At 36.8% G+C, this 72,089-nt stretch overlaps 5 protein-coding genes across 9 annotated transcripts in view; 2 read left to right on the forward strand and 3 right to left on the reverse strand.

Annotated features, from left to right (window-relative positions):
* Nucleotides 1-2,462: 2,462 nt before the first annotated feature.
* Nucleotides 2,463-22,862, forward strand: LOC144199895 (zinc finger protein 236). 2 transcript variants are annotated; one of them, XM_077721785.1, is made up of 32 exons: nt 2,463-2,705; nt 4,480-4,613; nt 4,847-5,011; nt 5,087-5,265; nt 5,392-5,522; nt 6,077-6,249; nt 7,097-7,219; nt 7,538-7,705; nt 7,852-8,032; nt 8,142-8,414; nt 9,343-9,546; nt 9,655-9,787; nt 10,147-10,407; nt 10,598-10,827; nt 11,296-11,397; nt 11,800-11,942; nt 12,542-12,645; nt 13,204-13,355; nt 13,941-14,117; nt 14,905-15,208; nt 15,610-15,713; nt 16,027-16,458; nt 16,732-16,871; nt 16,986-17,214; nt 17,292-17,477; nt 18,145-18,276; nt 18,920-19,077; nt 19,218-19,349; nt 19,537-19,656; nt 20,468-20,597; nt 21,640-21,813; nt 21,930-22,862. In XM_077721785.1, exons 1-32 carry the CDS (start codon nt 2,654-2,656, stop codon nt 22,046-22,048), a joined length of 5,445 nt encoding a protein of 1,814 aa, XP_077577911.1. In that variant the 5' UTR covers nt 2,463-2,653; the 3' UTR covers nt 22,049-22,862. The 2 variants fall into 2 exon arrangements, with proteins under 2 accessions (XP_077577911.1, XP_077577912.1); XM_077721786.1 differs by having other exon boundaries at nt 13,210-13,355.
* Nucleotides 22,863-23,582: 720 nt separating this feature from the next.
* LOC144199051 (myelin basic protein-like) lies at nt 23,583-33,663 on the reverse strand. 4 transcript variants are annotated; one of them, XM_077720392.1, is made up of 7 exons: nt 33,395-33,663; nt 28,334-28,438; nt 28,168-28,194; nt 27,775-27,804; nt 26,408-26,485; nt 26,290-26,308; nt 23,583-24,662 (listed from the first exon to the last, which is right to left on the reverse strand). In XM_077720392.1, the coding sequence occupies exons 1-6, from the start codon at nt 33,512-33,514 to the stop codon at nt 26,306-26,308; spliced, it is 363 nt and encodes a 120-aa protein (XP_077576518.1). In that variant the 5' UTR covers nt 33,515-33,663; the 3' UTR covers nt 23,583-24,662; nt 26,290-26,305. The 4 variants fall into 4 exon arrangements, with proteins under 4 accessions (XP_077576518.1, XP_077576517.1, XP_077576520.1 ...); XM_077720391.1 differs by lacking the exon at nt 26,290-26,308; XM_077720394.1 differs by lacking the exon at nt 27,775-27,804 and having other exon boundaries at nt 33,395-33,541.
* Nucleotides 33,627-51,976, reverse strand: LOC144199050 (myelin basic protein-like). The gene is made up of 4 exons (XM_077720390.1): nt 51,758-51,976; nt 44,955-45,016; nt 39,957-40,044; nt 33,627-33,925 (listed from the first exon to the last, which is right to left on the reverse strand). The coding sequence occupies exons 1-4, from the start codon at nt 51,783-51,785 to the stop codon at nt 33,627-33,629; spliced, it is 477 nt and encodes a 158-aa protein (XP_077576516.1). The 5' UTR covers nt 51,786-51,976.
* Nucleotides 51,977-58,946: 6,970 nt separating this feature from the next.
* Nucleotides 58,947-66,050, forward strand: galr1a (galanin receptor 1a). Its single transcript, XM_077720389.1, has 3 exons — nt 58,947-59,824; nt 59,915-59,980; nt 63,562-66,050. The coding sequence occupies exons 1-3, from the start codon at nt 59,165-59,167 to the stop codon at nt 63,880-63,882; spliced, it is 1,047 nt and encodes a 348-aa protein (XP_077576515.1). The 5' UTR covers nt 58,947-59,164; the 3' UTR covers nt 63,883-66,050.
* Nucleotides 66,051-69,931: 3,881 nt separating this feature from the next.
* LOC144199252 (DEP domain-containing protein 1B-like) overlaps nt 69,932-72,089 on the reverse strand; it is a 7,824-nt gene continuing 5,666 nt past the window's right edge. The window contains exon 11 of the mRNA XM_077720754.1: nt 69,932-72,089. This exon is cut by the window's right edge and continues 146 nt beyond it. Coding sequence (XP_077576880.1) covers nt 72,071-72,089 — 19 coding nt within the window. The 3' untranslated portion in view covers nt 69,932-72,070.

Raw genomic sequence — 72,089 nt, forward strand, 5'->3', positions numbered from 1 at the left:
TTTACCTCTTTACGCCCCCTCCTCTGTGGGGACGGTCACAAGGGGAGCTGCCCATGGAGAACGCGGCTGTCACATGCTGTTTTCATGATGCCAAAGAATGATTGGTTTCGCAGAGCTGGATTGTACACTCTGACAACTCAGTGGGAAATCATGGCTCACCTGGGAGAAGAAAAAAACACAGGCAGAATGTGAAATCTTGATGAACAAGGTTACTCCAAAGGTCTTGATAAGAGGTCACCTGTCTCTTATTGACTAAGTATTCAAAAATGGGTGTTGTGTTGATTAAGTAAATAGAGAAATGTATGGTTAATTGTGTTCTTTGTTTGGGAAAACAGCATAGTTTGTCTGCAATGAATGCATACATGTATTTCAATATTGAAAAATAACCAAATAGGGCAGGACATTTATGAAATGGAGGAGTAATGTTGAGGAGGTATTGAATTTCATCATGTGAGTAGGTCAGAATTTCAAATGCTATTATTGTGTGGTTCGATCCTCTTGCAAATATCGTTGGCAATGATGAGTCTCTGACACACCGGATGTTTTCCACCACGTAAATTTATTGTGCTGTCAAACGAAGCTGTTAGGAAGGCTTCACTGACAATCCCACTTGTGAGGACAATTTGCCAGATTGATTACCCTCATCTCATATGTGTCGGTAGGAGGAAACTGTAACACAATTTAATGGGAGAAATAGAACATAGAAAAAGGATCTGATGTCGAGTGTTTTGTATGACCCCCAAAAAAAGAAGGAAATGTATGTTTAGTTATTGCAGGGTGGAAAGGATGTGTGTGGGTTTGTGATGTTGATATTATAGGAAAACTAAAGAAAAGTAGCTCTTGGGTCTAAAAAAAAAAAAAAAAAATCTGGGGCCTTCTGATATTTAGGGCATGTCAATTTGCCTCATGGCTCAGAACCGACGACAGATTATTCAATGGGTCCCTCTCCTGGCAATGGTGGGAATAAACTTTTACCTAACAGGTTGTTTTCCCCCCATAATGATACAATAACGAACCTATATTCTCGAAACACCTTTAAACATTACAAAACGAACCAACAAAATAAAAAGGCATTTGAGGTGACTTTTGCTATGACTATCATTATTATTATTATTTTTTTAAGACTCCAGTTTGAAACTAATTTGTCATGATATCATTGTTCAATATCTGCAAGCTGGTTATAATATGGAATACTCTCCTTGAACACCAGGGTTTTAGTGGTTAACAATAACTCATTTACTACCAGCCTTCTTGTCATGATTGGTATTGATATTGATTGGCCAAATATGATGTTTTCTTTTCATTTATTTTTTTGTCCTAGTTGAAACAATCAGGCAGCTTGAGTGGTTAGTGCGTCCGCCGCACAGCTTCACGGTCCTGGGTTCAAATCCAGGTCGGTCCACCTGTGTGGAATATGCATGTTCTGTGTGGGTTTCCTCTGGGTACTCCTGTTTCCTCCCACATTCAGCTGGGTTAGGCTCCAGCACCTCCCATGACCCCAGGAGAATAAAGCGGTTCAGAAAATGAATGAATGAATACACCAATCAATGTAATCCAGGAATTTAAATACCTATTAATCACTCTTGACTCACAACTTGTCTTTAAACGACAGATAAAAAACACTGAATAAAATTCCATTTAATTTGTCCAAGTTTAGGCTTATTAGAAACAATCGAACTCATGTGATAGCAAAACTGTATTTTAACACAATAATTATATCACACATGACTTACTGCCTAACAAGTTGGTCATCAGCCTGCAAGATAGCATAAAACCTATTGAAGCCAGCACAAGGAACTAAAGATGGAAATTAGCCTTCAGATATAATCTTACACATTTACATACTCATCCTGGACTTCAGACGGGACAAGCCCACATCACTCTGCTGACCTCACTTGGACTAGTACTTATTTATTGATTATTTATTTGCCTGTCTGTTGTTACTTGTGCACTATGTGATAAAAGCTGAAAATATCATTATATTTGTATACTGACAATAAAAACATTCAATAAATAAAATTGAACATGTTCATTAACATCAGCATGCATATGTTCATTATTTGTCTCTTTATTAAATAAATCAAACTCAAACTAATTCATTTTCTGAACCATTTATTCTCACAAGGGTCATGTTCACACTCAGACTAATAGCCAATGGCAATTTAGTGCAATTATGTTTTCATGTTATATAAAAATAATACTAATTTTTTAAAGTCTTGTTTAATTTATTTTGTTCAATTTGTTTAAGGTTTTGGGGACTTTTTCACAAAATAATAATACTGTATTTACTTTTTAAGTTGTTTCATGCCTTTGTTCTTTTTTGTTTTTTTTAACAGATCCCTTTGTATTTTGTGATACATTGGACACCAAAGTCTTGTTGAGGTAGTGCTACGTTTTTCGTTTTGTGGAAAATTCTGTTTCATTTTTCTAAATGTTTGTTTCATTTCAACGTACACATTTGTTAGTCAGGTATCGTATAGGTGATATTTTGGAAGTGGGGCACACCTGTGGAAGCATTGCAATAGGCCAAACGGTAGATGTCTCCCTCGCCATCCAGCTGTGTCTCTTTATGGCCACTCCGCACTACAGATGACAGAGACGCCATTTTGAAAAGCAAGTTGTTCATAGCACACCCGCTCAGAGAACTGGAACTATGCCGCGGGGCCGACCTCGCAAACTGAGAGTTAAAAGCAGCGACGAAACAGGTAATAAGTACCAAAATGCAGCGAATAAAATTCTAGATTCTAATCTGTCCAACGACGCTGGTGGTTTGGAATAAACATCTCCAGATCGTCTGTTATAACACTTAGATATAGTGTATATAGTCCCCGGATATAGTATTGCGGGTGGGCTTTGCTTTGTGCGGCGAAGGAGTGATTGAGGCGGAATGATATTAATAGTATTTCGGTGACTCTTCTGACTAGCTCCCATTCTATATTAGTGGGTCGAAGGAGTATGACTACGATCTCTAACGCGACTTACGCCTTCGTATTTTTAAAAATGTGCTGTTTGGGAGTCGTTTTTCCTTAGCATTGCTAACTCGTTTGTTGCTTTGCTACAGCTAGCTTAGGCGCCGTTACTCGCTTGAAAAATATTTTGCCGTTTGTTATGTCCAGTCCCTTTTAGGTCTGGTCCAACTAGTTTCACGTTAGGGAAAAGTTTCCTCAATAATTTGTCTTTACTCAAGCGATCACGTTTGTTGTCACGCACTGGGGAAACGACCGTTTTTTGGCCATCACAAGACTTAAGGACATACAATATTAGTGAAGGCTGTGAACAGAAGACGTATTTTGTGCAGTGCAACGTTATTATAAAGCGTCTAACGCAGTCTGCAAAATTTTAAAAGGAAGATGACCACGACATAAACGCAAAACCTATCAAACACAGCTGATGTAATGGATTGGTGCAAATGATACACTTGATTCTTTACTTTGATGTTGGTCTGAAAATATAGGATAACACTACCCGCTAGTGGTTGTCTTGATGGAATAAAGACAATAAAATGTCCACCCTTTCCATTTTTGATGGTGCATTTCCACCCAAAATTAGCATCGAGGTCAAAAGCATCACACCTATGCCATGTACGAAACCACTATTATTACCAAAATGCAGAATTGGATGCTCAGTAATTTCATGTCCTTCTGCCTCACCTTTGTTGAGTTGGGCTTTGATCCCTCAATGTTAACCAACAACCCAGCACTGCCTCAGAGAATTAATGAAGGGTTTGAAATTATTTAAAGAAATGTTAATCATTTTAACATGTTTAACATGTTTTCTCTAACTATCTGGAGAAAAGGGTGGCCTGATGGGTCAAGCGGTTAACATGTCTGCCACACAGATCTAGGGTCCTGGGTTCAAATCCAGGTTATGCCCACCTCTGTGGAGTTTGCATGTTTTCCCCAGGCCTGCATGTCCTCCCACATTCCAAAAACATGCATGGCAGGCTGATTGGACACTCTAAATTGCCCCTAGGTATGGGTGTGAGTGTGCATGCTTGTCCGTCTCCTTGTACCCTGTGATCGGCTGGCCACCGATTCAGGGTCTCCCCTGCCTCCAGCCCGATGTCAGTTGGGCTAGGCTGCAGCACCCCCGCGACCCAAATGAGGATAAAGCGGTTCAGAAAATGAGATCAGATGAGATCTGGAGAATAATGATGTCAATGTGAATATCATTCCAGAATATCTCAGAATGTATTCTCAAGTCATTAACACTGTCATACATGTTTTTGTTAGGATACCCACTCTAAGCAGTTATCAATATTGTCAACTAGCAAATGATGTGACTGATGTTGATACACACGAAGAATGTTGGTTGGGTACCCACTTAAAAAGAAGTACATACATGTTAAGGCACACAATTCTATTTAAGTATGCACATACACCATTATTTTCATATTGTTAAACACATCATTTTGCTCCAAATCAAAGCTCATTGAACTGCTATTAAGTTTAGGTTTTGTCCATGTTTTTTTTGCTGCAGATGTCAATGAAAATAAAGTTGGTGGCTTCAAGGATGGTGAAATCAAGGACAAGAAGTGCACAATCTGTTCCCAGATATTTACAACAGAAAGCCAGCTGCAGAAACATCTTCGTGAGCATGAGATCAATGACAAGGTAAGGTGAACCTGTTGTATTACAGTGTATTATACTTTGGAGGGGCTATGTTGATATCTAATATAGAATGTCAGAAGATTAGCCAAGATTGGTAGTATGTACTGAAGATTCCGTTCAGATCCTTAAAATCTGATTACTTGTGTTTGATGGAATTTCACCTCCATTGTCTTAGATATTAAATTATAATGTATAACTCTTTATAACTCTGGATAACTTATTGCTCTTCTTTCTAGCCTCATCGATGTGACCATTGTACACAGACGTTTAATGTGGAATTCAACCTTATGCTTCACAAATCCACACATACAACCTCTGATTTCACCTGTCCTGTATGCAATAAAAAGTTCACGCGCATTGCCAGCCTCAAATCCCATACTATGCTGCATGAAATGGAAGAAGTGAGTCTACCAACACATGAAATTGAATAATTGAATACCAATTACAATGAAGGCATTCTTCTCTCTACTTTGGAGAATCTGATCTGTGCAGAATGTGGAGATGAGTTTATCCTTCAGAGTCAACTCTCTCTTCACTTGGAAGATCACCGTAAAGAATTGTCCGGTATGAAGATCTATACCTGCAAAACATGTGGGAAGGAGCTCAAGACATCTGCTAACCTCAAGGAACATATGAGGAGTCACATTAAGATGAGGTCAGGAAGCTTCAATGACCACAAAAAAAGTGATGTCAAATGTAATATTATGGAAGCAAAACATAGGAAGTTGTGTTAATGAAAACATTTTTGTATACATAAACCCATGATTACCACTCTCTGCAGGCCACTGTCTTCCAGCTCTAGAAACTACAAGAAAAATATAGATCGTAGTGGTTTCACCAACAGCTGCCATCATTGTGGAAAGGCATTCAAAAAGCCAAGTCAACTAGTCAGACACATACGCATACACACAGGTAAGCGGCCTGCACAGAAAACCACTAACCTACTGACTGATACAATGATTTTTTTTTTCTAATTGCTATTGTAATTGCAATGTTTTAAGAGCATAGGTTTGAACGTCCCTCCGGTTTGCACATTCTCATTTTGCCTGCATTGGGCTTGGGCGGTTTATTCCCTCACCCCCAAAACATGCAATGCGAGTTTGTTTGAACACAACAGTTTTTGTATTATATGAATATGAACATGAATGCTTTTTTGTTTCGTGCCCAATGATTGCTTGGCAACCAGTGTAGCTGCGACCGTGAGCATGTGACCCTAATGAACATGAATATGGAAGAAAAATGAATGTAAAAAGCACGATGACTCACTGAAATATAAAAGGAATTAACAGTGATACTTATAAAAACTGGCTCATAACATGCCAGCCACTTCCAAGGAAGAGGTTTGCATGCATAAATGGGTCGGGTGTGCAAACTTTTCGATACAGTTGCCCTGTTCTAATCTATTTTTAGATATCCAAGATGAATAATGGTTTTCTGTCAGTAACAATGATTATTTTTCTACCCAGGTGAAAGGCCTTATAAGTGTACACAATGCAGCAAAGCATTTAACCAGAAGGTGGTGCTGCAAACTCACATGGTGAGACATACTGGGGAAAAGCCTCACCTCTGCATGTTTTGCCCTGCTTCCTTCTCCCAAAAGGGGAACTTGCACTCCCATGTTCAGAGAGTTCATTCAGAGGTAAGACTAATAAGTAGGTTGACACGTTTTTGACTTTCGAATTTATTGCTGTTGTTTAATATTTGATTTATCAAATGGCAGGTAGATTGTCTATTTTTCCCCATAAATAAACCTCTCAAATGTACAAGGTTTATGCATAAGAAGTTTACATTTGCATTTATTATTAATATCACCAATTCCGTTTGGAGCAGTTTATAAATGCCTGAGCCAGGCCTACTTTTCAATGTCAAAATCAACACACTTCATTGATTGTGTGGCCCAATGAGCTTACGCAAATGAAGTAAACTTTGACATTTTAAAAAGGTATAACTAGGCTCTCTTAAAATGTTCAACAACACTAACATTTCTGTGTGGGTTAGGAATGGCCCAGTCAGTTTTTTTATTTATTATATTTGCACCATATCCAATTCTGAGTGGATGCAGACTCCAATTTTAATTATTCAACCAATGCTTGAGAATTTGAGATTGACAGTTCACCAAAGTTCCCATAACTGTAAAGACAACATATTTTATCTCCAAAGACCTTGTGCTGTTACTTGTGAAAACGTCAGTATAAGAGGTGCTTTTCGACTGAGAGCATTGTTTTAATGTTGGGACCATTTTCTAAGACCCTCATCCCAAAAAGAAGAAAAAAATAGGCACATACACAAAATTCTCATGTTCAACAGGCCCAGCAACACTCTTATAGATTAGTAATGTTCCCTGAGCACATACTAGCTAGTGATCGACCGATATATTCGGCCGCAAAGCAATGTTGTACCTGATTCTAGTACCTACAGGGGGCATTCGAAATTACATTAGCCATGTAATATATATTTTGATGATATTCTTTTTATTCCCTTTATAGGCAAAAGGTGTGCCGTTGTTCCCCTGTATGGACTGCAGCTGTGTATTCAAGAAGTTAAGCAGTTTGAATGCACATATCGGCAAAATGCACATCTCTGTGATTGACGTGCCTTCCAGCACTTCGGTAAAAACAAATACACAATGTTAAACAAAGCAATGCATTTCAATTCACACATTAGCAATGCACACATCTCTGTCATTAATGTACTTTTCAGCACTTTATTAAAAAGCACTCTGTGTGTTTGTTTGTGGTGGGCGGCATTATAAGGCCGATACATGATTTTGGGCATATTCTAAATGTATTGGTCTTGTGCAAATTTGGTTTACGTGGTTTTGATTTCAGTTGTTACATTGCATTTTGTGCGCCCATAATATCTTTAAAAGCCTTGCCCCTATTTTTTGGTATTTTGTTACATCACTCTTATCATTATTTGACCCATAGGAGACAGACACAGCAGCCCCTGCAGGTTCAGATGGTGGTGAAGGAGTAACAGGTGTCATTCAGCAACTACTAGAACTTTCTGAGCAAGCCAATGGAGAGGCATCCCTGCCCCAACCCCCAGAGCCACCTGTAGCCATGGAAAGTGCCATTAACCAAGACATCCTCCAGGTGACCTGACAATGCACAGACGCTATTGGTTATTTTTAGCTAATCATAAAAATGTACTTCAAGTCTTAGAACTACAAAGATACAGTCTATAAAATTCTGGCCCAATGGTACTTTTTTAAACTAATGGGAAGCTTTTGTTTTTGTAGCAAGCTCTAGAGAACAGTGGCCTGAGTGTAGCGCCAACTCAGGAGGTTGATGCCATTGCCAGAGAGTCCCTGAACCAGACATCTGAGGGGACTAAAGAAGAAGTGAAAAAAGCACAACTTCCAGAAAAAAACATCAGAGAAAGAAAAAGAAGCATATTCAGGAAACCAATACAAATGCCAGGTACTTAAGAAGAATTGATCTATTCAAGATACTAGTTTGATTATGAAATACCAAATATTTTTGCATATACTCATGAAGCGCTGCCTCCTTTTACCACTTCTATTCTTAGGCTGCATCAGGGAGGAAAATGGCATCCGTTGGCATGGATGCCCTTATTGCACTAAGGAATTTAAGAAACCCAGTGACCTTGTCCGCCACATTCGCATTCATACCCATGAGAAGCCGTTTAAGTGTAAACAGTGCTACCGTGCATTTGCTGTCAACAGTACCCTTACAGCCCATATGAAAACTCACTCAGGCATTAAAGCATTTGAGTGTCAATGCTGTCTGAAGTGCTTCACAACATCTGGCAGCATGAAGGTACACATGCGACTGCATACAGGTGAGTTTTGTACCAGAGAAAATACTGCATGAATATTGATAAGCCCTAGTGAAATGTTGGACCACTTTCTGGAATGGTAATCTGTATTCAGCCATTATTCTTTGACTTGTTTTTAAATTCACTCTATTGTCTGATATCCGGGGCTGTGGTATGACTACCTGGCCTAATGCTGAGGTTTATAAAGATGTGCTGCAGTGAGCTGAGTATTTAATCATTGAGCCCTTGTTCTCTAAATTGGTGTAATTACTAAAATTAATAGTGTTCTCTCTAAAGTGGCCCTGTCTCTACCACTCTATTTTGCATAACTGCAAAAGAAATAACACTATTAATAATCCTAGAATTTCAAGTATTTTGGTTCATTACATCACCACTGAAATCACTCTTTGGGATAAGTGTTTCCTCTTTACCTATGTAAGAAGATGAGGAATTATTTTGCTTTTCTTACGCATCTCTAGCCTATTGTTTTCCTATTCCCATCTAAGAATTAAGAAGCTGAGATCTTTTATGCTGGGCATGGCAGGCCGGCTTTTTATCCTAGTCAATGTATAGTTTTGGTTGTGGAGCGCATTGCAAATGTCAGACCCACAGTACTATAACAGTGAAAATTATATATTTTTATTATTTTTTATTAATAAGCCATTTGTTGATAACAAGACCACCCTCCGCTGCTCCACAAATACATCACCGTATTGTAGAATTTACAGGAGCTATTTTGCAGTAAAGTTACAGAACATTTGCTGGACTATAAATTATGACAAAGCCTATTATGCTTCAATTTGACAGCACTTTTGAGACGAAATTATATTTTTAGTGCTGGAGGGTCAAAGGCAATTATTTTTATGATGGTCAAAGTCAGCTTACTTTCACTTGTAAATGTCTTAAAAGGGTATTTACTTTTTTTACTAAATTGATTTATTAATGTTTTTAGGTGTTCGCCCCTTTTCATGCCCACACTGTGATCGGATCTTCCGTACATCAGGACATCGAAAAACCCATATTGCATCTCACTTCAAAAGTTTACAGCAAAAGAAGCACAGGTTTCCACGAAAAATGAACAAATCGAGAGTTTCTAAGAGTACTTTACCATTACCTGACATACCACTACAGGAACCTATTCTCATTACGGATTTTGGTAAGAATGTCTAAACTACATGGTAAAGCTATTATTTAAGATTGGTCATTGCTGTATGAATTGGTATCTCAGCACAAATAAAAAACCCAAGTGTTGTTTTTTCAACAGGCCTTATCCCATCTCAGAACCCTCGCCTAGCATTCCAACAGTATCTTGAGGTGGTAGGCAGTGATCGTCCATACAAGTGCCAATTCTGCAATAAGGCCTATAAGAAATCAAGTCATCTTAAACAGCATGTTAGGTGAGTCAAGGCATTTCATTGAAAAATTATAAGGGAATAGTTTTGGCAAGTACTGTAAATTTTGCACTATAGTAATTTAATTATTCAGTACCCAAGTAAAAAATTTACTGGGAGACTGCCGACATGCTAAGTAAAATGAATGAAAAACCTGCCCGCATAAAGTTCGTTAACAAATAATTATCTATTCATAAGCCATCTTGTTATTAAATCTACAAGGTTTATAGAGAGAAAACAATTTGTCTCATTGCTGATTGTAGAGCCACTGAGATTTTTGGACTTTTTCATTTTGCATTATTTTCCTGAAAATGTACAAGAAGATAAGCAGATACTATCATTGTTTTTCTATTTGCTCAAACAAGATCTCATACAGGAGAAAGGCCATACAAGTGTGTCCAATGTAGTCGGGGTTTCGCCTCCTCAGGGGTCCTTAAGGCACACATCAGGACCCATTCCGGGCTAAAGGCATACAAGTGTGTTATGTGTGATACAACGTTCACCACCAGTGGTAGCCTACGTCGTCACATGACGACCCACAGTGACCTACGGCCTTACATGTGCCCCTACTGCCAGAAGACCTTTAAGTCCTCTCCAAATTGTAGGAAACACATGAAGACACACAGGTTTTTGAATTAATTTATTTTTCTAGTTATATGCAATAAATGTATAGCTAAGATTGTTTAAAATGTTTATTTTAGGACATTATGATATGATCTAGTACTGCACAATTTATTTAGCAGTTAATTCAAACAAAGCCATGATCAATGTAAAAAAAACCTATACTTTTCTCCTATGAATTCAACCCAAAACCAGATATGAACTGGCTCAACAATTGCAGCCTCAGTCGTCTGACCAGCTGGAAGCTGGCACAGTGCCCCATGATATACAGGTGGAGATGGAGGGAAACTCCCTTGAGCAACCACCTGCAACTCCAGGTGAGCAAGAAAATATGCTGGCACTTGGACAAGCAGACGTTGCAAGCGGAGGCCAGCCAGTGACGTTAGAAGCTCAGTTGGCAGATCAACCACTGGTGCAAAGAGAAGGTAACAAGAATGATTACACATAATCACAAAGATTATTAGGTCTTTCCATCACCATTTAATAACTGCCAGCTATTTAGCAATTAGGTCTGCCAAGCACCATTCGACTCGGTACACGGTACAATATCCCTCTCTGTTACATAATGCGAGCAAGTGACAAATAGCAAAACATGGTGTTTTTTCCTAAGTTACCACCTTTTCATAGCTATCCCTTATCTATAAAAACAGCTCATGACTCACCAAGTCATCAATGAAAAGCGACAAAACACAGTAAAATGCGCTGACGTTATGTTTAACATAAAGCCACTGACTTTTGTTGCTAATGCTTGATGTAACTTAATGCACCACTAATTGTAGGGTTAGAATTATAGATATATTTTAGTTTAGTCACAATACATAATACTGTACTGTACATCCTAAACGTGTATTCTATTGGTGGGGACATACTTAACCATGTTTTCTTGTTTACAGATTCTTATGTGACTACTCAACACACTCTATCACAGAATATCACCCAGTTTGAAACGTCAACACTCCCTCAGACCACATTTGACCAGCAAGGTTTGACACAAGGTATACTCATTCAAACTGATTTTTGTTCATATAAATTGTAAGTGCACCTAACTCGGACAGCCTTGATTCACTGCTCATACTAGTGCCAGCTTTAATGAAGGAAAATTGCTCATTAATTCCCATTTGTCTTTCTCTTCTGTGCCTTTTTTTCCATTCGCTTTTGGTCATTCGGTTGCTGATCTGATGAATTAGCTCTATTTCATGTTAATTTACAAATATCTGAAATAGCGAATAAATATTGAATAGTCCTGGTTAAGGACTTTCACAATGCAGAGGGACAGCAATGGATCTTGTGGAACATTTTGCCATTTTCAACATAAATGAAAACAAATTATATAAAATGCATTCAAGAGCTGCTCTCTACCATAAGCATATGTATTGTATTTGTGTGCACTCCTCAAGGCTTTGCAATGACAGAATCAAGTTACAGTCAAAGCCAGTTCTCCACTGTCCAGCAGTTACAGGACTCCAGTACATTGGAGTCTCAGGCTCTTTCATCCAGTTTTAACACCCCAAATTTGCTTCATGTCACCAACGCAGAAGTGGTGAGTCCCAAACTCAAAATCTGTTCACTCAACTATGGTTTTCATTCACTCTGTGAATCATTGGTGGATTGCATTTTATCTAAACCAAGACTCGAGACTCCCACATGAGAGTCCTAAAACAAAATGAATTATAATTGATTAATATAAGATTGCTTGATTAATAGCCTCCTTTAATCGGCGTTAGATATACTAGGATGCCTGCTTATTTGAATTACAATGATGAATCGCTACATTCCTCAAGAATTAGAAAACAAAACCAATTATATGATAAAAAATATGAAATTCTAATATATGGCCATTATTACAGCATATTGATGTTGTCAGAATCTTCAAAATTGTTTTTTAAAGGAAATTAATATAAAATAACTACACATTGTACATACTATATTTCACATGTTTTATAGCTATTGTCATTAGAGTAGTCTAAATTGTAAAAAAATTAGAATCATTTCTCAATAGTAATGAAATTTTATATTAAACATTTTGATAAAGGATGATGCAATGATTCACAGATTACTGTATACCATATGATTTAATATGAATGGCTTCTATGTGTATGTATTATTTATTTGAGGGAAATTGGTTTTGTATTTATTTAGACAAATGGACTTCTCCAGCACAACAGTCAGGAGGAGCTACAACTGGATACTGATCCACATGAATACCAGGAGGACAGTGAAAACAATAGCAAGAGAGCATACAGGTCTATTTCAGATCTAGCAGTTATGTTTTTAGGGGGCCGGGGCCAAAACTGATATTGTATGAAAGAAAATCTAACTTGTTAACTTCTTTTAAGCCCATAATATTGTGACTCTACAAGTGTGAGTTTAGCTGCTTTTGCCAGTTTGGATCTTTGGCCTTCTGCATCATCGCATGCCCACTTGAGTTAGTTTTAAGTGTTTCCTTGAATTAATAGTTTTATTTTGGTTGGGTCATTGTTTTTTGTTCAACTACAGATTCTTCATTCATCAATCTTTGAGTCTTTTCTGGAAGTGTCTTTAAATGTGCCCCTGCCCTCCACCTTTGATAATAATTTCATCTTTATTTGGTATTTATTGTAGAACGATAGAGTTGACCTTTGAAAATATGTTAAACATTATAAGATGTGATCAGTAAAGGGCAAAAAAATGAGAAGGTGAAAAAAAAAACTTGAAAATGAGAAATAGTTCAAATATGGCGAACATTCTGTTTTGACACAAGAGACTGAACTAGATTTTAATTATTAATGTAGCTGCTAAGAATAATTTTTTTCTCTCTTTAGATGCAGTTGGTGTAACAAAGGCTTCAAAAAGTCAAGTCATCTGAAACAGCATTTGCGCTCCCACACTGGAGAAAAGCCATTCAGATGTCACCTGTGTGGAAGAGCTTTTGTATCAGCTGGTGTGCTGAAATCCCATTTGAACACACATACAGGTAAATTTCTGAAATTTTTGGAAATGTTGTTATATTTGACTAAATTTATGCAATTTTGGCGGCCTTGTGGGGAAGTTCTTAGTGCGTTGGCCTCGCAGTTCTGCGGTCGAGGGTTCCATCCCAAATGATACCTCACACTCTAACCTGCCCTTAGGTATGAGTATGAGCATTAAAGGTTGTTCGCCTCCTTGTGCCCTGCAATTGGCTGGCCACCAATTCAGGGTGTCCCCCGCCTTTGGCCCAAAGTCAGCTGGGATAGGCTCCAGTCCCCCGTGACCCTAGTGAGGATAAAGTGGTTCAGAAATTGATATGAGATGAGACATATTTTTATATATATTTTTCATTTTAATCTAACATGTTTTGTAGGTTTAATAATCATTAAAGGTAGTTTTTTTCTAATGACGTTTATTTATACTTTTTTAAAAACAATTTTATTTAATTTCTTGAGAGTCGTCTTTTTTGTGTATTGCTTGAACAATAATGTAGTTATGTTTTTTACATTCATAACACGACAGTGCAGTAATTCAAAATGGTTTGTTTTTAATCAAAAAAATAAATCTCTTATGATCCTATCTGGAATTACAGGAGTAAAACCCTTCAGGTGTAATGTGTGTGATGCCTCTTTCACAACCAATGGCAGCCTGAACCGCCACATGATTATTCATATAAAGTCATTCAAATGCTCCATGTGTGATGAGACCTTCAGGACGAGCCTGCTGGTTAAAAAGCACCTGAAAAAGGATCACGCCATTGAAAATCAAAGTAAGTTATCTGAAGTTAGTTTGTGATTTATTATGTCTGCTGCAGGTGATTTCATTGACATATATTGATAGATTGCTTTTCGTGTGGATTGCTTGGATTCAATATCCTCTTCTGATATCACAAACCTTTCTAAAATATACCTTAAATCTCAGCCTTTTAAAGCATTAAATTCAATTGGCTGTTTCACAACAACCACTATCCATGTTTCAAGATTCTCTCTTACCTACTTGTCCACCTCGACTAAATGCTCCCCCTTATTAATGATTGCAATTCCCCTTAAAACCGTACAAATGCAATGGAGCACATATTTTCATAGACACGGGGCCCAGGTAAAAGTCTAAAATTTAGTACAAAGTGGACAGCTTTTGGCCCTGGTAGAACGGGCTCTTACTATTTCAGTGGCACAGAGCACATATTCATATGCTTTATTTATTTTAAGACATAAATAAATAATTTCCTCATAACTTTCTCTCATTTTTGTGTTTCCTCACATCGTTCATACAAAATTGAGACACTGGCCAATTTTAAAGGGTTTAGTTTGTAGTTGTGTGAGGGCCATGGAATTAATTAAAGAATTTACATATAAGGTACACCTACTTAGGAAATTTTCAAGTTCCAAAAAAAGTTCTAGAACCAATTAATTTCATAAGGCGATGTACGACTGTAAACAAACACCTACTTTAATGCCATTCTGATTATGAAGTGTTTATCAGAAGAGCTAATGTAGAAGCCACCTCAACGTATGTGAATATGTGCTTACTTGAACATTTGTCATTTATCGTTTCAGTTATTGGTTTGGAAGATCAAGATGTCAGGGAGGATGAAGACGAAGACGAAGAAGAGGACCCAAAAACATCGAAGAGAAGGGCTGTTGAAATAATTCCTTTCACGGAGGAGCAGGCTGCAGAATTGGCAAAAGATCCTGGTGAGGAGGCCTCTGTGTCAGAGCGAATACTTTCCCAGTCTGCAGCCGAGAGAGATCGCATCAGTGAGATCAAAGACAAGACGGATGTGCTGGAGACCGAACCCAAATTTCCAAACTGCTGCAATTTTTGCCCAAAGAGTTTCAAGAAACCCAGTGACCTCGTCAGGTAATGTTGGGGCCATTTTGATACCTTAGCACCAATACAAATATCAACTGGGGAGGGTGCATTCAATTGTTTTGATACTCTTATTTACTCTTTATTGTAGCCCTTCACCGACTAATTGGATCAAATATAAAAACTGTTATCGTGCAGGAAAGCAATTCCTTGTATCGAACATATGTGAATGGTTTTCTCTGAGTAGTTTTTGATGTAGTTTAATTTATCCTTTCAAACAGCACACTAAAAAAGGCGCAATCTGAAAACATGACCCATTTTTTCTGTGTTTATTAATTTGCCTATCATCTTCTGGTTTTGTTTTTATTTTATCATTATGATTTTTAAGTACGCTGCACTTTGAAATGGGCTGAACTCGGCAAATCACTAAAACTTGAACCCCAATTTTCTAGGCACGTTCGAATCCACACGGGAGAAAGACCATACAAGTGTGATGAATGTGGGAAGAGTTTTACTGTGAAATCAACTCTCGATTGTCATGTGAAGACACACACCGGTTAGTTGCTGTTTTTGTTTTTGTTTTTGAAATCTTTGTAATTATTTTTTGGGCAGCGTAGTGACCCTGGGTTAACGATATTGCTGGATCCTTAATGTTGGCTGAATTAATTGAATCTATTTCTTTCTTCTTTTTTTAAGCTTATTGCCACCACATTTATTAGAAAAAATACCAATTTTCCTTCTGAAATTATTAATAATCATCAGGCTGTTTTTTTTAATTCAAGCCAACTGGACTTTGCTTGTTTGTTAAAATTTTGTTTGTAGGTTTAACTATTTCACATTAACAACTTAATGTCTTCTCATTTTTTCAGGTCAGAAACTTGTCAACTGCCACATGTGCAACACTTCCTTCTCTACAAAAGGTAGTTTAAAGGTGCATATGCGGCTCCACACGGGCTCCAAGCCTTTCAAATGCCCCTTCTGTGACCTTCGTTTTCGGACCTCTGGCCATCGAAAAACACATATACAGTGCCACTTGCGCGCTAATGGCGAAAGCCGTAAGTCCAAGCGGTCCACACCATCTAACCAGGTCTGTCAAACTCAAGACATGGACCTTGCTGGGGGCTCAGGACAAGAACAGCCCGCACCAATGCCAGAAACACTTCAGACTGTTGGACTGCTACAAACTCCCAACTCTGATAACATCTATCTCCCAGCAAACCAAGTGCTGACTGGGCAGTTTGACCAGAATCTATTACAGTTGGGCCTTGTGGGACAAGCTATTCTTCCTGCCCCAATGTCAGGTATTGTCTGCTTTTACATGATAAAAAAAAAATGTAAGTACTCGTTTGAGTCTACGGTATAAGTGTAACAATTTGTATATGATATCACAGTGAATGCTCACTTCTTGGTTTACGCAACAGACTATACGAAATATTGGAGAACATTGGAGAGGACATAGATTTTCAAACATGGTTTTAATTCCATAATGTTTATTTGAGAGATGCATTTAAAATAACAATTCAAAATCTAACTTCTAATTGATCAGTAATGTCTGTTTGTCTTTGTTTTGCCAGGAGATGTTAATGTTCCCCTTTCGGATGGTCTGACCACACTTGAAGGGATTCAACTCCAGTTGACTTCCACCAATTCGGTGGGCCCAAATGTCCAAATCTCTGGTATTGATGCAAGCAACCTAAACAACATCACTTTGCAGGTTAATTATTTACTCTATTTCTTTGATTTAAACCAAAATGTTTCTATTGGACTATACCTACCCATAGAATGATTACATTTCTATTATTATGTAACACTATATTTTCTTTTGCAGATTGACCACGCCCTTCTTCAGCAGACACTACAGCATGGAGGTCTTCTCTCGCAGCCTCTAAGTGTTGACACTGGTCTTGTCCTCCACTCTGGCAGTCAATTAATGTCTAGTAGTGACCAAACGGTCTCTGCGAATGTTGTCCTCCACCCTTTGACGAGCCTTGGCCTGCAGCCTTCTGCAATTACACCTGCCCAGGTCACAATGGCTGGTCTTTCTGACCAGGACACAAGTATGTTTCTTAATGGAGAGCAATATGTTTTAGAGCTGAATAATAAATTTTAAGATTTCCAATCCCTTATCATCCAGGCTCTCAGGACTTGGCCCATGTTTTAGGCAGCACTGGGTTGGTGACTGGCGGCACAAGCAATCAGGAGATTACACTTACAATCAACAATTCCAGCTTCTCACAAGCTCTAGCGCAAGTACAAGCAGCAGTGTCTGGTTCAAACAATTCATCAGTGAACCATCAAGAGATCACGCTCACCATATCAGGTATTTCCCATGAGCGCTATGTCTTATTTTCTTATAAATTCAGACACTCACTTTGAGAGAAAGAAATATTCTGTCAAGGTACAGTCACATACTTACACACTTAATGGTCAAGTCTGCCAGACCTTCCTAACAGATAAAGATTAAGAAAAAAAATTAAAAAAGTAATTACCCACAGACATGAACTACTAATTAAAATACTAATTATAATAATACATTGAGAAATATTTGCATGACGGATGCATGAAGTGTACAATGTTATTTCTTAAGGGAGATTTGAGTTAGTGGTCTATTGTAGAGTGGAATGGTATATGGTACTAAAAAACAGCCGGATAAAGTAATAGCCACTGGTGACATACTTCTTCCCACGTCATTTGCTATTCATTATTTTAATTTCCTCTAAGAAATGTTGGCTAGCTACCCCACCTACTGCCCGTTGTTGGCTGGGTTAGGCTTCAGCACCCCTATGACCATCGTGAGGATAAGCAGCTCTGAAAATGAATTAATGAAATATATTTTCATGGAGTTGGATTTATTCTTTTTACATTGAAATGTGACATATACTCTAGTTTGATTTATAACTGGTTTTGTTTTCATTACTATGCATTTTTTTACTTGTACAACTTATTTTCCATTAAATTCAGTAAGCTATAATTCCACATATTTACAGGTCAAGATCTACTTCCCCAGCAGAACAGCAATTCAGACCTGAACAGTGGCCTCAGGCTAGCATCACCACTTACAAGCCAGCCCACCAATGACCACCTTCTACCTCAGAACCACACCAACACCGGAATGAATAGTAAGGCTTAGTTAAGAATGTGGGTAATGTTTTTGGAATGTGGGAGGTAACCTAGCCATTGACATAATCCGACATACCAATTTTGGTTTCCAATTAACCAATTAACTGACAGGAATTCAAATCAACCAAAAGACAAGGGGGCCCATTTTCTGCATTCGTTTAACTTCTTTAGGCATATTGCACGACTAGTTAATCCAGAAATGTATTTTTTGTTTTTTGCAATTTAAAATGAAAAATTGTCCAAGTTCTCCAAACGTTTTGGGTGGTTACAGATCTGCGTTTCCCCTAAATTAATGCTCCTTAATAGAAGTATAAATTGCACCACCCAAATTTTTATAAAATTAAAGGAAAAAAATCATTGCCCATACGCCCCACTACTAAATATAAACTCTAGGTGCATACATATTAATATGGAATAATTACATAAATATAATTATACCCTGTTTGATCACAAATCTCATTATCAACCAATTTAAGATTGGATGCTCATTTATAAGGTGTCCCCTTCCTTTTGTCATTTGCGTGGCTGTGAGCTCTTATAAAATCAATTTATTATTGATAAGTAGCTTGTATGAATTTGACTTTACAGTATGACATAAAAATGGGCATGAAAATATTAAAACTACAACAATCTTTCTTACAGTTACAAGTCTTCAGTCGAGCACCTCGCTATCACACCCCACTTCATCTCAAAGCCTAGTGTTGTCACCAGGAGGTGTGGCCAATGATGGTAGTGTTACTTTGACCCTGGCAGATCCTCAGGGCATGCTGGATGGTGTTGCTCTGAACCTTAATGCTCAGGTAAATTATTATATTTTGTTGTTGTTGTTTTTGTTTTAAGATGAAAATTTATTATTTTTTAATCGTTGTAACCACCATTCTCTCCCAGTCTTCAGCATCAGAATTAAGTAAGTCAATGTTTTTTTTCCCTCTATTGTTAGGGCCAAACATTCCCTGCAGTGCTTCATGACTCCAATCTACAACCAGGGCAACCCACTATTGCAGGCCCTTCTGTCATACTGCTCAGCCATAATTCTCAGTCTCTGATGGGCACATCCGACAATGGTTATCATGTAAGTCCTCTTATCAATCATACAAATGTTCATTTAGATCACAATTAGTTCATAAATCTGACAATTTTGCAAAGATTAGAAGTACATTAGAACCCACATCGTTATGTTTTTTTCAGTAAGCCATTTTTATGATCCATTAATAATGAGGAGAATCCATTTGACGTGAATATTTTGGTTTGTGTTCCAGACTGGAAATGATAGCCACAAGGGTACAAAGGGCCACCCTAACGAGCAAGCTCATACTAAAGACCGATGTCACATCTGCAACATCTGCAACAAAGCCTTTAAGCGAGCAATGCACCTAAAGGTAAGCATTACTCTAAAGCAGCTTGACCACCATATTGTGATTGTTCCCCATGTGCATGTAATTTGAAAAAATAGTCAAATTTGTATCACCAACAATACAATTAAATTAATGTTTACAACACTTAAGTACTTAATTATGCTAATTTGTGCGATTAAAAAAAAAAAGATGTTTTTTTTCAAGTAGAAAACATAATCAAGGTATGTTCGTTTTACCAGTAGAGTTAAAAGTATTTTTCTTAGACCAAACTGCCGTCTTTTAGTGCACTTTTGTGGAATAAATGTAACTCTTAACAAAATACCAATGCTTGATATGCAAAGTTCTACAGGGAGGTCTTAAATTTTAGGTTCCTGCAATTTTCATTTGGTCACCTACTTTTTGAATGGATGTTGTTAATATGACCGTTCAATTATATTTGCTCACCGTGAATATGTAAATGAATGAATAGATCCCAAATGTTAATATTTATATGGAAATCCTATACATTGATTGCAAGAACATATAATTTACAAAATAAGATGTTTAGTCTTTAAATTGTACCTGTACTGAGTTCCCTAATAAATGGAGCGATATTTATGAGGCACACCACATTGCACCGGAAGCACATGGAGTGACAGTTATACAGCAACTGCAAATCGGAACGGTTTGATGATCTAGTGACTTAATTTCATTTTTGTGTATTATGACAAAGGTTGATTTATATTTCTATGGAGTGAGAGTAATGTAAGATGTGGCCAAAGCGTGGGAATGGCCTGAAATGTGTGAGAGACGCGCTCAATGTGTGAGAGTTACCCCAATTTTTATTTGGTTATAGGAGCATGAACGAGTGCACCAGCCAGGCCCATCGCCAAGCTCCCTCAAACCAAGAGCCTATAGCTGCTCCTCATGCGGGAAGGCCTTCCCTAAGCGCAGTCAACTGGAGAGACACAATCGCACACACACAGGTAATTTGAGGAAATGTATTCCTATGAATGAGTCTTGCTTTACATTACTGTGAAATCAAGTCATGATTAGCTCTATAAAGCATAAAGTCACACATATTTCACCCAATTACCATTTAAATGGGCCAATGATAGTATGTATATATAGATCATGTTAATAATTCTTCAGACCTTTAGGTGTCTTTGCTTTTATGAAGCAGTTGTGCAACACTGCAACATTACCGCCACCATCATGCAGTATTTATTGTCATGAAGGATCATGAATTACTGCTAGCTTCTGATGTTTCATAATATCATTTTAATTTGCTACTGTCATTAACATAACCATGGCACCAATTTTAAGATGATTAAACTCATTTGTATGCTCTCATTTTTAGGACATTGCAAATCATTTCATCAGGAAATATACATAAACCTATTGGGAATAAATAGCTTACGGGAGTGTTTTGTGGAATGGTTTACAATAGAAATTATTCATCCTTAAGACAAGATATATTTTAAAGCAAATATGTCATTTGGTGCTATGATTGTTGGGGAGTGTAAAGTCTTGGTGACAGCCTGCTAATGAGACTATACTGATGGAAAATAGGCATTAGTTTTTTTTTTGTTAAGCTTGTCTATGTCTTTGTTATCAATGTAGAGCAGCTTTAGCTAAGTGATTGCAGTATTTTGCATAAATAAGCACTGTGAAGACTGGGAATCTCATCACACCAGCAGGAAAAATATATCTCTATTGTCATGTTAGTTCCAGTTAGGATTGCCGAAAGTCCCTTGAGAAACAGAATCATCCTGTATTCATCAACAAACGTACGTGTCCCGCTTTGAGCTAAAAAAACACTGTCTGACGTTTTGAACCAAAAAAAAAACAATGTAAAAAAGAGCTTTCAAATATTGCCTCTAATATGTTACATGCCCAAATACTTCCCAATAGAGCATTATTCCTGAGATGAGCATATGAAGAATTCCAATTTTTACACACAAGTTTTGTAGAATTGGTGCAAAAGGCCAATACTTATTTGCAAGTGTTTGTTTCATTGTCCTCCAGGCGAGCGTCCCTTCAAGTGCCCTCAGTGTGACAAAGCTTTCAATCAGAAGAGTTCTTTACAGGTGCACATGGTCAAACACACGGGAAAAAAGCCCTTCAAGTGTGAGATGTGCAGCATCCGATTTACTCAAAAGAGCAACATGAGACACCACATGAAGAGAGCCCATGGCTATGGTGAGCATGTCGATTGTCAAAATTAATTAATCCATTGGTTTTGGAGCTTCTTAAGTCATTATTGTTTATATTACATTATTTTTCTAACTTGCAGCTTATATATTTTGTTTCCAAAGGTCAAATACAGGATGTGAGATTGCACCAAGAAGAACCAACTACTGAAGTCACTCCAACTTCTGAACTCGACTTGGGAGTTGTCCCTGAGTCATCTGGAGATTGGCATGTGTTCCCATGAATCATATCAAATCATCTGATTCTTGACAAGTCATGAACTGTATGTTTTAAAAGTTGGATCACGAAGCAGTTAACTTTTGCCAAACATCTTTTTGCCTCCAAAATGATTTCTCTGGAGGGTGACACGTTTGCCCTCTAAGCTGTCGGACACTTTTTCAAAAACCTTTCTCAATGTGAATCTTTAAAAATGTAACCCCCTCAAAATCTGAGCATGACCAGCGTGAAACCTTAACAGATGGTTTCATGAAACAGTGTTATCTTAAATAATAGTGTTTATTGTAGGCATTTTGGGGTTAAAATATTATTTTTTAATAGTATCTCAATAGCTGCTCCGTAAATGTTGAAGTAATCAACTATGGGCAATTAAGAAAGTTATGAGAGTAAACCGGTCTCTAATAAGAAAAGAATAATGTGCAGTAGTTAGAAAACCCCTGCAGAGAATGAGAGGTTGTGATATCAGTCTGCTCGCTGGGTCGACTGCAGCCAAATGGTACCACTTTGCTAGTAGGGCATGTTATACAACCCTATGCCCTAACTGCTTTTCAATTGAAATTATATAGATATGTTTATATAATTAATTCATATTTATATTGTACATAGTATATATTATAGTGTATATACTTTTTTCCATTTTTGTGCAGCTGCATTTGTAAATACTTAATTTGGTTGTTTCGTTGATCTTCCATTGAATGGTTGGTTGTCAGTTAGCCTATTTCTGTGGCCATTGTGAAGCAGATGTATTTTCATTTTTAGTTTTTTTTTTTTTTACATTTCCAAACAAAAAGTACATTAAAATAATTTTATACTACCTGAAACCCTCTCATCTTCTCCTTCTTTATAAGTTAGTAAATACGTTCCTGATTTGATCTCATGATCAAGGTGATCATTTTCAGAGTATTGGAAGTGGGTATTTACAAATATGATTGAGTTTTTCCAAATGTATTTATTTTTGAGTAATCATTTATTGGCTGAGAGTTTGTATGGAGGATAGGGAGGATGTTGGCAGCGCACAAAGAGCATAACATTTCAACAGAAATCCAGAGATATTCATCACTTTGGACTACTACTATGTTATTTGTGAGAACAAAATACATATTTTGTGCTGGTGATACATTTTTGCTGTTAAATGTCCTCTTTAAATCTGATTTTCCATTATCTGAGGTATATTACATAAGTTTTTCTGTTTCACTTTGAAGGGTAATTAACCAAATGTGTTTTTTTAATGACCACATTGTAGACTGTCTGCCAAACATTAATCTAATAATTTAATGAGATTTTCATTGGTGAAAGAGCTCGACCTTGGGTTTCTTTTTTTTTTTTGTTCTCCCCATTATACTCTTTCTACACTGTGTTTTTCTATGTAATTCTCACTATTACCACAGGATATCTCAATAGTGGCCTATCAAAGAGAGTGATCTGAATAACATCCTCAAAATAAGTCTAATATGGTATCTTTTATTTCTAGTTTGGAACATGTCATCAATTGGTTGACTGGGCTTCCTGCAAATCATAAGTCCATTCAAATGCACACACTATGCAAGGGATAGGAATTTATTTTGTTTTCAGGAAAAAGGCTATTCAAATTATTAAATAGAAAGGTCTTTACATTCAAAGGGCGGATTGGAAGTGGATTCAAAGGCACACTCATTGTAGATCAATGCCACATTTTATACACTGACATTTTTAATTCATCTTGAATGAAGAATGGTCAGCATTTCTGTGACCCTTTTTTTTTTACTTATTACATTCGGAAGAAGCACCACAGAATGTTTCTACTCAGTTAGGGAGCACCTTTTTGAAATGGTGTTTATTTCAGTAATCCACAAAAACATAACAGTTTTAGCAGGCAAGACTGAAGACAAGAATCAAGACTGAGAAACGGCATATTTAAAGAATAGCGGATACCCACTGAGAGGAAAACTGCTATGTACCGTTTTATTCAAGTTAACAGAATAGACAATTGTTTCACAAATTGCAGAAATGGTTCACGATCAGCATCTTTAACCCCCGTTGACGAACGGATTAATCACATTTAAGACGTCACAAAAACACAGTGAAGTGGTATAATAAAGTCAGTGTGATTAATTGTATCACTAAATCATGACACAAATTTCTCTTTACAGGGAGGACATGACACAGACAGCTGACAAGACAAGAAAAACAAACAGCCTGGACCTTTAACCTTTTACCCTAAAGGCAGTAACAATGGGTGAGTTCACAACTCATAATCCAGGTCTCATTCGGCACATCACCTTTTTTTTTAGGGTCAAAGATGGTGTAAAGACAGAAACTCAAGCACATACACTATATAGCTATGGCAGGTTGTTGGGTGTCCATTAGAACCCACCATAGTGGCTTCACGGTCACGTTCAGTAGAAAAAGCAAGCAGGCAACAGATTGACGCTATATGCTTGCCAGTGAGGGTGGGGGACAATTGACAGACAAATGAAGAGATTTATTTGATATTATTTGTTATCAAAGTCAAAAGGGGAGAGTTAAGGATCACTAAGTCGTTTTTCTTCCTCTCCTTGCCCAAGTTACTCATTCTTGTCCTTGTCTTCTACTTAAGGGGTGTTGGAACTTCAGCGTCTGGCTGGAGAAGAGCTGCGGCTTCCCTGAATCACAAACGAGGTATGGAATTTTTAAAATTCATGTATGCAGAAGGTAAATAAATATTTCCGGAAAAAAGTTGGAATTCCATAGCTTATTTTTCTTATAATGACAACTTTTTGGCTTCCGGAGATGCACTTTTATTTTGTGAATCTAATATTGACATGACTTTATTGGATTAAAAATGTCTCCTACTATAAGTTCAACACAAAATGTTGATTATATTCATACAATATTTAGTTATTAGTGGTTTCGTTCTCAATGTTTCGTTTTTTGTTACATTATTTCTCTTAGAATCTACCATTCCCCATTAAAACCACATTATTTTCTCTCTGATTGGATTTATTACTTACTAAAGATAATCCAGATTTTGATTGGCAAAAAAAAGTTGTCATAAAAACATTTGGCCACTTTCTAAACGTGTTATTTTTTGTGAAAATAAACCTGACAAGTTGAATATAAACAGAAAATAAAAATAGAAACTTATGTAAAGGGTAATTAAAGTCTATCATAGCTTTTGGGATAATTGCTCCAATTTGCCTTATATAAAACAAAAGATTTATAGTGTGATGTGAGTAAGTGCTAATTAGACACATTATATAAGTTTGTCATCGGTGTTTCCACTCATGTAGTTTAATTGCTACAATTTAGCAACTGCAATTTAGAGCACAACCCTCAGCGAAATTCCTTTCCACTTTTTTTGATACTACAGTGAGTGGCTGATTAATTAACACTTAACCCTAAACCATCACAGCATCTCACTTCACAGAGAAGTCACAGTTTCATAGGCTTCAGATTTTGCTTTTATGAGTTTGAATTTAGTCTCTTGAATCTAGTCCCCCCCCCCCCAAACATTAAAAGTGTGTTTTATATCCTAATTGCTGTCATTAGCAAAAAAAAAGTACACCCAAGACCAATGGTCCTTAAAAACCAAGTACCACTTCAATCAATACTCAATACGTAATTATTATTATTATACATTAACATTGCTTAAATACATCAGCATAAGACCACATATTAAATAAATAGAATACGTTTTTTTTAATCATTGTTTAAAAATACTAGTGCAATATTGTCAATCTTAATTTTTTTTCTTTTTAATTGTTCAATGCAGTTATTTTATTGTATCCCATCAGAAGAATGAAATGCACAATTCTCTATTTTACGATCTCTTTTTTTGGGGCTATGTGGTAAAAATGAAATGCATTTCTTCTTAAATGGATTGGCTGTCGAAGCAAATAGAAGAACAAGTGGTGAAATTGGGTGAGAACTGTCGTAAACTTGCACAATTCTCTATTTTACGATCTCTATTTTTGGGCTATGTGGTTCATCTGGGATTCACAAATAGGTGTGAAAAGTGCATCACTTGTGATGGGGTTAGCCACATGAGCCAGATGAAAACAATGCGCCTCGAAAAGGATTTAGTGATACAGCATAATCGTGTTAGATGACTGCTGAAAGATGAGAAGTAGGTCAGGCATCTCCAGTGGGATTAGATAAACACTCGCATAAAGCTTTTCTATATTGTACGTGTTGATCAATCATGGCTCTTTATGGGTGTGGAAGCCCTAATGAGATAAGTACTATGTTTTCTTAGCTTTCCAACCTTGAGCACAAAAGTTATTTACTCACGTTTCTGTTGTTATCATCACTATGGTGGAGGGGGGAAAAAAATTAAAAGACAATTTGGGATTCTGAGAAAGATGATATGGAATAAATGTGAATTTTCCAATTATTTCATATTTTTTACCATTTTGAAGATCCTCGTCAGGGAACCTTTTCCGTCTCCTCCACTAGACCTTTTAGCTTTACCAGATTTCTGGTCACCCTGTAGCAGAGAGAAGGATTTAGTTGCCGGGATGATATGTTTTGTTTTCTTTTATAAAATAAATGAATTTTAGCACCAGCTCAGATGGGAACATACATACTATAAATTATGAACAGTAAAAAAGCTGAAAAAACAAGATTGATGATGAGGAGTGAGACATACGAGAATGAGATGTAAGAAAAAGATGACACTGGCATAAATTGTGGTCTGTTAAATAATTATATATTATATTAATATCCATTTAATAAAATTCTGCTCTTAGTCCTTTGATATAAACTTGATTGACCAGACAAGTTATTATATTCACAGCTTCAAGATGAATTGAGCTATCAATAATTTAATTTTTTTTCTTATTATGAGAAAAAAGATACTTTTCCCAGGAAAAAACAAACCAAAAGTATAGAAATGTTACATTAAAACCTCAAACCCTGAACCTGCTGTGACATGCTTTGTCACCACCAAGGCTCTGTGCTGCCCCTAATCATAATAAAAACAAAAATCTACAGTAGAAACAATATTTACTGCACAGATTTGTCATTACCTCGTACAAGGTAATCATAAAGGATTAACATAGAGGGTATTTTGAATCGATTGTCCAACACCGACAAAAAAAGAAAGAAAGACAATACTAATCAGCTCACGAGGAGTCTGTTCTCTGTTGTGTTGACAGCCTATAGTCTTCATTTCCTGCCACTGTGTAGAGGCTAGTACAATTATAAATTTAGTTTTAATGCAGAATTTTTTGAGAACCAAGGTATGTCAGACACATTGAAAATGTGAAATGTTTTTTTTCTGTCTTTTTAAAACACTTCCTTTAGTTTTAACCTACCATTTAATTACATAATTTACAAGAAAGACATCAGGATCACCAAATATATGTATATATGTGCGTGCATTTTATACTACTGTGGAAAATGAGTTTTATTAGGATTATGGGAGTGAAGATTTTAATTTAGTAGGCATTTTATCTCAGTATAATAGCTTTTCTCATTATCCACATACTAACATTTAGTTGTAGTTTGTTGTTTTAATGTCCATCATAAATAATATTCTATTTCTCATACAAAGCTCAGTTATGTGCATTATTGAAGTGGCTGCTGATTTATTCATTTGAATAATGGACAAGAAGTCAATGAGGCAAAATGGTTGGAGTCGTCAATGCAGAGCAAAGTGGAACAAATTTGCAGAATTAAGCGTGATTGGATGACCTTGCATGATCCGCTGATTAAAACGAGCCATGGTACCATTGCGTTTGTTTTGTTGGGGGAGCGTGTTAACAAAACACCTACCAGACCCATCTTGGCTGCTAGTCCACTCCACTGAACACACCCAAGGACAAGAAAACAGGGACAGGAAAGGGAGTAAAAAGGTGAAAGGAACTGTTAAAAAGTGGCAATCTTTCCAGGGGGAGGGTAGAAGTCACAGTGTCATGGAGTAAATGAATAAAAACAACAGCAGAAGGGAAAGGAGAGAGGAAAGTGCAGACTACAGTTTGAATAGAAATGTATTCATGAGATTACAGATCAAATGTCTCCTCTCATCAACATATTATTTGCACAGATGATCCTAACTCCAAGTCTGAAGAATGACAAAGCCCTTTTTTTTTTACCATAATCGCTATCATCCTCTTAAATATCGTACAATTATCCCTATGTGTCAATTGTCACATGAAGAAAACTCACCTTTGACTTTGGGGGGGCGGGAGAAACCTAGAAGGGATTTCATTGGAGAAAGTGAAGATTGAGACAGAGTTAGAGAAAGGGAATATACAAAGTAGCACAGTTGAATGGAGGCAAACGTGATCCGCCAGAGTTGATTTGAGGTCATTCAAGGCGAATTTACACTCACGATGGTACGGAAGAAGTGGACGACGGCGCTCTCTTGCCCACGCTTACGAGGAGGTGTGGCAGACGCTTTTTGCGGGGCGGGAGAGAGGGCACCACGGAAAGAACCCTGAGAACATAGAACAGATGGTGGACAATGATAAACTGATGTTGTTTTCAATTACTAGAAATCAAAGTCAAGACAGACCAACATACTACTATGTACTTATATAAAGTGGTGAATAAAGTTATCTAATCTAATCTCATTTTCAGTCCTGGAAGATATGATAAGAATTTAAACTTTAAATTTTTTCTTCCATTCATTTTCTCAACTGCTTTATCCTTAATAGGGCCGTGAGGAGTGCTGGAGCCTATCCCAGCTGACTTTGGGCCAGAGGCGGTGGACACTCTGAATCGGTGGCCAGCCGAACACAGGGCACAAGAAGATGGACAACTATTCACGCTCACACTCATACCTAGGGGCAATTTAAAGTGTCACATTCATACCTAGGGGCAATTTAAAGTGTCACATCCATACCTAGGGGCAATTTAGAGTGTCCAATCAATCTACCGTGAATATTTTTGGAATGTAGTAGGAAATCAGAGTACTCCACACAGGTGAACCAACCTGGATTTGAACCCAACCCCAGAACCGTGAGGCCGAGGCACTAACTATTCACCCACTGGGCCACCTTATCCTTGTAATATGATACAGTTTTGTCAAAAAATGTTTTCTTTAAGTTCTTTTTTTTAATTCATTACAGTTTCCAGTAATAGCTATTGTTAAAAATATGGCGTTAATCAAATACAGCACCATCAAATCAGATATTTATTGTGGATTGCGACATGTAAAGCCAGTAGTGCAAAAAAAAAAGCATTCATTAGTTTATATTGTACAAAATAATAATAATCATAAGATCTCATTGGTGGAGGCTTCAAGAGACAAAAATAAACAGGTTTTTTACCCAGACAATGTTCATGAGCTCTCCCTTTTCTCTGACCTCATTAATGTACATTATTGTTCGTTGTCAGGTGTGATGTGTGGAACAAAGAGACGGGTGAGCAGGCCACACATTAGTAGATTACCATGCTTTCTAATGGGGTTTTGATGTGCGTTTGCATTATGTCCAAGTGAATGGTGCATCTGCCCTGTTGTTGAAGCAGAGTCAGTTTTTATTTCATGGGTTTTGCTGTTCTAGATGAATGGAACTTGGTGAGATTAAAGCAAGGATATAAATTGTAAATTGGAAAAAAATATTTTAAAAAAATCGGACCAATTTTTACACTATATTTGCCAATATTTGATTATAGTTTTGTACATTTATTTCAACATTGTATTGTGTATTTTTATTAATTGATCTATTTCCACTGGGTAGAAATAGATCTACTTTTTATTTTGGTAAAAGCAACAATAACTTCTCTTTTTGAAGGTGTCATGTGAGAATAAGACACTTGAATATTCTATGATCTACTGTATTTAGCATTGGGGGTTAAAGATCAAGTCGTCTGCTGTAGCATAGAAGAAAAGACAGGCTAATGATCACAAGGGCCTGATTTGTGCTTAAAGGCCACCACAAGGTCACATAAATCACTAAATAATAAATGATAGTGAATTGAGAACTGAGAGTCCATGAATAACTTGGCACCTCCTCTTAAGTCACTTGATGGTAACAATACTTTTATTGTGAACAGTATTCTTTTCTTTGAGTTTATTCTGATTTGACGACCTAATCGAATCTTTATTTTTTATTCAAATTGTTAATGTACTGGAACTTTGTCGTGACACATTATAGTGTATATTGACTACCTTTTTTATGGATAATTAATTATTTTTATTGGTTATTTTTAAGTTTCTTGTTATTTGTGCACTCTATGGTGACTTACCTTTTAGTTATTTTTATTTGTAGTATTTTAGACAATCAAATGAGTGTGGCCAACTGCCCTGTCTACTCATCACACATTTGCTACCATTTGTATTATATTATTATTGAAACAAGCTTTAGTGCATGCAGGAAGTAAAGCAGGCTTCATTTAAGTCTCAGGGAGAGAGCAACAATGATTGATTGTACACGAATAGAAAGTACAAAGGGTGTATCCCTTTTTTTGTAGCTATGTGTACTTATTTAAATTTCAAGTGTATTAATGTTTATTTATCACACAATGGCTGCACTTAGAAGCGATGACATGTTTTGTTTATACTTAATATTCACCATCATCTGTGGTCAAAGAAGTACAAGGTGCGGTCTGTCGCTTTCAAAGGTGCACAATAATGTTATTTTTGGTCAATTGTAAAGCAATCAGAGGCAAAGGGTTAGTTAGGATTTTTCTAATTCAAATGAAATAAAAAGGCTTTATAGTTATAATACACAGCGGTGTATAACGAAATTTGAAGCACAATATTAAGGGAATCAATGCAAAAGGAAAAAAAACACTAAAAGGTATTGTTAAAGATTTTTAATAAAGCAGTCTAAAAGCTGAGAACAGGATCAGATTAGGAAGAGTTCACAACAAAGAAATACAGTACAAGTATCGACAGCAAAGTTGACACTCAAAGGTCAAAGACGTGAACCTGAGGCGAGCGACTGACTGGCAGGAAGGGAGGGAGCGTGTGCCCTTGCACCCTCCTTCATTAAAGACACTAGGTTTAGAAGAAAGTATTTTTTTTTTGTGAACAGGAACTAGTTTCTTGGAGCCCGACTCATCAAAACAAAATTTAGCCACAATTTAATTGAGCAATTCTAGCAATCTTTCTCTTTTTGTTAAAAAGAAAAGATTATCCAAGCCAATTTGCATATATTTCCATATTAGAAAGGATTACAAAACATTTTATGGCATTAAAATACACTTTTCCTGCAGCTGACAAGAGGCTATTTATCCTCCCATCATATAATGCATTTTGAATGGCCATGTACAGCAATTGGATATTGCAAAGCCATTGGAATAAAGATGGGTAGAAATGTCTTCGTACCAGGTCATTTTTTAGTCCTTAGTCATTTGGAAAATATGGAATCTTAATGTGGATAAAAGTGTCTATAGCACTTGGTGGCGGGTTCATTCGGTTTGAGGCAACAGAGGTGGGATAGCTGCATGTTCATTAGATGAATTGTGAGTAATAATTATATGAAGGCCTACCTATGGCGACCACACTCACAAACGTGTATTTGTACATTAGGGATGCTCCATGTGATCAATGACAACTGATTGATGTTTTTTTGTCATGTCTGTTGTGTTGTACATTTACAATGTTTGTAAGAATTATGTTATAGTTGGAGCCTGTCATTAACAGATTCGTTATGCAGAAAGGACAGGCAAAAACTCCAACACAACAAATTTGTAATTGTACATCTAAAGCAAAAACATTTGGCAAAGAATGAGGATTTTATTTTGGAAAAGCGTCTCGATAAATTGAAGGTTCACTCATAATATTTGGATGATGTTCCATAACCGAAGAAAATTTAATTTAACACTTTTCTGCTCTGTTCTATGTTCAACTGTACACTACTTACTATGAATAATTGCCACTATATTTTCTTTTTAAACAAAATAATGTAAAGTTAGTTGGCTTCCATGAATTTATTTCATATTTCTTTCATTCTACATTTGACCCATCTATTTTTATATTATGGGATCAAAGCAATGTTCATGCACCTATTTAGTCTGTGATAGAAGATATAAGATAGAAAAAAATGATGATCAGTATCGGAATTGCGATATAAAACTCTAATTGGAGCATCCCTTGAACAAATATCTCAAAATTGCTCTTCAGGTCATTTCTCTGATGTGGCCATAGTTTGGGACTGAAGTAGGTGTTAAAAAAAATAGATGGATTCTTACATTTAGATATCTCCCATATAGTTTTACCTTGTTAAAGCATAGTGACTGGTACTGCTGCCGATGAAGACCCAGAGTTTTTAAAAGAATTGCCTCTAACTACTAAAACAAAATAGCCTATAAACAAGATATATTGGATTATTTCTAATCATTGAAGAGCATCTGAGTGCAGTTACCAAAAGCTAGATATTGTCAACAAAACTCAACATCGAGACTGCAAGAAGTCATGGAGATTGACATTTTTGCACATGAGTATACAGTCAAGGCAGAAGTATTTAGACAAGCAATTTTATGATTTTGCTGTTGTGATGTTACGGATTCACAACTTTTTGTTGGTAATATCAGCACACAATAAACAGTGCACGTTCAAGCCACAATAGTTGGCTCTTTTTCATTTGGTTATTTTATCTTCATATGATTTAATCTATACTCATTGAAATTGATGGGTAATTTAGGACATATTGGAAACTAACTTGCAATTTGAGGAGCGTGAAGTGGTGGCATGGCACAGAATGTACAAGCAAACTCTGTGCCGAGAGTTGAACCCACAACAGTAATTCAGAAATCACAAACCAATATCTTTGTTAAACCTTTTGAATCTGATAATTTTGAATTTAGTCAGGTTTAGGTTCATTTAAGCTCCACACAAAGGCAAAATTATACAAACACTTCATTGTCCAAGAATCTTTAACCTAACAAAGTTTTAACATACTAGTAGAACATTATGGCTGAGAAGTCATTTAAGGTAAAATAGCAGTAGCAGTTATTCAGATTTTTAAAAGTGTTGTCATAATGTTTAATATTTCACAATAATTTTGGGACGTACCGAACCAGTAAAAAAAAATTGGCTCTTAAATCCAGTTGATTACATTTTTAAATTAAAAAAAGAAATTGCAATCATATCGCTATACAGAAATAAATTCGGCGAAACAAATAATACCAGAGATTTTTGTACTAGTCAAATAAAAATGTCGACTGTAAATGATTTTAAGAAAATCACGATTGTAATAATAATAATACAATAAGCATTACAACCCCAGCAAATTATTATTTTCATGAAAATACTCACACAACCTGAGGACAATAATTGACTAACTAAATTGAAATTAAATATCATAGACAATAGCAAATCTTTTTTGGTAGCAGATTATATCAAGATACAGCCATAAGTCAAAAAGTGGCCCGTAGAGACAATTGGTAAAATGAATGAGATCATTTAGTAATTTTTCACTTGCAACGCTTTCTGCTCCCTCACCTTGCTCTTCTTCTTTTTGTCTCCTCCAAAGAATTTTCCAATCTGATCCAGAACGCTAGGATTTTTCTTCCTGCGGCCCAGCCCGAAGGTGGCCTGTGCGGCGCTGCTTGCGGATGCCATGCTTATTAAGTATTGTTAAGGGTACTTTGTTAAGGTCTCTCTGGAGCAAGTGAGCAAAATCACAGCCGATGGTAGCGAGATGAGAAGGGATAAGGAGGGAGGAAAGGCTAGCCTAGTCTAGGTCCTGCTCGGAGCTCTCCGATCCGCACTCTGAAGCCGCACCGCTGTGTTCCTGGATAGTCTGCAGTTCGTCTGATTCAGAGGGTCGGTCTTTGAAGGTGTTGTCCTCTCGGCCCGGGGCATCTCGGGAGAAGAGGCGGACCAGGTGGGGGCGTGGCGTAGCGGCATCGGGGTCAGCTGTGCTGGCGGAGGTCCAGGTCGAGTGAGGGCCCTCAGCGCCCGTGGAGTCAGTCACCGCCGGCTTCTCCAAGACGCTGCCATTGTTCTGGTTTGCATCTGTCTCACCCGTTCCTGCACAGAAACAACAAGGGTCACTTATGGCTTGAACTTGCGTGGCACATAGCACACTGCAGTGATACAATGGCCTCTTTGGATGGGGTTGCGTCCTTACTGCTACTGGGTGAAGAGGTCCAAAAACATCAGAATTTGAACCAGAGTGAACTTTGATGGATCATGCTGGAGAGATCGCTTTTTGCTAGTTACAGTCGTATGAAAAGGTTTGGGCAACCCAACAGAAACAATACATTAATATTTAGTAGATCCTCCTTTTGCAGAAATATAAGCGTCTAAACGCTTTGTATAGCTTCCAATGAGGGTTTGGATTTTGGTTGAAGGTATTTTTGACTATTATTCAGAAAACATCGCCATTTCAGTCAGGTTGGATGGTTTCTGAGCATGGAGATAATATTATTAAAACCTGGAGATTGAGATGGGCATTCCAGAAAGTTATACTTGTTCCTCTGCATGAATGCCTGAGTAGTCAACTTCAAATTTGTCAGTGCTTCTTGAACATTGTTCATAAGCATTTGCTTACACTGACTGAAAGTTGTGGGACCTTCAATTTGACCAAGATTGCCAGTATCTGCACTGGCCACACAGTCCCACAGCATGATGGAACCCCACATAAAATTTTACTGTGGGTAGAAGTGTTTGTCTTGGTATGCGGCGTTCTTCCGCCCTGCATACAGCCCCCTTGTATGTCCAAATAACTCACTTTTAGTTTCATCACTCCATAGTACCTTATTTCAAAATGAAGCTGACTTGTCCAAATGTGCTTTAGCATATCTATATGATAGATTAAACTGAAATTGCTGATCCAACAACTATATTGGTTTATAAAGGAAAATGATCAGTGATGCCCAAACTTCTTCTTACAACTGGGGTTGTGCCCTTAATGCTGGAGGGTTAAGAGGTCCAAAAACATCAGAATTTGAACCAGAATAAACCTTGATGGATAATGCTGGAGATTGCTTTTGCTAGCATTTTTTTAAATATTTCTATACATGTTCTTCAATGTATCCATATAATTATGCAAATACGTATACTAATGCATATACGATATACAGGCTTTTGCAGGTGCCTTGTTTATTGAACCTTTTTAAAAATTCATATTTTCTGAGATACTGATTTTGGAGTTTACATTAGTTGCTATTTATGAATATTCAACTTGAACTGCTAGGCTTCTATAAATCCAGTTCATTCCAGCCAACTAAACAATATACACACTGTATGGAAGTGGAATGGTGTTGGACTAAACAAGATAATATGCATGCATATTGACTGAAACAATGTCACATTGTCAGAGCTGCATAGTTTTTGCAAAAGAAGAAAAGGGTATTGTGCCCTTAAAATAACTTCTGTAAGTATGAATTTCCACATCGGGACATTTACTGAATCTGATTTGGGACATAAGAGCTACACAGATAATGAGGCGAAATTGCAACATTTTACTCACTTTATTATTATGGAATTCCAATTTTTTAGGGTCTTCAACTTAATCTTTAACCATTATGTGGTGCTATAAACAGGTAACAAACTCCCATACCAACATATTGAACTTAACTGTTTTTCCATAAAATTAGCTCTCTTTGGAAATTGGTTGATCTTGGGATAAAAAAAAAAATCTATCGGTCCATCTTTAGTTATATAAAAAAATGCTGCTTAGTGTTACAATACCATGTAACATTCAATCTGATGGACGATCAAAATAATCATTTGTGGCAGCCCTATACCAAATTGGCTGCAGGTATGAATATGCCCTTGCATTTATACTTTACCTTTAATGAAATACAAAGTCTGTAACTGAATTGATGTTAACATTCACTGGTTAATGTGCTTTCACTGTTGAGTAGCATTGAATGAGATTGAATTTAACTGCAACCTAGCCGTGTTTAAGGTATGCTTCTCTGATGGGTTCAAATTGGAGATTTTGCTAACAAAAGCAGAAAGATCAAAATCTTGAGTATGTGGGGAGTGGGCCCAAAATCTCATCAGTTTTCCCCCTCTTCGATGTGACGAGAATATGAAGCAGGGCATTGTGAAACTGTGGAACGGAAAACATTCCTCTAAACAAACACCCAGAAGTAAAGTATGTGGCTTTAGACCAAAACTCCTACCCAGCAGTGGACAGCCCTCTGCTGCTACATTCATTCTGGATGTGAAGCACCCACAATGTAATAAAAAGCCAGTGCCTGTCTTCAAACCCATGCAGGATTTAGTACTTGAGATATACAGTTAATGGACTGAGAAACAGTTAGGCCGTAAAAACTATTTTAATAAAATGATATTCTTAATCCATAGATCAGAAAGCATGCTATTTGTTCCACATTGTATAATTTGCAGTTGGAATGGTAGTAACAATGATTGAAGACATTTGTCTGATTTTTTTTCTTTAAAAATCACATTAAGAATGTTACTGAGAATAAAATAGAATACTGTATTTTCCGCATTATGGCGGGATTAAAACGGGATCCATATATATGGCGCACCAAATTATAAGTATAAATACTCATGTTAAAAATAGTTTTCTTCTACTAGATGGAACAGTGCAAAAATGATTGTTATACCATGATTAACCAATATTGATCCATATATAAAAAGTGCATCTGATAAAGTACACTGTCATCTTTTGTGAAAATGTAAGCCTTTATGGTGCACCTCCATAGTGTGGAAAATACAGCAGATTAGAATAGATGCCAATTTTGACGGAAAATCTCAAAAACCAAATCCTTTGGTAGCCAAGAGGGATACAACAGCAAGAAAACATGGACATTCTGCTTTGCCTGGCCATTTCAATAATAACTTTAAATAAAAGCTTGAGGTAAAAAATATGTTTGCCATTCCCCAGCTTCAAATGCAGAACACTTTCTTTACTGCTGCATTGGAGAGGTGTGCCTAATAACATATGGTACATGGCATGCACAATGTAATCATTCAAATCAACATTACAACAATCTTTCAATAGTAACAGCGTGCATAAAAGGTTGTTGTATGATGATAGTTATAAATTAAAGAGTTCCACGAATTCATCTCACCAAATTGTAATGCAACATGTTGCCTCAGAGTTGGCCGGGCTTAAGGAGTGATATATGATGGGAATTAAGATTAATACATAGGTGTGATTATTACAACCAGCAGTATTCAGGGTGTGAAAGCCTTTTCTTGATTATGATCCTTCGAGGAGGCTTTGATTGTTTTCTCATTTACACGTCATTCCCACTTATAATAACCTAAAGTCATACACATATGCAAATGCACACACACACACACTGGGGATAATTGTCCTGCCAGCTGGTCAATGCCAGATGACTGATTCAAGAGGCCAAAAGGGTACACAGATGCATTCAATATTGCAACATTGTGCTCTGACACTTGAATGCTTAGAGAGAGATGGCTGATTTCTCCATGAAATTTAAAGAACAAAAAGATCTTATTATCATCCCGAGCTCCTAAACAATGACCGATTTGAGCCAAACTGTCAGCAAAACAATATTACATTAAACTAACTCACTTAGAGAATAAAGAAAAAAAATCGGACAGCGAAAAAATAAGATCACAGGCGCGAATGTGTGCTGAGAGAAAAACAGTGAATGTGAACAATGGTGTCAAAGCAACGGACACTGCTCCAGTGATGGATGTTTCCCTTTAACAATCAGAGCCTTTCAGAGGATAGGAGGGGCTTCATGATGACAGTGATGGGACTTGTGTCACTCTGTGTCTGACACTGCCATGGAGATAAAATAACTGGACCACAACACTTTTGCACAGTTGAAGTTTAACGCACTTACCTGTGAGAATGTGTCAACGTATACAAATACATTTATTTCACATTGAGCTTTTCTCGTTTTCCCCCTCTATTTTTCCAAGTGAAAAATTTGGGTGAAAAAACCTTTGTATTGCAGTCTGATGTAAATGTAATTCACAATACAAGACTCACAATGCAAAAAAACAATATGAGGAGAAGGAAGTTGTAAGATGAAGGGTAACCCTTTGAGGTAATTTTGACACAGAAGTGTGCATTGTAAATAGGTCTACATCTAACTAGTTTATTATTCCATTGCTATGCTCCTCAATTCAACTATGTTCCTAACACCACTGGAGTTCCCTCAGCTCATTCCCTGCCATGCTGAAACTAACATACCATGGATCAGAAATATACGAACAGGAATGCGAGAGGGGTCTGCTCTGCTAAGTGGGTTTCTGCTTTAGGTCAGCCCAGGTAATGGACCCATAATGTGCTTTTAAGGGCCACATAGCTGATGGTGGTGTTTGCCTTTTAGTGGAAAGTAGAACAAACAGGAAGTGCATCAAGGAGGCACCCCCAACGTTACATCATGGGCCAAGCCGCGGCGCCGATCGTTTGGCACACAATTTGCTTAAAAAGTATTAAATAAAGTACCCATTTTTTTCTAAATGCTTAAAGATATAAGATGAAATGGCTGACAACTACAGTCGTACTTCCACATACGTAATCAGGATTGATGAAACCAATGGGAACTACATTATCTGCAAAAAGCAGGGTTGCAATACTGGGGCCACCAAACCGTACCCCCTCAACGCCATGGCCGTGCCAAGATATTCTGTCCATAAAAATTGTGAACAGAATTAGTGACAATAGAAACGTATCCGACTTACTGCTGGGTTTAGGGACCAGACCCTGACACTGAATGTTGCTCGAGGATGTAGCATCCATTTCAGACTATACCAAATAGTCTGAAATGGATGCTACCAATATAAAATAGTTGAATGTGTTCAATGCAACATCTTCCATTTTATTTTCCTGATAACTTGTATTGCTTGACCATATTAGTTTTTCAAATATATACACTTGAAGGAGAAAAACAATATTATAATGTGTAACAAATTTAAGGAGAAAAGAATTGGCAAACTCCTACAAATGAGTCATTACCTCCATCATGCCTTGTGATATCTGGAGTCAATACCGCATTAGAGAAGGCATTGAATAAATTGCAAGAATGAATGTATTATAGGTATAAATTTATTTGACAACTATTAATCCAGTCTGCGCTCTTGATTACTGTTCAAAAAGGGACAACTAATTAGAAGGAGCAGCCTTTTGACAGTCAGGCCAGACAACTGCTAACCAGCGAATACCATTTAAAATATAAGAAATCCTGGCTTTCTACCAAACACTGATTAAGACTGTCACAATCTGTGTTTTGTGGAGCCTTCATGAACAATAGAATATTGATTGTCTTTAAAATGACACAGTCAGTATCACCACTGTTCCAGATTGACTCCATTATATATATTTATTTACACTCAATCCATACCTTATCAGCCTCTCAAACTCAGCAGACTTTAATAGTGCAGATTTCCAACGACATCAAAAGTATTGGAAAAGTGTGGCAAATTGCTGTGTTTAGCTGAAGAAAAAATATTAAATGAAACTACTTCAGCACACATCATCACACCCCATTAGTAGGGTGAAACTGGGGGTTTAAGCGCTGCTGACATTTCCCAAAAAGTGATGGTCCAGTGTTAGTCCATCCATTTGACATGAAATAAAATGAATGCATTTTTAGCATTCAAACAGTTGAACTTTGGTTCCTATTTTAACAATTACACCTGAGTTTGACATTACGCAAAACCCAGTTCATTTATTTGAATAGCAGGAACTGATGATTAAAACGTTGTGTGCATACATAACATTTATCATATCTTCTGGACTATAAGGTACATGCGCCTGTATCATACTCTGGTATATTTAGAGCAAAATACATGCGCATCTCATTACCCTGCGAAAAAAAAATCAATATATTAGCTGCTCTGGACTATAAACCACAGGGTTCAAAGCGGGGGGACTAGTAATTAGGCCTGTGATTTTATCTCTTTCAGTCCAGTTGAAAAAATGCCAGCAGGAATTTGGAGAATACAATTTAGAACTGTTTTTTTTGTATGAATTTAAAAGCACTATTACAATCAGCTATCTGTTAAAATTGCCAATAAAACTGCAATTCACATAATATGGTGGCCCTTCTGCCAGTAGATATCCAAATACAAATGAAGGTTAAGCTCTCACCAAAGACTTCATCTAGTTGTTCAGCTTCTTCTGTTGCTATGGTTGCCGCTGGCGGCCCTTCCTCATCTTTGGTCTCAGGTGATAAGGCCTTTGAGAGCAAAAACAGGTTTAGAAGGTGGGGTTACCATGGAAACAAAAGAACCAGATCAATGGTGAGAAAAAGAATCCCACCCAACTGATTGATTACCCTGTCAATATAGCAAAGATTTGTTCTTGAGGTCTTTTAAACAGTGTAAATGATGGTCAATAAATTGTCTGATACACAATTACTCATATACATTCATTCATTTCCTAGTTCCTATGACTTATTCTGTCACCGAGAACCTTTAAAATAGACATTCATGAAGATGTACTGTTGGAAGTGTTTGAAACTAAGAATGTTCAAATTACCCTCTGTAAAGGCTGTGACTGCTCGGTTGTTATCTAATGAGAGCAAAAAAGGGCGGATTTTTTATGTATATACACTGGTATACCATTGCTTGAAATAAATTTACTCTGTGTATAAAATTGGAACAGGGTGTTATATTGTAATATCAGCGTACAAAATAAATAAATAAATAGCTCAATTTTAGCTGTTTACTGGTACCTTGGGCCTCTAGACAATGGAAGTCAGTTTAAAAATTACAGTGGTACCTCTATTCACGAATGTTTCAATGTTCACATTTTTCAGTTTACGAAACACTTTGATTTGGTCCCAAGATACCATAATCTGTTATGAAACATCAAAAGAGGCATAGCATATAAATTTAACAAGGAAATGCTGTAATGCTTGATATAGACTTCTCTTTGTGAAGCCAACATGAAATGCATTCGCACTAGTTTCACTCCTTTCAGGAAAGGACCCCGCTATATAGCCAAATAGACACCCAAGAAACATTTTCCCTTTAATTTCATCATTGTGGCGGCCAGCATTTGAGTTGTTTTTACCCAAAAATTCAAAGTTTCATCAGAAAAATGGTTAATTCGTGTGGTGTAGGACATTTCTTTAACACAAAAACTGCTGAAATAAGCCTCTATTGTCTTCCATCCACACGAAGAAGGAACTGGAGGAGCCTGTAAGTAGCTTATTCTCCTGTTTTCATCAAAACATTTTACTGAAGACTGCTGTGACCAAGTGAGAAATTACATATGGCCAGTGAATCGGGTTGTTTTTTGGGCTAAGCTGCAGTAAAATATACTGATGCTCGATGTTTGGCATGCGGGCTTGCCAATACAGTTAAAAATGACGTAAAAAATTAAACAAAAAGGCTTTAACTGGTATTGTTGGCCCGGAGTTGCTAAAAATGTACTAATAAAAAATATCTGGTTTGTAGAGTCGAGTTTCGTAAATATAAGATAATTGGTGGCTATGTTCCGTGTCGCGCCGTCACTTTTTTTTCTTCATGTGTTTCAGGACATACTTAGTCCTCTGATCCAGTTTCAATGTCGTATTCTGACTCATTGCACAATAAAAGCAATGAGTCCTAGCTACTGTTTTTCCATTGCGTAATATGTACTCAGGGCAATCGGTACGAAAATATTTTTTATTGTACAACTTCAAAAGTTAGGGATCTGTGTGCGCATTGATAATTTATTTTTCAATACTCTGGCTAGATTAAATTTTAGTATAATTGAGGTAGGGTGCAAAAGCTCAGGATAGTGTGACTTTAAAGCTGATGACATCATCACAAAACAGGGGAAGTAGGAGGACAGTCATTTTGAAAACTCCAAAAACAACCCACTCAGAGCAACAGGAACAAGGGAAGTTTTCTTCCAGTGCATTGTTGTAATCAGAAACGAACATGGTGTTAAACTGAGCCTTAGGCTCCCTCAACTGGATGGATCATTCTTCTAGTGTAAGAATTCATACAAAGATTTCAAATCTTACATTTTCATTTGAAATTTTTCAGCTGTATTTTATCATGAAAGTTTGCATTTTGAAAGAATGAAGCATTGACTCGCAATTTTTAAATAGCCAACGAAACGCATACCCTTTATGCCTTTTCATCCTATTTAGTATTGGTTACTGACTTAATTTTCTTAGTGAGAAACCTTTGACTAGTAAAATATATGGTTTCCACCAGTATATTTATCTACATTGGAATTTGCTTTTCTAAGCATCATCTCAAATCTGAGTGCACAGGTGCTGCAAGGCCTTGCATCACATCCTGAAGAACATGCCGATGATGAGACCGCAGAAATCCATATCCTTTTTTACAGCAACTCGGCAAGAACTATCTTGATGTGATATGTCATAACAAATTTAGCTGATAAGGCAAAATTGTCTATGCCTGCTCTGACAAAATATTATACTGTAGAAGTTAATTAACATAGTGCCTAAAATTATTTATAGACTGTGATGAGGAAATTGCATCACACTTTTGTTGTTGAGTAATTAGAAGGAATTCAAGTTAGGAGTTACGAGCACTAGAACACATTCTGTAACTGTCATGCTCTTTTTGTAACTAAATGCTGCTATGAAAACCAATTATGTTGCAAGACAACAATTGACTGAGGTTACCATACTCAACTTACCTGAAACAACTTAATTGCCCAATATAATGACACCCAGTGCCCTATTTTAGATAAAAACAATCTTTCTTACAAACTAATAATGCTTGGTTTTGCCATTGTTTAAGTAATGTGTCTAAAAAATATTTTTTTATGAGACTACAATTGTCATCGTTGCAAAGGACAAAACAACAAAAACATGTTCTGTGAGGCAAATAAGTATTTAGTCAACCACCAATTGTGCAAGTTCTCCTACTTGAAAAGATTAGAGGTCTGTAATTGTCAACATGGGTAAACCTCAACCATGAGAGACAGAATGTGGAAACCCACCCCAGAAAATCGTTGTTTGATTTTTAAATAATTTATTTCCAAACTAGAATGAAAAATAAGTATTTGGTCACCTACAAACAAGCAAGATTTCTGGCTGTCAAAGAAGAGTAACCTCTTATAACAAGGTTTCCACTCGTTACATGTGTTAATGGCATCAGTTTTGACTCATAATCAGTATAAAAGACACCCGTCTGCAACCTCAGTCTCTCACACTCCAAACTCCACTATGGCCAAGACCAAAGAGCTGTCAAAGGACACCAGAGACAAAATTGTAGACCCGCACCAGGCTGGGAAGACTGAATCGGCAACAGGTAAAACGTTTGGTGTAAAGAAATCAACCGTGGGAGCTATTGTTAGAGAATGGAAGACCACTGATAATCTCCCTCGATCAGTGGCTCCATGCAAGATCTCACCGCGTGGCGTCAAAATGATAACAAGAACGGTGAGCAAAAATCCCAGAACCATACGGTGGGGACCAATAACTTCTATTTTGGTTTCATCTGACCATAACATATTCTCTCAGTCCTCTTCTGGATCCTCCAAATACTCTGTAGCAAACCGCATGGATGTGTACTGGCCTCAGCAGGGGGACATGTCTGGCAGTGCAGGATTTGAGTCACTGGACGCGCATTTTGTTACTGATAGTAGCCTTTGTTACTGTGGTTTCAACTCTCTGTAGGTCATTCTCAAGACTGGCCCCTCTACGCTGGGCAGGCACTTAAACAGTTGAAATCGTCAAACATCTATATAATCATATAAAAGATGTACATGTTTATACAGTCTTGTTTAACTTCGATTCTGGTGTCTTGGTTCATCCTTCGGCCAGAACACCACCACTCACCAGGGAGGCGTTTAGGAAGCATTTCAAGTGGTTCAGATACTTGTTTAGAATGGCAGAGCTGATATAGAATTACAGATGCCACAACAAACCACACAAAATGCTGAATCATCTAGTGTGAAACTATTGTTCCTCTTTGGTGTCCTCTGAGTAGGGTATTCATAATGCTTATCAAGACAAGGAAATGACACACATACAGGGAGCTTCATGAAAATGGTGGCAATTTGTCCCCCACTACTGGTGATTTAATCTCATTACATGATATTAACACCTAGTGGTCGAAAGCCTATATATAGACATTGCCATGGAAGAAAAATGTAAAAAAAAAATATATATATATCTATATATATTGTATTTTAATGAATGTAGGAAAACGATTTTGGAATCTGTTAATCGTATGCAGGCTGTGCCTATGGACTACCTGGGCATTTCAGTGAGTAGTAAATAACTGTAAACAGAGAAACCAACTCAAAAATGGGAACATTTCCTATCGATTTCTAAAAGATTGTGATGGGTCTGCTAACAGATACATACCCTGCCAAGATAAGGATGCAACTGACGTAGTGGAAGTTTCTGAGGTGAGGGTTTGATTGACAATCATTTTGAAAATAATCCCCAAAAACATAAAACTATTTTTTTCCACAGTTCAAGAAGCACTTATTTTAGGTGGAACGGCTCACAATTTTTATTCTAGAAGAAAAGATAAATCTCTTGACGCTTCAATGACATGATGTCAAACGTAATTGCATCTTCATTTAATTGCATCATCGAGGAAAAACCTTTTTATGTTTTCCATACACGTCTCTCCTCCACCTTGCTTCTCTGTCATCAGTATCTCGCTGAAATTTATAGTGCAAGGGGCTATTGTGTAAACAGAGGAGCGAAGAGAGAGTATCTACTTAGGTAGTTGCAACAGGAGACTTACAATATGCCAATCCTGCATGGTGGGTGCTAAAATTACTAAAACTAAATGATCAGTATCAACTATAGTACATTTTAGTGGGTGTGTCCTTGTTTCTGTTAAAAATTGCGTAATGGTGGACCTCAATGAAACAGTAAAGGTCTTGTTAAAGTGTGCCTGTTTATAGCAGGTTGTTTTGTGTATTCGATGCTTTTATTTGAGATTAGTGGAGTACACACATTGAAATGAATGACAAATAAAGAGACATGGACTTTTCACATTGTGTTCTGTGATTTGAGGGATGGAAGACTGACTAAAATTAGTAAATTAGTGGGCGCAGGGGTATTACTGCACGTCCACAATTAATCCAAACTCCAACCGATAAACACTCGTGTTAACACTGACATACAGACATGAAAGCACCTTGTGAAAGTTTTACCTTGTTGTCGTCTATTGGTGACTCTCTCTTGGCTAGACGCTGCCCCATGCTGCAGACAGAGGCTGTTGGAAGAAAGAAAAATTAAGTCTATTAACTATTTAGCAAAAAGTGAAACAACATTGGGACCATTTTTAAAATGTAATCTATGTGCCAGATGACCAGGTTTTATAACACATGCTCTTTGATCAGTTTAGTGCCAAGCTTGAATTTATTGAAGACCAAAATGTTTTGTCGTGTTAAGAAAGATGTCATGAAGGTGAAATGTGAGGCCCCCCAGCCTTCATTCTAGAACATTACACAATCAGAGTTGTGATCCTGCTAGGATTTGCAAGAAAAGACTGTTGCATAATAAAAAGGGAAAAAGAAGAAAAGGTGTTGAGCAGTGGGTGTGTTCTAAAAGCCTATTACAAATCAGAAGAGTTTATTTATGAAATAAGAACACATGCAAATGCATTCTGCCAGATTTTTCCCTCTCACCATTTCGTGTGATTTTAGAAGCCACATTCAGATATTCAAATATTGCAACCAATGTTCCCTATAAACAGTGCACGTTCAATTGCGCACTACTCTCGTGTACTCCGTGCACTGCAAAAGCATGCAGTGCACAAAATACAATCCAATCTGAATTGTAAAAAAAATAAAACACATTCCAATTTTTTCTTTGCCATTTTGGAGCGCAACTCAGAGTGCCAGCCTTACCTTGACTGTCACACTGTCTTTAACTCCCTCAGTTCTTTGCCCCAACTTGAAAAGGGCCTCGGTCTTTCTAACGCATGAACAACTCAAAGTCTTCCTCCTTTTTTTAACAGTTTATTGTACAGTCATACCTTGAGATAGGAGCTTAATGCGCTCAGGGAGTGAGCTCATATGTCGATTTACTTGTATCTCAAATCAACATTTCCCATAGAAATGAACAAAATACAAATTAATTCGTTCCCACCTTCTGAAAAAAAAACACCAAAAACAGGATATTCCAATGAAAATACATATTTTTATTGTTTGTAATTCACCCTCTACTAACAGAATAACAAATAGCTAATGTTTATCAGCACTAAAACTACATGAGAGAGAGAGAGAGAGAGAGAGAGACTTGAAGGATGCACTCGTAACATAACTTTAAAGTTAACTTCAATGAACTAAGATTGCAATACACACTTAAGTTTTAATCTTACGTTACGCTAAGTTTAAACCTTCTTGTGCAATAACCAAGGCAAAGAGGTTAATAATGTATTCCACCGCGGCTTTCGAGACAAACTTCCTGCTTCTCCAGCCGTATTGGCGAGCCAGCTCAGTCACGCGTACACTACTCATGCTTTTGGATTATTTCATGCTTAATATCCATTGTTATCATACGATGATGCTCTCACAAGCTATGAAGGATCATTACTACATTTTTTGGCTTCCTGTAGTTCAATAGCGCATTCAATTCAAAACCTATGTCATGCTGTTGACGTAGGGTGTTCTTGAGTTGAGCTTGTAAAAGTAAATTGAAACTATGTGTGTCTAAGTAGAAGATCAATTCTCACGGCTTCAGGCACCGCTAAGTGAAATGAGCTGAAGTAGTCCCACTGATTATCAGTGTTCAGTATCCATGCATGAACGCATCGACCCCAGCACCAGCGACCGCAGCGCTTACGACAGAGGAGCCAGTGCCGACATGAAACTTGAACATATTTCAGAAGTTGCCAGATTAATTCAGGCCATGCTGACACCTAGTAAATGTATTCGCAAAAAAAAAAAAGCTGGGAACAGTAGGAGTCAGTGCACAGCCGGATACAGTTATCAGGCGAAAATTATTAAATTAACATCGGAAAATAACATCTGGTTGCCTTGTTTTGGTTCCAAGGCCATCGTTGAGAACACGTCATTTGTCACTTGGTCAAAGCACTCTTCAATAAAATGTTTTCATCCAATAACAGAATCCTTCCCTCGTGTACTCCATTTTCTTGTTGTGATCAATTCACTCAGCTTTCACTGTTTGGGCAAATGGAAATATGTTGAAGGTTGTATCTACAGTGTTTGTGTTGGAGCAATTTCAGACCTAACACTTACCATTGTTCCCAGGAAAAGGATTGAATTGTTCGAAGAAAAAAAAACTGGCTGGCAACCACAACAATGAAAGTACAGGGCGCTGTGCGCAAAAAAATCCTCTTTTCTTATACATCATTTCTGGTTACAGACTCAAGCGGCAACGGGCAATAGCTGAAGCTTCAAACCACGATTAAAACAGCGTGCGGCACGGAACTTTTGTGGTTTATTAAAAAATTAAAAAAATAAAGGAACGCAGGTATTGTGAGAGAGTGATCAAATTCAGTAAACTACCCACTGAGATGACAGTGGGAATTTAAAGGGAACGATAACACCATTATGACATGCACTTTATAGAAAAGAATCTACTTTAATAAATTGAAAGAACATGGAAATAGAGGAAAATGGCTAAGCCACAATTTAAAGAAAAAGGGACCTCCGGGTATGGGGGTAGACTTTTTATCAATGCATGTATTACTTAAATTTAGCAAATTTGTGTATTGAAAACTATCGGCCCAAGCTCATTCATTCAGTCAGCTTTCATACTGCGTGCCACAAGGGTTGGTGGGGTTGGTAGAGCCTATCCCAGCTGACCTCGGGCAATAGGCAGACTCCACTCTAGACTGGTCTCCAGTCAGCCGTGGGCACACAGAGAGAGGCAAACGATCATCCGCACTCACAATAATAACGCCACCAGCGGGAATTTAAACCAACCCTGCCCGCACCGAAGTCAGGCAAGTGAACCTCTACACCATCAGGTGGCATCATTCTGACACTAATACCCATGATCACATGCTCAAATCTGTCAGTCTGTACATGGGAATAACTAATATTACATAAATCGCTGCATTGACTTTTTTTTTGCTTCCATTTTATCGATTATCAGAGTTTGAAAAAATGTGTAATTTACATACATTACATACTAAAATGTTTTTACACTAATGTCACTTGCATTAGGTATTATATTTCATTTTAAAAAGTGACTCGCATATCTCAGGAAATCAAAAATGAATCCTTTTGAACTTGATCATCGGATGGGCAGCCAGCAAAAGTGTTTGTAGTCACACGACTCATTATGTTGCAATTGTTCCTCGCCAGGATAACAATGTCAGTTTTATGAAATATATAAAGGCAACTTAGAGGACCAACAACTAACAGTGACCAGTCAGCTGTGAATATCTGGTGAGAATCACAGCAATTCCTCCAGTGCGAAAAGCCTAAGGCCCATGCCTGCTGTTCTTCCTGTTTGTTAACCCAAGAAACATTTATTGGAATACCCACAGTTGAGATGTTTTATTTTTAAAGTAAAGACAGTTATTTTTCTTTTTTGAGTAATTAGCTGTTCTCAACAAAAATGTGAACTGCTCCCCCCACATTCTTTGTTGTTGTAAGTACAGGGTGACCCAAAAAGATGCGTACCAATGGAAATGTTTTTGAAACTGATGGATACGCATCTTTTTGGATCAGCCTGTACATGCTTGGTAGGCTGATTGGAAACTCTAAATTGCCCCTAGGTATGGGTGTGAGTGTGCAAGGTGATCCCGCCTCTGCCCCGCAGTCAGCTGGAGAAGCTCCAACACCCCCTGCGTCCTTAATAAAGCGGTTCAGAAAATGAGATGAGTTTGTACTCATGAAGATATCAAATTCTATACAACTAACATGTTCTTTGAAAATGGATATTTAATACTGGGTAATTGTTTTATTCATTTATTATTATGCCCGTAATTAGTCAAAAGAATATGTGGCTACATGAAAATGAAATGAATTAATTGGTTAGTAAATGCCTTTCAGTTTTCATCTGTCAGAATGAAGCCTGTTGTGAGATTGATAAAGACTGATGTCAGTCTGGGCACCACAGTGCATAAACTATAGGCTGTGAATTGTTTGTTTTGTTATGCATGAGCACCTTCTTATCTAGTTTATTTTCAAACTGATATGGACAATCAGAGAAAGAAATACGGTGATTTCTACCAACAGAAGAGAGTTCAAACTTTTTCAAAAGGATTTGAAGTGAAAAAGCAAATATGTTGTTAGATTGAACTGGTACATCAGATGGCAGGCTACGCGGTAATTCAAATGTCTCAAACTGACAGCACCACTGTGCCTCCATTGAGGTCAAATAGCAATGTGGGGCTATTCATACTGTAGTTTATTTATTTAACCGGTTGAAAATAGATGTCAGAACACTTAAATAAAACACACTTCTAAACTGGGTTCCATACATTCCCACAAATCCAAAGTTTTCTCTTAAATTGGTACATGCTTGTTTATAAAGGCTCACCAATGTAAATGAATTCTGTCCTACTGACAATGTTGTGAAGTAGCCCATAACATTTTGAGAGATGCATTTCTGCAGCTTTCTTAGTCAAAAAGTCACAAGAAAACAGCCTTGGCCAAAACTATGAGAAGGTTAGGATGCAATTTCTGGAATTCTTTCTTGGATGCCAGGAATGCAATCTAATTCCATAGACTCTATGAGCAGCAGAGTATATAGTATAACATGACAGACATGACTATGTTGATATATAAGAAACCTGAAATTGTCAGGCTTTATGCAACCTGGAATTTAAGGATTCTAAAACACAAAATCTCTCATCAACTAAAAAGTAAGGATTACATAACCCACAGAAGGTTGTACCAAAGCCAAGCTTCTGAATAGTGTAGAGGAAATTCAGGCACATGGATGTGAATTCGCTATTTTTGGGACAGCACATTGGAATAAAAATGAGTACATTTAAGTCCATTAAAGTCTAGCTTTGGATAACAATTTAACTTTGCTAACACATTTTATTTAACTCAGACATATATTCTTTTAGGTTATTGCAAGTTGATTGAAAGATTTACACTATTTCCAGGTTTTTGACATAGACAGCAGTTAATCAATTCCAATGTTCATGTGAAATTGCACCATAACAGGAAAATGTGATGAAAATCTGTTCTAGTCTGTACTAGTTCATGGCTGTGATGCTTTGTTAAAATATTTTGAAAAAAACTAAGTACTTAAATTACTATAAATATACTATAAAAATACTATAAATTTTAAATAAATGTATACAGCATAGCCATTGGTTTACGTTATGCATTTTTGATGCAAGGTCACTTTTCATCTATCTTGAGGTAAAGCAAAAATCCCTTCATTTTTCACATGCGATTGTGAGATATAACATTCTAAAGGACATTCTTTCACATGTAGATGTGAAGCATCACCTGCAATTTTCTTTCTAAAATGTGAATTATAAGCAGTAGATACACCGACTTGTTGGATTACGTTTGTGTTAGGGAACAAATATTCTTGCCACTTTGGTGGACGACAAGTCAATACTGTTAAAGTTTAACGGCAAATCAAGGTACGTCTTCAAATGATGCGTTGTTTAAAGAAACACATTCATGATTTCTTTTTGTTGTTCAATTACTTTTCATGATTTCTTTTTGTTATTCAATTACTTTTCATGATTTCTTTTTGTTATTCAATTACTTTTCATGATTTCTTTTTGTTATTCAATTACTTTTCATGATTTCTTTTTGTTATTCAATAACTTTTCATGATTTCTTTTTGTTATTCGATTACTTTTCATGATTTTTTTTGTTATTCAATTACTTTTCATGATTTCTTTTTGTTATTCAATTACTTTTCATGATTTCTTTTTTCTCAACCCTATTTGGCCTATTTGTGATGATCTCTATTTCATTGATCAAAGGAATGACAGATAAATGTATCAATGTTATCTTTTCCCCAAAAAAATGTTGCTTCTAAAAATGTTGCGGTCCTGCAACAAACAATCTGCGCAAAAAAAATTAAAAATGTGTAAAAAATATGTTGTGGCCATGAGAAACACCATATAGCTATTTAATTCTGGCCAATATAAAAAGACTGAACAAACCTTTTTAAGGGGTCCACCTTTGTAAGTGAGTGGTATTTTATTTTTTGTTTGCTTATATTTCCTTGCAGGTATATAAAAATCCAACATCCCATCGCAACAATCCAAAAAAGTTGCAAAAACTAGGCTGTGTAGATAACGGGCATTACATTAAGGGATGGATGGTGAAGATGATGTAAAAGTAATGTAAATAGCTCAAGAGTCAGTGGAGTATCGTTCCAATAGTTTTTAAATTGTAATATCCATATCTCATCTCATTAGGGCTGCAGGGGGTGCTGGAGCCAATCCCAGCTGTCTCCAAGCCAGAGGAATGGGACACCCGGAATCGGAGGACACCCGGAATCGGTGGCCCGCCAATCACAGGGCACATAGAGACGGACAACCATAGACACTCACCCCCATACCTAGGGGCAATTTAGAGTACCCAATCAGACTACCATGCATGTTTTTGGAATGTGGGAGGGACCCTGAGTACCCAGAGTAAACCCACGCAGGCCCGGGTAGAACACAGGTGGAAGTGACCTGGATTTGAACCCAGGACTCCAGAGCTGTGAGCCCGACGCTCTAACCACTGGCCACACCGGGCTACTCATCGTACTTATTATAAATATAGAAAACAACCATTAAAAACAAATCAGTCAGTAATCTGAACATAATACGCGTGATAAAATACACCTGAAGACATTGAGAGAACATTATTTGTTGCGAAACACGACGCACGCCGAGCACATTACACAAAAACACCGAGGTAGACGCTTTTGCTTTTCGCCCCCGATGCACTCGCGCAAAAAAACATATTTATATTCATATAATCATGCCATAGTTGCGTGTTCTCACTTGACTAGATCTCAGTTGTTATTGTGCTGCTAACAGCACGATCGGCGTGTATATACGTACCCTCTCTCGGGTCCACCGTCAACGGCATCCACAGTTCAGCCTCGCTGTCAGTCCTGTCAGAGATCCTCAATGTTTGTCAATAAAGAAAATGTCAACAAATTTCCTTATTTACTTGACGCTGCTCTCATTAAAAAATGCGTGCGGAAATACAGGGTGGAAAATGTCACGATGCGTGTTGACGCTTCCTGATTTAGGTACGGTGGTAGTGATGATGAGAATTGCGTCGAGGGGTGGGGCGGAATGCGGCTCGGATAAGAATTGACGGCTAGAACACGTCGGTGCAGGTTTAGGCTGGAATCATGCGTAAATAAAAAGGGTTGGATATTCACTCCGCCTAAAGATATCACCCTTCCATGCATTCACGCGAAATATGCTATGTGTACCGAAATAACAAGAAAACATGACCTGAAAAGTAAAGATAGTAGAATGGACTCCTTGAAAATGTGTGCGTTTATCTCAAATCACATGATGGTACTTAACTACCTGAAAAAGCCGAATCAAAGTGCTGTTGTGTGGAGTTTAAGATAAACTGATGGATTCAGTTATGGCAAAAGTAACACGAAAGCTTGTTGTGCATTGATTGCTTCATGCCTCCCCAAACACGCCACTTCCTACATGTTTCAGAAACAAAGCCGCGCCCCACTCTCTCCTTGCAAGTGATCACCTGAAAAACAGGTGAACTGAAACCAGATTTGAGCGCCGCCTTCAGTATTCACCTTCACATTCCAAGCCACAGCTGGAGTGATCCATGCAGTTGTGGTTACATTACTCGTGTAAATTTTCAGATATCTGCACTTGTCTTTTTCTGATTGAGTGACGCACACAAATATATAAAATATATATATGTATATGTGTATGTATGTATGTATGTATGTATGTATGTATGTATGTATGTATGTTTGTATATATGTATATATGTATATATGTATATATATATATATATATATATATATATATATATATATATATATATATATATATATATATATATATATATATATATATATATATATATATATATATATATATATATATATATATATATATATATATATATATATATATATATATATATATATATATATATATATACATACATACATACATACATACATACATACATACATACATACATACATACATACATACATACATACATACATACATACATACATACATACATACATACATACATACATACATACATACATACATACATACATACATACATACATACATACATACATACATACATACATACATACATACATACATACATACATACATACATACATACATACATACATACATACATACATACATACATACATACATACATACATACATACATACATACATACATACATACATACATACATACATACATACATACATACATACATACATACATACATACATACATACATACATACATACATACATACATACATACATACATACATACATACATACATAATATGTGTTACTTAAAAATAGTAATATTGCTATTATTATTTAATAATATTACCCAAAAATAAGTATTCCTGACACGTTTTCCAATCACCTTCTTAAATCTCGTGTTTTTTATGACATCTTGATGGTTATAAGTGAAATGTCTCTGTACTGGGTTACATTTCCTTTCAGAGTTCCTAAAAGTGTATGTGAGTACAGAATAGAATAGGTATGAGAATAAAAGGATGCCAACAGGATCTGACAATTTTCTCAAAAGCTCAAGCCTTTGCAGAGAAAATGACTCGATTGTCACTCATAAAACGATATCTCATTATCTTGGCTGGACAGATTTCAACAGAGATACATGAACTCGTTGCCTTGGAAATAACCAGACCTCAGTCGTGGTAATGGACTCTAAAACGTCATGGATTACCCATTTCCGTAATTGGGTGGAAAGAGTACTTGTTTGTTATTAACAGTGTCAATCTTTGTTGAGGGAAATTGTACTTACAGATTAGCAAGATGGATGCTATCTCAAATTTCTGTTATTATATTATTGGACAGATGGTCAGATTAAAACCGTATGTGTTCATTTTAAAATCTCCCATGTTTAAATGTATATGTATGGAATCTTTACCGACTAGTTATTAATTGGAAATAAATCCACGTTCTTCCCTTACCTGCATAAAAATTGGTGCAATTAGCCTGATTGCATGTCTTCATGTATATGAAAAGACAGATGTATTTAATGTTTTCTATATTACCACCGATTGAATTAAATAGTTAGACATTAATAGGTCTAAAATACTCGAGTTTGTAGAACATAACAAGCCTAATATACATGAATTTAGTAGAGAAACCTAAGTATGCACTAAGTTCTTAGAATTACTTTACTCATTTAGCAATTATACATGTGGTTCTCCCATTGCAACAATCGTCCCGAACGATAATTTTCCTTAAGATTGTGAAAAAAGATTTTATTCAATATAAGATTGGATACATTTTGTCGCAAGTCAGTGAATTAAATGGAAATTGTCATTGTACATACATACATATACATATTTTATATATTGTACTTTGTGAAAATGGCCTATGCTGTATGTACTTGTGCTGTATGTACTTGTCCCTAAAGCATGTTGACTTTGTGGGATTGATATAATTGTGCGAACATCAGTGATTATTCCAAAAAACGAAACGATGAACGTGACACACACTAACTTTAATTTAGAAACATATTTTTCTTTTGTTGCTTTGGTAAAAAGCCCCAAATTAACCTTTTTTATACAAGGAACAAATGAGATGACCTTTTACCAATAATTAGTATGCACAAAAGGGAATGCATTTAACTAAAACATACTAAACAAAATGCTTGAAATGTACTGCAACGGTTTTCAGGGTTATTCAAATTGCACAGGTCACCTCAGGACGCTTAACAAGCACTTACCTTATCTGCACACATTTTGTTAATGACCTGTGAAGCCTTTGGATGTTGAACATGTTTTTGTTTCTTTTATTTTCAGTTTAATCACAGGGGAAACAGATAAGGATGATTACATCGAAGGCTGAGCAAAACCACAGCCGCTTTCAAGCAAATGTGGCAATGACATTATATGTTGGAAATGATTAGGTTAAAGAATAGTGAGATGTGTGACCGGGATAGCAGTGTAAATAGAAAGATGGATCCATGTGTGATACTTCATAAAGATGTAGAGGACTTTGTCTATAGACTACTTTATTTTGTATTGAAAATGAGAAATGTCATATATCCGCCAATTAGGGAGCACTTTAAGTTTGTCAAGTAATCAGGAATGTTATCAAGCTTCTGGACAGCTTGATGGTGAGTTGATCATTTAACTCAGGTGTGGTGGAGGAGGGAGATATGGAAAATAAACTGGAAGAAGTCACCCCTGATCTAGAGTCTGAATTTATAGTGTTTTTCAGAATGTAAAGTGCACTTAAAATCCTTAGTTTTTCCCCAAAATTGACAATTAATGTATATGCTATAACACATAAAATCCAGTGTGCCATAATTATGCAATATAGTTCATTAATGGTGCAAAATCTGATTGTGCATTGTAGTCCAAAAATGCAATAATGTTTTGAACATATGGCAGCAATTGTTCCTAAGCTTTCATCACAAAGCCTCCATTTATAGCTAATGAACCTAAACACATTCTTGTAGGAGCTAGTCGCTCACTCTGGGGAAACTATATTGTAAACACACCTACAGTATTGGGTGGCCCGGTGGAAAAGTGGTTATTGAGTTCGCCTCACAGTTTTGTGGCTGAGGGTTTGACACCAGGTCGGTCCTCCCTAGTGATGAGGAGTTGTGATAACTGTTTTGTGATAACTATTAATGATTGAATTTCCCCTTATTTAGCAATAAAAAAAACTTACAAATGCAAAGCAGCACATATTTATTCACGTAGGGCGCACCGAATAGTCTAAAATTTTCTCCAAAGTGGACGAGGTTCCCAATCAATATTCACTAAATTTAAGATTCTATTACTGTATGACGCGGTCAGCTTGACTGTCTAGGAACATACATTATTATTTGCATATTGAAAAGGCAGACAGGAATATCATGCTTAAAGCATGACAATATTAGCAGTCAATGATGATGTTTTCATCTGCTAGCAGTGACCGAGACCTTGGGTAAAAAAAAGATTGGTTTTACAAAAATCGCACTTTAAAAAATCCTGTACTAAAGTTGTTTTAAAGCGTACACAATTTGAAAAGATCAAAACATTTATAAAATACGGGGAAAACGTATAAGTTGACAGGTATGAGTATGTAGGAGAAAGTGATGTGGAACCAGTAGGATAAGAATCAGTATATCCAAATCCGGGACCATCGCCCAAAAACTGAAAATGATTGTCTGTATTTTTGTGTCAAGTATAACATCTTTTTCCAAGATGAGGTTTCTTGGAATTACTTTCTCAAGTGGTGGAAGAATTGAGTGTGAGATTAATAGACTCTCTACTGACCTGTCCTGGTAAAAATCTACCTGCCAATTTTCACACCCTCATCAGTGTTAAAAGATGCCACAGCTTGGCTGTATCCACCAAGCCTCTTAGCTGATCTCGGAAACCCTTAAGATTTTGCATTGAGACGAAGCCGCTTAAAACTGCCAAGCATATCCATAATGAAAACCGACAGCTCAAAGCCACTCTAAAAATATCAATGAAGCTTCTGAGTGGAGTGGCAATCAATGCACTACCAGTTGTCCAATCTACACATTTATTGTAACAAAAAAAAAGTAATTATGAATCATAAAATAATCAGACTTAGTGTTTTACATGCTACTTTCTAGTTTACAACAGAAGATTTAATTAAAAGGTGAATTTCTCTGGCATCATAACAACTGGTTGAACATCTAAAATTTTAATGTATTAATTATGTTTTACTACATGGATTTCTGTTGTACAAAATGTACTAACCAACAAGCCTGGCTCCTGCAAAATAGGCCCGATCTTGGAAACATAGCAACAAGGAGCTGCACAACAGTCAGAGAAAAATATTGAATACAATTGTTGCTTGTAGCACACAAAGGACCTATTCCGTTTTTTCATTTCTCTACATGACAGGGTCTAGTGAAAATCTACTGTTTACAGAGGATGAAAATCGAAAAAAATAAAACCGCATCTCTGTCAATGACAACCATTGGCAATGCTATAGTTTAAACATTAAGCAACCATGATAAGTCATCACTCCACAGAAAGCTTTTGGACATAATTTGTGTCGCCCAACCATGAACAGGAGGTATTGGTGAATTATTGAGATACATTTTAAAGTGACTTGATTTGGTGTATAAGGCAATCTTTCACACCATCACCCTATTTAATCAATCTAGTGTCATTCATATTTTGGAGATTTGGTAGAAAAAAACCCATGCAGGCATGGGGAAAAATTGAAAACTCCACCGAGGTTGCCACAATTAGTTCATTCATTCATTCCTTATCTTAGCCAGTAGGGTTACTAACCATCTCTTGAAACACTAATCGTCCCGTATTCAGAAAGAAAAAAATAATTTTCAATGATAATAACATGACATCATGGATGACCCAAAAATAATGCAGCATAGAATTTATTTTAAGTATTTTTTGTATACTGGTTTACTTTAAAGTTGATGTTTATACTTTTCCTAACTGCACAAATTAATTTTTTTGCTTTGTATATTTACTGCCACACGTTCTAGTAACAAGTCTGCATGATCAATCACATGGTGCCTTAATAGCTCCATAAAACTTATACAATTTCACATAGAGCCCTGCTTTTAACAGTAATAGAAAGTGAGGCCTTCAAACTTGCTCATGTTTTTTATTTGGCATCAATAGTTACCAGAAAAACGGATGTATTAGATATTAATTTGATGGTAGATTAGGTCTTTATCCATGCATGTGTGTTCACTATACACTGGAGGGCACTGATGCTCTTGGGATTGATCGATTCAATTAATATTTTTGTGTATTTTTTGGCCTCCTGTAGTTATATATCATAGGTCAAAGTGTACTAATAACAGGTAACATAGAATTACGATATAACTGTAATAATTAACTATTGATATTTATTGTGCTGAGAAAAATAAAAATAAATATTCAAAAAATATAATTAAATTGACAAAAAAGCACTAAGAAAGCATCAGGGCCACAAGGGTTCAATTATAAATTTGTAAATTAACCAAGGTGGATATTTTTTCTTGTACTTTGCATTAAAATTCAGTACTGATCATAAATTTTACACATAATGTTAGTCCGATACTCACCCAAATGTGTGTGCCCTGCGATTGGCTGGCCACTGATTCATGGTGTCCCACACCTGGTGCACATAGTTAGCTGGGATACGCTCAGGCACCCCCAGCGATCATTGTGAGGATGAACGGCCAGAAAATGAATAAATATAAAGTGATGGTTATTAGGCAGTTCTATTGATGAAGTGTCCCTAATTTTTTTTTTCCAGCAAATTGGCCAAATTAGTTTCGGGGGTGCTGGATCCTATCCTATCCAACAATGGGTAGTACGCAGGGTACACCCTGAAATGGTTGCTAGCCATTTGCAGTGCCCACAATTAGTTACAATATTTTAAAAAGTTATCAATTTTTTTTTAAAAACAGGATCGGGGCGGGCCGGTGGGTGAGTGGTTGGCACTTGGCATCACAGTGGGGGTCGTGGGCTCAAATCCAAGTCAGTCCATCTGTGTGGAGTCTTCATAGTCTCCCTGCAAATCCAAGTCAGTCCACATGTGTGGAGTCTGCATAGTCTCCCTGGGCCTACATGGGTTTTCTCTGGGCACTCTCACATTCCAAAAACCTGCATGGTGGGCTGATTGGACCCTCAAAATTGCCCCGATGAATAAGTGTGAGCGTGAATGGTTGTTTATCTCCTTGAGCCCTGCGATTGGCTGGCCACCAATTCAGGGTGTGCCTTGCCTTGCAATCCGAATTCAGATGGGATGGTCTCCAGCACCCCCTGCGACCCTTTTGAGGATAAAGCAGTTAAGAAAATGAGATGAGACATTTGAATGGATGAATAAATAAATGACTCAACACGCACAATTCCATGTTAAATACTATATAGCCTAGAAAATGACATTGTCATGAATTAAGCACTCGGATAGTTATTTCATATTCCCGAATACATGACAATTATGCTAATTTATGACGTGTACGGTCTGGACAGCCCATGATATAACGTGGGGTGGGAAAAGTGCATGAACAGAAAAGAAAAACCTCCGAGTGGTTACGCGCGTCTGTGCGCCGACGCATCAGGTGTGGATTTGGAGACTCACAAATCGATGGCTAATTAATGCACCAAAGATATTTGGAAGGTTAAAATATCATCCCCACTTGTGAATTATATTTGAGGGTGCCCTCCTGACGTGACGCACTGTACCGGACAGCATCTTTTCCAGCAAAGATACAAAAGAAGGACAACACAAGGAAGATTAAAAGTCAACATGAATCTTACGGAATCGCTGTGGTTTCTGGAAGACTCGTGGAAGCTCAACCAAACAGATGAAGAGGAACTTCTCTTCGGAATCGGAATGGATAATTTCATCACATTAGTGGTGTTTTCTCTCATTTTCGTCATTGGTGTGCTTGGTAACTCTATAGTGATCACGGTAATGGCCCGAAGCAAACCAGGGAAACCACGCAGTACCACGAATATCTTCATCCTTAACCTGAGCATCGCGGATCTGTCCTACCTTCTCTTCTGCGTCCCATTCCAGTCTACTGTCTACATATTGCCTACCTGGGTCCTGGGAGCATTCATTTGTAAATTCATCCACTATTTCTTCACAGTGTCCATGTTGGTCAGTATTTTCACTCTCTCGGCCATGTCAGTGGACAGATATGTGGCCATTGTGCACGCCAGAAAATCTTCCACTATAAGGGTTGCCAAACATGCCATCATTGGTGTGGTGGTCATTTGGATTCTTTCTTTGGCTATGGCAGCGCCTATCATGTATTGCCAGAATATCTTTCATGGGGGAGGAAATCTAACATTTTGCTGGGAAGTGTGGGCTGACCAAAACCAGAAAAAAGTCTATGTGGTTTGCACTTTTGTTTTTGGGTACATTTTGCCTCTTCTGCTCATTACCTTTTGCTATTCAAAGGTAAGTAAAAATTCACATTGACCATTGACTTGTGGGTGTTTGTTTTAATCATATATTTTACTTATGTTACCTGTACATTATTGTTTGCAGGTTTTAAAACACTTGCACAAAAAGCTGAGAAATATGTCCAAAAAGTCTGAGGCATCAAAGAAAAAGGTATGTATTATATGACTTCTGAATTGAGATGGGGTGATCAGTATTTCCCCAACACTTAGGTAACAGGTGTCAAAGTGGCGGCCCGGGGGCCAAATCTGGCCCGCTGCATCATTTTGTGTGGCCCGGGAAAGTAAATCATGAGTGCCGACTTTCTGTTTTAGGATCAAATTAAAATGAAGAGTATAGATGTATATTAAACTTCCTGATTTTCCTCCTTTTAAATCAATAATTGTAAATTTTTAATCCATTTTCTGTGTTTTTGGTTCAAAAATCTAAAAATATATATTAAAAAAACTTCAAATAAACATTGTTTTAGATCGATGAAAAAAAGTAATATTCAGGACTTTTAATCCAGTTCTTTTTTTCCATTTATACAAAAAAATCTAAATATTATATCTAAAATGGTTCGGCCCAGGTGAAATCGAGTTGACGTTAAAGCGTCCCGCGAACCAACCCAAGTCTGACACCCTTGACTTAGGTAATAAAATACAAGGCACAACAAGTTTGTACACTGCAATTAATGATGATATTTGATGCTTGGCCTGATAAGAAGAAATGAAATGATCAGTATTTCAGTATTGGCCACTATTATTTGTGGTGTAACTCAAGTTCTATTTGTGATCAAATTCTTTTAGGAAGTAGTACAACATCTCTTTTCACAGTGGTGAGCAAGTCCGCCTCACAATTCAGATCGCGGGGTGCTGGAGCCTATCCCAGCTGACTGAATTGGTGGCCAGCCAATCACAGGGCATGAGGAGACAGACGACTTTTCACGCTCCGATATTACATCACATAAGCATGAATTTAGGTCACTGATAATTTATTATTTTGTCTAACTTTGCTGCGATTAGTTGTAGTTAGATAGGCTCCAGCAACTCTCGTAACCCCTTATGAGGGTAAGCGGTACAGAAAATGATGAATGAATGAACTTTGATGGAATCCTGTTGGCTGTATTCTTAATTTAAACATTAATAATGACAAAAATGTAGTATTTGTGCACATGTATTTTGCAATTATCTCACTGAATTATCTTTTCCTTTCTACACAAAAGGCATATTCCCCTCCAGTATACTCCAGAAATCAGTCAAAATTTGTGAAGTAATTTTTCTCTCAGGTGTGGTATAATGAGATACTCATTTAAATGCATCATTATTTCACAGGTGTGCTTCTGACTGAATATTTTAGAGTTGATTTTCATTTTGTCTTGCTCAAAGATAAGATTTTGACAGGTGGCAGTCTATGTGTCTAGTTTGCAGATACATGGGGCCTTGGGTTAAAAATCAGTCTTTGGCCAGTTTTTCCAAAAATGTTTTGCTGTATTAGAGAGGCCCTTTCCATTGGTACTTTGGTTTGGTCCAACAAAGCATGTGTTGTAGTATAATTGTGGCCTCCTAATTGCAACTAAACGTATCAATGGCTGTTTGTGAACTCGTTAAATGCAAATGACAACCAATAAAGAATGTACACCTTCTCTTGCAAATGCCCCAAAACATATACGACCACAGTGAAGATAATTGTAAGACCCTCTGTGAGCATGGTCATTTTTTTGTTTTGGCTAATGAAAAATTCCAGGTAAAACAAAAGTATTCTGTTTATATAGTTGCTAGGTGATACTGCATCATTGATATTGTATTATGAAAATAATTATATAGCCTCCAAAAAGTGTGACCAATGAGATAAAAGGAAATGAAATATTTAAGAGCACGTTTAACCTAGAGACAGTGAAAGGTGAGAAGGGATGAGATGTGAAATGAATATAAATCTGACTGTGATTTTTAAATTTGTTCGGAATAACTCTCCATGTTTTATGGTAAGGCTGGAAACATTTTACGAGGCTATCCAGACAAAGACCTGTTAAAAAACTTTCGAACAGAGAGGGAACGTCTCCATGGCTATGTTTGTATCAAACCTGGAAAATAATTCAAAGTCAATATTGACTGACTGTCTCTTAACAGTCTAAAAAAAGGTTGTTGGGTATGCCTCGTAAACTACATTCTGTAATCAAACTGAGTATGTTTCTAAACAATAGTAAACTCTATACTTCCAACTTGCTTGAGACAGTCTTGGTTAGGGTATTTTACTCTTCAGCATGACTGTTACCAATGGGCACAAAAGTCCATAAAGCATGCTTGGGAAAAACATGGGGAAAGATATATTAATGTCCTGAACTTGACGGCAGGAAAAAGGTGCTTAGACGTTTGGTCGCTGGTCTTCTGGTCGCCAGGCTTTTGGTCGCGGCTGTTTGGTCCCTGTTGGTTGCCGGTCTTTTGATCGCCGTTAGGGTTAGGGTTATGGTTGTCAAATGTACTTAGATATTAAACCCTAACTCTAACACTAACCCTAACACTAACCCTAACACTAACCCTAACACTAACCCTAACACTAACCCTAACACTAACCCTAACACTAACCCTAACTCTAACACTAACCCTAACGTTAACCCTAACACTAACCCTAACACTAACCCTAACACTAACACTAACCCTAACACTAACCCTAACACTAACCCTAACACTAACCCTAACACTAACACTAACCCTAACCTTAACCTTAATCCTATCCTTAACCCTCACCCTAATCCTAACGGCGACCAAAAGACCGGCGACAAAAAGACCGGCAACTAAAAGACCGCCGACCAAAAGACCGGCGACAAAAAGACCGGCAACTAAAAGACCGGCAACTAAAAGACCAGCGACCAAACGTCCGGTCACGCATGGCGTGAACTTGAAACGAGGTTCCGATTCAACACGTCCTTCTTTCTTTGTAGTATTATGTTCTACAAACATGCATCAAAACCATATAAGAATAAGGGCGGACATTCTTTTTATTTTATTTCTTAGTCATTTGCTTCCCAGTGTTTAAAAATTGTGTCTGTGATTTTGCACCAAAGATGGACTTTAAAATGATGTATGTATCTGATCTGGCAGATATGAACAAATACTCTTGGGCAAAAATGAAGTGTCACATTATTTCAAGCTTTTTAATGCCACATTGGCAACTAATTAGTCTGGAAGTAGTGTAGTGGCTACTTCTGATAAAACCGGGCAAAATTATCCTCTATTTGATTACTCGTACTTCTGTGTGAGAAAAAGTATTGCATAAAATTGCATTTAGCTTTCTTTGGACTGCCATTAAAAATATGCTTTCAGTTTCCAACCTTTGAATTACATATGTGCATTTTCAACATTCTTTACACATTTTTTTGATAAATGGTAATTGGTTGCCAACTACAAGACAGTACATCCAACTTTTTGTCTTTTACACATTTGACATTCACTTTGAATATTACTCAGCCTGAGATGACGGTTATGAATTTGAATTTACATTTCTTGCTGACTTTTTCATTCCAATTACAGATTTGAAAAGTCTTTAAAATTCATGAGCCTCAATTGGATAGTAATGGATTGAATTAGTATTGTTAAAAGTAAGCAAAATGTGCTTCTTGTAAGAACTTACACAATTTTAATGACTGAAAAATCCTAAACTGTCCATTTATAAAGCTAAATTTCCTCACTTCACTGTTGGTGTGCACAATACATTAACACAATTGTGTTCTTTTTTCCTCATGTGGTGTTTCTCAGACTGCTCAGACTGTGCTGGTTGTAGTGGTGGTGTTTTGCCTGTCATGGCTCCCTCATCACGTGGTTCACCTCTGGGCAGAGTTTGGGACCTTCCCTTTGAACCAGGCTTCATTTGTACTGCGAATTGCCGCTCATTGCCTGGCCTACAGCAACTCATCTGTCAACCCAGTCATCTATGCTTTCCTGTCAGAAAACTTCAGGAAAGCTTATAAGCAAGTATTTAAATGCAAGATTGGCACAGAAGATGTGCTGTTTAATGAGATCAAGGAACTTCGCAGCAAGCCAGACACACCACCATCAACCAACTGCACCAACGTTTGACTTTTGAGATGCTCTATGCTAACTCTCAAACTAGAAAGGAATTTTAACACAGTGACAACCCTGAATTTTGGATATTTCATAGATGCTTTTCCACTAAAAAGCTGTAAGTGTGCTTTCAAATGTACTTCTTTTTCATTTTGTGAATACTTACCAAATCAAAAGCCTTTGTTGTCATCATACACAGCTGCATATATCACTAAATTGGTGAGAAGGGGAGTTCCCTTACCAGGAATTGAACCCGGGCGAAGTGGTGAGAGCACCGAATCCTAGCCACTAGACCACCAGGGATGGTATGTAATCTAACGAATCAAAAATATGTTCGTTTAGCTTATAAGAAGCTTCTTAATGACCAATCCAGGGTGTACTCTGCCTTTCACCTGAAGTCGGCTGTGGTAGGGTCCGTCGACCCCCGCAACCTTTGCAAAGATGCGTGGTACGGAAGAAGAATGAACTTTTAACGTATAATGTTTGTTTGTCTGGCCACCGAGTGCTTAGCATGTTGCCCTTGCAGGTGACAATGTGGAGATTGCATGTTCGTTCCGGACTTGTGTGGGTTTTCTCTGCATACTCTGGTGTCCCCCCCACATCACATAAACATGCAAAGTAGGCTGGCTGAACAAAAAAACTGCATGGACATCACATTTTTGGTTTTTAAAGACTACAATGTTAAATTCTGAACTAAACGGTCCTGGCGTCGACTTATGATGTGATCATCATTTTTCTCAGAAACTACATCATGTAAAAAGATAAATCGTTGTTTTTATACACTCATCAGGTCCCAATTAGCCTAAATATCAAACAGAAAATAAAAATGAATGCCTCGCAAGAGTTATATTTTTTCCCCTTTCAACGTGTATTCTTTGGTTAGTCCATTTTTTTTGTGTGCATATAGTCAGAAAAAGTCAGTTATTTCTGCAGCACTCCTACAACACTCCCTAGAAAATTGCAATGGCTATTTTTAGAAAAGGCCCATGGGCAAATTGTTTGGTACTTGAGGGGGACCATATGCCTTTAGGCCTAAAAGTAGCCCCTGCACTAAATTGTACAGTGGTGTGAAAGCAATTGTAAATAGTTTTGTATGTACTGTACTGTATACATTGGGACTGAAGACCAATGTATACAAAAGTGCCACTGGTACTTCAGATATTTTACAATCGTGAGGGCTTGTATTTAGGCGATGGTAGGACAAAACATTTTAATCACCAATGCTCTGCAACTACTGTCTATTGTAATTCTTTGGTATTTGGCTCATTTTTGTGGTACACCAGATGTTTCATCTGAATTGTTTTAATCTCATGTCTCTATGTTTTACTTTTTATTTATTGAAATGTCGAGTATTCTGAACAAAACAATTTTTATACACGCTGATGGAGAATGCAGACTCTAACAGTGTCTGGAATGTAATAGATTGCTTACCTCTGTGTTCTAGTCTATTTCCTGATAAAGATTTTAATGCAGGGTTTGAGCTATTTGGATGATGCCAATACTTAGTGTAAAGCATTTGATTTGTAAATTTGGGGTGGAAAACAAGGTATAAAATTCAAGACTCCCCATTTTTCCCGCAAACTTATTCGGAAAAGGTATTATTACTGTATAAAATCTGTGTGAATTAATAGGGTGTATTTGTAAGTATCAAGATCCTTTCAAGGTAATTTGAATGGTGGCTTTGATTGTTTATCAATTACGGTTGTTATCTTGTGTGTAGTTCGTTCGAAAAAATGCGAGGCAAATGTCACTTTTTTTGTGATTGTGCTGCTATTCTGTAAATATTCTTAGATGTAAATAGAGAAAATATACACCCACAAAAGCATGTTGTTGATTTTAGAACATAGTTTAAATGTCCTCTTAGAGATAGGAATGTCCTGATGTTGCCGTTTTATTTCTGATTGGGTTAGAACAGATTTATATATTTTGCCGATACCGATGCCTATATTTGTAGATCAGCAAAAAACATCCAAAAATAGGTCAAAATTCATATTGTTCATATTTTAGGGTAAATGTGAATGCAGTTTGTATCATGTTCTTCATTGTTAGATTCATAATTAATTTCTGGAACAAATGTTTTCTGTGCTCAATGTCCTGTATGTGGTTCCAAATATGATGTTATTGTTAGAATATTAGTTGTATCATCTCTTAAGACTATATGTAATAAACGTTGGGCCAATCCACCCAAAGCATCTTATGTTATTACAATTTCATTCGGAGGTTTTCATGTTTAAAATTGTTTACTTCAAGTGAGTTTTCCCCCAGCCATTCCATTTAATTTCCAATCAATTTCCATAAAAGGAGGTATGTCTTTACTGTAGTTAAAGCATAAGACTTACTTTATCCTACAAGGGGTTGAAATAGACCAACAGAGGTATATATATACAGAGATATAAAAAATAGTAATAATAATAATAATTATATATATATATATATATATATATATATATATATATATATATATATATATATATATATATATATATATATATATATATATATATATATATATATATATATTAATTATTATTATTATTACTATTTTTTTATATCTCTGTATATATATACTATGAAGCCGGCACACTAACCACTTGGTCGATGGGTTATGTCCCTGGTTCTTTGCTAAAATTTTTGTCTACTACATAACCAGCCTGTGAGCTTAGGTGAGGGTAGAAACGTAAATACCTACCAGCTCTTATTTTACCTCGGTGGACCGATGTAGACTCTGATGATGGCTGAGGCTGCAACAATCAACCTGCCGATCTCCCGCTCCAGTCTTTCCTCACTCGTAAACAAGACCCCAAGATAATACTTAAACTCATTCACTTGGGAAATGACCTCATCCTTGTCCTGGAAAGGGCATGTCAACTTTTTCTGATTGAGGACCATGGTCTCAAATTTGGAGGTGATGATGATGATTTTATCCTGACCGCTTCACCCTTGGTGGCAAAGCATCTGGAAAAAGCAACATCTCGGCTGCACCTAGATACTCTGTCTATAATAAAATAAGTTATAAGCAGAAGCGGTGACCTAGGGGAGTCCAACCCCCCCTGCGTTCTGACTTACTTGGAGCAGACTCTGACACAGGTCACAGCACAACTTCAGAAAAATCCAAACAATGATATGATACCGAGAAATAACCAGTGAAGTTATCTTACAGATTTCCAGCTGTCGGGGACAGAAAATGTGGGAGGACACTAAGAAAAGAAATCCAGAAGTCCTCACAACATTGGATGGAGCACTTATCGTGGGATTACATTGGATACAAAATGGAAGTAAAAAATAACCATGATAAGTTCCTTTAAATAATTCTTTTGCATTCAAGTCATCCACAAGCTTTAAGATTTCCCACTAATCAATGCTAAGTGAAAAGTCTAATCAGATAATTCCATTATTCGGCTCGTTACTGAATTTTCTCTGTCAAAAAATGTTTAAGTGAGTTTACACAAGAAATTGTGTTCATTCATTGAACCAATAAATAATTTAAAACAAAAAAAAAGTTGATGGCATGGCAGTATTAATACCTGTTCAAAATATTACATTCATGCAATTTACTGGGTAGTTTATGAAATGTTAGAAGACATGAAAAGTATTTAAAGACAACCTGTTGTGTTGAAAAAAAATCATATACAATGATTCAGGGTGTTCCCCGCCTGTGGCCCGGAGACAGCTGGGAGAGGCTTCCGCACCCTAATGAGGATAAAGCGGTTCAGAAAAACGACATGAGAACTATTAACACAAAACACATTGTCACAGTAAAATATCAACTGTCACAGTCACAGAGCTAATAGACAAATGATTTACTTTCCCATTATAATTGTTTTTTTTGGGTAATCAATACTGCATGTTTGGATTGAAAGCAGTAGAAAGCAATCAATATGTGCCACATTTAAAAATAGCTTTCATTCGGCAACACCAATCTTTTCAGTATGAATGATTTTGTGATATAATTTAAAAAAAATCTATACTTGTAATGTTGAGTATAGATATTATGAAGATGTTATCTGGGAAAAGGGATATTTCAGAAAATACAGTTGCGTTTTCAAATGTGACTACAAAACCCTAGGGGTCCTCGCACCACTAATAAACTTCACAAAAAGTCAATATACAATTGACCTATGTATTTTCTGCCATCTAGTGGAAGACAAAATAGTATTTTGTCGCTTGTCGCTATAAGGGCCTTGAAAAAAACATGCATTTATTTATGGTGGTATTTTATTGATTTATTTTTTATTTATATATTTTTTAAAACTGATATCAGCTTTCGTCAATTGAAGTTGTATAACACTGTATTTATGTGCTGAATTTTTATAAAGAAAATATGACACAGTTGTACAATCATAACCACAAATTTCATGTAAAGGAATCATTACTACTATCAACTTCTGATATTATGCTTACAGATTTATAGATGATCTGAATAAAAAAGCATTTCTAGACTGATATTGCTTCAGACAACTGAAGTGAGATAGATAATAAGATAATTAGTTAACATGCAAATAAATGTATACGACAAAAAGTGGCCCTCACATCGGCTTTTAGTGAGGTGTCCACTGATATTATCGTTCCAGATAATTTGACGCCTACCGTGTTTTGCTGTTTAATACAGCCCTCTTTTAATATAACCGGTATATTAAACGGCAGGGGTATATTAAATGGTGCACAAACAGGTACGATCCACTACGCACTCAACATTTTGCAGACTAAAACCACTTACTGCTCAGGTTATCACTACTTACTGCTGAATAAAGTCTGACTTGGAATTTTAATGAATTTAAGTATCTATAATTATGCCCCCATGAACACCTTACAAATATAGGCAAAAAAGTTGAGTTGCCGTTTAATATACCGGGGTTTATTAAACTGCGCACAAATGGGAGGCTCAAAAAAGCAAACATCATTTAATAAACCTGCGTATACTAAACGGCAAAATACGGCAAACTTCAGGATTTAATATATAAAAGGCAGTCCTAATAACGTCTTCAGTTCTAAACGATTTTTTTAAAGTTCCTAAAAATGTGAAAATCCACGCTGAAACCCACAAGTGGAAGGCACTCTTGCTACCAGGACTCAGCACTGGAAATAAAAAGTAGTTATGATAAGGGTGATACTAATTCACGTTTTTTGGATTATTGCGGCCATGTCTGGTGTACATTAACCGCAATATTCGAGGGATCACTGTAATACATATAGTTTTATGTTGTTTATGAAGAAATGGGTTAAAGAGGCACAGAAATAATTTCATCATCTTTTTGATGCATTAAAGCTAGTTTATTTTACTTCGTTCTGTAATCCTCTCGATTGGAAATGTTCTTAGAAGTAAATTCTTAATGCAAAAGATTTTGAAATTGGTCACAATGTGAAGTCACACCATGCCTTATTAGGGAAGAAAATTGTCTTCTTTGTTATTCCTCCACACCCACTAATATAGGGAGCGCCGAGGAGACAGGAAACTCATGTCGAAATGGCCACTTCCTGGTTCTAAACGAAGCCACAAAATGCATGCAATATATAAACAATGTGGTATTTTAAATGTTTAAGAAGAATGTAGTTTGCTTCTGTCTTGTGCCAGTCACTACACGTCTTGCTAAATTCCACGAGTATACCACTGACACACTTTACTCGAGGCCAATCAGCGCAAAGAGTTGGAATTTAAATTTATTATTGGATACTGGAACCAGTCAACACCATAATAAAAATGTGATGGGGGAGAATGGATTTTTGTAGAAAGGCTAAGAAAAGGACCAATTAAAGTGGTTTTAAAAAATATTTTCAGGATACTGGCAATGCAACATGTTTAAACCTGCTAAATGCATTCAAGGTTATGAAAAATAATTTAGACAATAAATAGTGCCACTTACAAAGTATAATCTGTCAGAATGAAATCTCATCGAAAATATGCACTCACAAAGTATTTGTTTTGATCTAGCTATTTATGAAAAACAACATCACAAGCAATTAATGCTTTCCAAATGCCCAACTCTCAAGTCAATGATATCAGAAAATGACAACAAAAAAAACACACACATTTCAGATTCATTAGATTAAATCTACATAGGAGTATGTACAGCTATTTTTTCCAGCAAAATTCAAGTGTAACAGTCGTTCCAGTAATATTATTAACGATTACAGTGAATCAAGACCAATATTAGGATTTCTATATATAAAAACATCTATTAATACAAACATGACTAATAAAACATACACAGGTTGTTAAAAAATATATTTTCTAGTTTCTAAAAAATTGAAATATGTACTCTGTACCTTCAGCAGGTGTAATAATACATCCCATATTCATCCTTATTTCATCAAAATCTTAAATGTCATTCCCCCCCCCCCCAATGTAGTATTTATCATTTGAAACACCCATTTCAAGCAAACACTGATATTTTCATAATACATCACATGTAAGAACATTGAAAAAGCGGTTACAAATGCAACAGGAAACAGTTAATCAGCCAATTTGATTGAAAAAAAATCATGCAGTCATTACTGTATTTCATCAACTATAAATAAACAGCTTATCATCAGAAAATAAAAATCAAGTTATTATATTTTGATTGGTGCACGCTTGGTGACGGGCCAATCTCATTGTCAACAACAACTTATTGGAAACACAATGTGTTACTTGATCAAAAGTCTTCGGAAAAATGTTTTGATCAAACAACAGAATACTCCCCTGGTCTACTCCATTTGCACGATCCACTCAGTTCTTACTGCTTGGTAACGTGGAAATTTATAGAGACTTATATCCAGTGTTTGTCTTAAAGCAATTCTTTACCCAACACATTAACCATCATTTCGATAAAAACAAATTGCTTGGTGGAAAAAACAACCAAAACGCTGTCCGCCAGTAATGAAACTACAGGGGTAAAGGCTGTGTGCGAAAAACACCTCCTTTTCATATGGTTACTAACTCTGGCGTCAATGGCCAATAGAACAAGATATAAAATGGGTTTAAATTTAGTGTTGTTCTTCTTTGATTCATTTTATCAACAAAAGGACTATGGATTGGGGCTCAGTGAACTACAATCTATTTAATTCAGTAAAGTAATCTATGAGGTGACAGTGGGACACAAAAATTATCTTTCAACGATGTTAAAAAAAGCAATTTAAAGTCAGATACGCTCTATAGTGCGAAATTATCAGTAGTTCTGTTACCGAATGCAGCAGTAAATTGAAATAAATACTCAGATTTTGATATGCGATAATGGTTCGATAATGTAAGACTTTGAAATTTTTGGAAACGCAAATACTTTGCTTGAGTACAATTTTATTGTACTATACTGTCCATGAAACTAGGTCCTCAAATATTTGAAGTCATTGCGAAAGACAGTAGTGGTTCAGTGCTGGTTCAATTTGTTATCAGTAAATGTCATTGAAATTACTGTTTTTTTTCCAGTTTAATATGTCTTCAAAATCACTGTAGTACTTAAACACCATATTGCCTAAGTACTGCTAGGAATTTAATACTGTACTAACTTTTCAAGTTTTTTCCTTTGAGAGATTTACACCACAGCAGTAGTTATTTAAGCTAGTACAATAAATGTATTTGTATCTTTACCAGTAGAACCTACATATAGTACATTATACATACATATATGTAAATACTTAAATCCATTCGTTCATTTTCTGTACCGCTTATCCTCACAAGAGGCACAGGGGTGCTGGAGCCCACATGGACACCAGACATGGGATTAGTGGCCAGTCAATTGCTACTCGCACACATTCATGCGTAGGGGCAATTTAGAGTGGGAGGAAACCGGAGTAGCCGGAGAAAGCTCATCCCCAGTGGAGAACATGCAAGCTCCACATTGCATTTAAGAAAATTCACAAAATTCAAACATGGTGATCGGGCTGCATCTCCTATTGGTTGACGTAACTAAGATGGCCAAAGATTGGCCAAAATCCCTCCCACAATTCCTGAGAGAGATACTGCCCCTCTCTTGGGTGGTTAATTTAATAACAATAATTTCTATTGCCCGCCATACGACAAGTTCGCCTAACGATCTAAACTCCAGAACAGATTAATGTCATAACACGGGGTTCCACGGTATATATTGTATATTTTTAAATCCCATTGGCCTAATTGCAAATGCCAGAAAATAAACAATAACTTTTCTTTCTGGCTAAACTTTCTGTTTTCGTTTTTGTTTAACAGTATTCTGGGATGTCTGAAATCAAACAGTGGTGGTACAGTAGTTTATGCCCTAAAACTCCAG

This window comes from Stigmatopora nigra, chromosome 7 (assembly GCF_051989575.1).
Source record: "Stigmatopora nigra isolate UIUO_SnigA chromosome 7, RoL_Snig_1.1, whole genome shotgun sequence".
NCBI lineage: Eukaryota > Metazoa > Chordata > Actinopteri > Syngnathiformes > Syngnathidae > Stigmatopora > Stigmatopora nigra.

Bases quoted from the DNA above. Each gene is read 5' to 3' on its own strand.
- LOC144199895 (XM_077721785.1), top strand. From the start codon at position 2,654: ATGCCGCGGGGCCGACCTCGCAAACTGAGAGTTAAAAGCAGCGACGAA. The intron at 17,478-18,144 runs GTATTTCCCATG...ACATATTTACAG, and splicing joins GATCACGCTCACCATATCAG to GTCAAGATCTACTTCCCCAG. The intron at 19,657-20,467 runs GTAAGCATTACT...ATTTGGTTATAG, and splicing joins AGCGAGCAATGCACCTAAAG to GAGCATGAACGAGTGCACCA.
- LOC144199051 (XM_077720391.1), bottom strand. From the start codon at position 33,514: ATGGCATCCGCAAGCAGCGCCGCACAGGCCACCTTCGGGCTGGGCCGC. The intron at 28,439-33,394 runs GTGAGGGAGCAG...CTATGTTCTCAG, and splicing joins ACAAAAAGAAGAAGAGCAAG to GGTTCTTTCCGTGGTGCCCT. The intron at 24,663-26,407 runs GTAAAAAATATG...TTTGTGATTCAG, and splicing joins TGACGAGGATCTTCAAAATG to GGAAGCCGCAGCTCTTCTCC.
- LOC144199050 (XM_077720390.1), bottom strand. From the start codon at position 51,785: ATGCCGTTGACGGTGGACCCGAGAGAGG. The intron at 40,045-44,954 runs GTAAAACTTTCA...TTGCTCTCAAAG, and splicing joins CACCAATAGACGACAACAAG to GCCTTATCACCTGAGACCAA. The intron at 33,926-39,956 runs GTGAGAGCTTAA...GTTTCTGTGCAG, and splicing joins ACAACTAGATGAAGTCTTTG to GAACGGGTGAGACAGATGCA.
- galr1a (XM_077720389.1), top strand. From the start codon at position 59,165: ATGAATCTTACGGAATCGCTGTGGTTTCTGGAAGACTCGTGGAAGCTC. The intron at 59,825-59,914 runs GTAAGTAAAAAT...TATTGTTTGCAG, and splicing joins TTACCTTTTGCTATTCAAAG to GTTTTAAAACACTTGCACAA. The intron at 59,981-63,561 runs GTATGTATTATA...GGTGTTTCTCAG, and splicing joins CTGAGGCATCAAAGAAAAAG to ACTGCTCAGACTGTGCTGGT.